Source organism: Diadema antillarum, unplaced genomic scaffold, assembly GCF_040938485.1.
Source record: "Diadema antillarum isolate AM-2024a unplaced genomic scaffold, OU_Dant_1.0 scf00000008, whole genome shotgun sequence".
In the NCBI taxonomy this organism is placed as follows: domain Eukaryota; kingdom Metazoa; phylum Echinodermata; class Echinoidea; order Diadematoida; family Diadematidae; genus Diadema; species Diadema antillarum.
In genome coordinates, this window is record NW_027270897.1 from 1,905,976 (window position 1) to 1,978,064 (window position 72,089).

Here is a 72,089-nt window from a genome sequence, read left to right on the forward strand (position 1 = left end):
ATAAACATTAAGCATATACTGTACTTACAGGCACATAGTCATTCTGCACCAGGTACTGCTGGGCATCCCTCGGGAGCATGAGAGGTCCTCTCCCTTTCTTCTACATGGGGATGTTGGGTCTGTGAAGCATCGCTGCAAGTAGTGACATTCCACAAAATTCCTATAGAATGGAACACAATACAATTTTTTTTTCAACTTTAAGTATTTCACCCATTCTCTTTAACATATTAGATATGACGTATTGTATCAGCTCTGACAATCCCTAACATTCAGTTTTCGACTTATTATCAATATCAGTCTATGAAGAGCAAACTCGTACACATTCACTTTCCTGAAAGGTGTAATAGCAATGAAGCATAAACAAATGAGTAAGTTTTACTCTTACACTTTGGACAGAAATTGTTCCAGTAATTATAATCAATGCCACAAGATCTATGAGGATTGGCGGAAGGACTTACTGTCTCCATCCATGTCTTCACATCTTCTTACAATGTCTTGCAACTAAGGGTGGTTTCGCTTGGCAAGTGCAAGATTCTATTGACGTAAAATGGCCCCCATCTGTTCACCATCTCCTGCACTTTTCTCGGTACAACTGGGCAAAGTCCGCATTGATCTGAAAATAAACACAAAAACTGTGAAATATCAGTGATAAGGAAGTGGAAAATGAAAAACAGAAACGCTTGACAAAAAAAAAGGAAGAAAACAAATATGCTTCGGGGGTATAAACGGTCGCCATAGCCACATTTCTAGATTTTTATGTAATTAATTATTTCTTATTGGTCTCGAGGGTTGTATTTCATGCTGGAGGAAAAAATGAGACCGATATCTCTGATTTTTGTTTCAGATGTTATCGTTAAAATCAATTTTTAGAAATACCAGGGATGTCTTGCATATCTAAACACCACAAAGGGATAGTCCTGACAGAGTACTCCTTGGAGTACAAATTATACAAATAACAGGTAATTTGCATTCCCTTTATCTTAAAAAATATTAAAAGTAAAAAATAAAAAAAGGCCTCATATATTGTAAAACTTCACTACATTCTCTCACTGGTGTATGTGATGCTTAATGCACACATCTCAGCCAGAAGTGCAGATCTGTAGAATTTTTAAGTCTAGATCCTTCTACTCAAACACAGATCACCACATTGATTATGCTACAAAGAGAAAGACTGGAGTAGAATACCTTTATCCAGGTGCGAAATCTTGTTCCATTGCATGAGTTAATCCCATACATTATTTGTTTCATACAACGCCTTCAACAATAACACTAACAGACTTACTAGTTCAAGAAAGAGTCTTGAATTCAGTGCAGAAATGGCAACCATAAGGCCTAGGTGTCCAGGCCTACTACTGAGTGGTAGTAATAATAGTAGAAGTATTTTCATGGAATGCAAATCAGTAGCACATTCACATTACATACACATGTACGCAGCCGAGTGCAAGTAGCATTGAAGTTGATTATTCCAATAAAACGAGTGACATGATGCACGCTTGATAGTAAGAGTGTTGAGTGCACACGCCAAAGGTAATTGTTTATTGTGACATCAGACTCAGTAGACCTAGTCATGCAATGGAACAGAAACTATTTATTAATTGTAGACCCCCTTTTTTAATATGGGAGTCAATGGAAATTGGTGATGTCAGCCAATATGGCCCATGCGATAGAAGTTTTTACAGTTCAGAGCTTGACGCCACTGCACTGGCATTGCAACAAAGGCGCCCTAAACCCTGGGGCGCTCATCACACAGGGGGCTTCGTGTTTGGGCTGGTCGCAGTTCTATTGTAGCGCCCATAGGGTCTACGTACTATTGGTGGCCTAAACACAACGTTAAAAATAAAACCCATCTAGATTCTAACAGCATATGCCCTACATTGCTTTATCACAGCATAGTGGGGCATGTAAGGCCTAGAACTGTGCCTTTCTACGTAGAAATTGATAAATTAAACCTTACAAGAGTGTAGGAAGGGGTGAACTGACACTAACTTGTTACTGTTACTCAGTGTTAGACGACAGTTAGGCCTACGCTACAGTAGCCTGTTATGCCCATAGCTTTACCTTTCAGTCAAGACACCAACATCGTAAAGCATTAGGTAGAATGGGCGCTTTATAAGAGTCCCTGTATTATTACACTTGTACTTGCAGTTTCACCGAAATAGAGCCCCAACAATACTAGTATAACGTTAGCCTACATGTAACTTGTTACAATGTTTGGATAGACACATTAGCCATGAACAGCTAACGTTAGCACTGGCGCTTCAGGGATGGACAGCGCTGTATACAGCGGCAAGGCTCAAACTCGCCAAAAATGTAGGGCGGTTAGTGCACATCTTAACATCTTTTATCTTTGGTTACTAAGTCCCAGAGTTATCAAACACATTCTTAAGCATTCATACAGTAATATGTTCACCTTTAAGCAACTTGGTCAAGCTTCCGTCAGATCATGCCCTCAAAAAACTCCGGCCTGCATGACTTCTGCCTTCAAGACCAACTCAACTGTTCGAGTCAATAGCGTTTGTTTGCAAATGGTCAATGGTACGGTAGGTACAAGTACTATAGTACATGTACAATGTACATATTGTGCACTGAATGTGTGTGTATGACTACGCTATCTAGCATCGCATGAAGCAAAGTGACGGCCAGCGCCAATTCCGGTTTTAGGCGGTTCAAGATAGCGCATGACGTCATTTACAAGTCATCTGATTGGCTGAAAGTTTAAGTCCTGGTTAGATTTAGATTGCGAACAGCTTCGACACTCAACTTTTAATCGAAGCCACCTAAAATAAGTCTTAAAGACTTAAAATATTTTAAGTCGTAAGAAAGATTTAAAATTTAAGTCCTAGAAATTAAGAGAGTAGACGCGCGCTGGTACATAATGTGTATGGCACATTACGACTATTTATAGATTATGTGTGGAAGCAACTTCCCATGACGATCGCTCATTGCTTTCAAGTTTTGTGTAATTTGTTTACTGAAGTGTGCTCGCTGATGTTGAGAGAACGATTTTTAGTTGAAAATGAACAATTTGAACAAAGGGTTACGGATAGATGACTTCAACCTTCTTGTAGATAGTTCCGAGCACGAATGGAAATATAATAAATGAAACGAAGTGATCTAGGTCAGGGGCCGCAGAACGTTTTTTTTTTTTTGTTGTTGTTGTTGTTGTTTTTATGTGTGTGTGTGTTGTGGGGTGGGGCTCTTATCATTGGGGGAGGGGGCTCCTGACCCGTTCCCCCTTCCGCTGCGCCTTGTACGTGTGATCATAACCTAGAAAATAAGCGGAGAGTCTGCATTTACACAGTCGTAGAAATATAGTTCTTGATGTTATGATGGTTTTCTTGCTTCACAACACGATGTAGGCCTAATCATATGGATTAAACAAAAATACGGCATGTGTACCAATACAGGTAAAAGCTGAGATTTTACTTTGTGCGTAGATGATATCATGATTATGATTGTCATTTTGAAAAAAAAAAACCCCACAAATATCAGAGTACAGACCCAATCCAGATTGATTGGTTGATTGCTATTTCATCACGGATAAAAGCCTGCTTTCACCTGTTTGCTGGTTTTCAACAAGGCCATGTGTTTTCAAACAAAGTAACAATAAATAAGGTGTAATCAGAACGTGTAACACGAAAAAAAGTATATGCAATAAACAAAGGATATCAAAATGAGATATGAAGAAAAGAATAGCATACAGAAATATACAGGTATGTGGAAAATGGGCAATCATATGCTACAATGCAAAAAAGTGGACTAGCGTTTAAGAGACACGGGGGGTAGACAAATGAAAGAATGAAACTGAAGGAGGCAAAAAGATTCAGTTTCTGTAGTATCGAACTATTAATTGAAACCCTCGAATCTAGAAATCAAGAGATAATGAATACACTCTCTAGCGAAATAGCGGGTTTTTCGTCTTATTTCCCATGGATACAATAATGATCGTTAACAGTCACTCCCATCACTTTAAATCAATCACTTCTGGGGGTGTTTCATCAATTGGCATAGTCAGCGCTGACAACTTTCATGAAACGGTACCCCGATACAAAGAGACACTCTCTTCGATCACTAGGCTTACTCATCATATTCACTGATTCACGAAAAGAGCAGCAGGGTTGGTTTGATGCACCTGTTTTGTGTTCAGTGCCCACCTTGACAACGTACCTCTTTGGGGGGCAGGGTGGGTGCGCAAAACTGGTATGCGGTCGCTAATTCGCTAATCAGTTCCTATTCTCGGTATTATATCGCGAGTGTGCACTTGTTGCTTGTGCGAAAACCGCAAACTTGCCCACAGAATCAAAACTTTCGCGAAACTCGAAGATCATGGCCGCCTGCAATTCAATTGTCGTTTAGGTAGGTAACGGTGCCAAATGATACAAAAAACCCTACAAAATATGCGTCGTTAATTTGATTAATGCGCATACTACAAAACCTGTTGATTACCAAATGAAGATTTTGGTAGGAATCGCTAACACCATTTTTAGATATGACGGTCGGTGAGTGTTGTGGTGTGACGTTGCGCTCGTTGTGTAACAATAGCCCCACGCATCTAGTTCGATGGGAGTTTTTACGAGTTCGTGCATTGCAGTTGGACGGACATGCATTGTTAACCCGAAAATCCCGTCAAGATTTACGACATGAGTAATGTAATAGTGTTTGGCCTATCTGCTGCGTATTCTTTTTATCATTGTACGACGATTTTAAACCGCAGTGCTCACTTTAACTCTGAATAAACTGACTGGATTCTAATCATCAGCTGGGGGGTGTTTCATCAACGTTTGTCCGCGCTGACAGTTTCAGCGCAGACAATTTCAGCAAAATCCTTGGTTTTGATTGGCTGAGATGCTCTGGTCACTGACTGCTACTATGGTGATTCAAGTTGTCAGCGCTGACAAACGTTGATGAAACACCCCCCGCCCCCGATCTTTTATTGTTGAACTGTGAACTGACTCTAGCTGTGTGGGTGTGGGTGGGTCTTCATGACCAACGTTTTGGGTAATCACATGTAACCCCGGCGCGGGGCGCTGTAACATACGTATTGGGGTCGCTGCTGCGGTTAGCAACAATTCTCATTTAACGTTAGTTATAATATCATCATACTGTATCATAGACATCAGTGTCAGACATCGGATCATTTGTGCCCCAGCAAAACCAACAAAAAGTCGCTAGACATGGATTTTTAGTTCATAAGGACAGATTCTAAAGAGCAGACTTTATTAAGCTTTTAAATATCTAATGTCTGAATGACTTGTAAACTCAATTCGAATCATGCTAATGGACTCTCCTAACCTATTTAAATATTGAAAAGAAAAATCATCACATACTGTGCCCGCGGAAAATGTTTATGGCCAAATTGTGATATCGGTCCCCTCTCATTCTGCGTGTGCGTCTCCACTATGTGCAAAGTCTATGGAGGTTGAAAGAAGTCCCGGGCTATTACGAAATGAATGGTGGTGAATGGAAATCGAATGGGGACCTATTTCGTGATAATGCCATGTTTACAAAGAAAAGAGGCTCTAAAGTGCATGGTCTATTCAAGTGCATTACCTTACCAAGCCATGCTAGCTGTCTGCAATAAATGGGACAAAAAAATATGGATGTAAAACTCCGCAGCAAGAACAATGAAGAGATTGTCAGATTAAGTTGAAATTGATTAATTGCTCTGTTAACACTTTGTGCTTTGAAAGTTGGTCGTAGTCATAGACACAAAGTGTCACTTTGTGTCCATGACTACAACCAACTTTCAAAGCAATAGCATCATCCTTTCAAAAGTTATTAGAGTTGAAAGTGAAGAGTGTGTAAAGGTCTTCTGAGAAGGGAAAAGGGAACTCTTAAGACACACCTAATCACGCTATTCTACCGAAAAAAAGTGTTGTAGAAAAACTGTTAAAATTGCAATTACCCATTTGTTATATGATCGTGAATTTTACAATTTAAATGCAGAAAAAGTCTTGCTCTTTCAGAAGAAATGAAAAACTCAAGATTCACTAGGTTTACCCATCTCACCTATTTTGAGTCCTGACACAAAATCATTGTGTGCGACTTTTTGGTGGTTTTGTGATGCGCAGTCACATTTAGTCAATCTATAAATAGGCTTAATGGTCTAGATATAGTAGACTAGTTATGATTTGCAAATAAACGTTCAATGCTAAGGAATTACATCTAGTCTAGATCTACAGGTACATTGTATCTACCCTATCCCCGATCAGGCCTAGATCTAGAGCTACAGTATTTGTTCCTCTCTTAATTCAGCCACACTCTGACTCAATCTTATCCAGACGGTCTCAGGATCAGGCATTAGATTTATCACTCTGACTCTGAGTCTGATCTTTTTCTTTGTTTTGTCTTTTTTTCCCCCATGAAAATGCAAATAATGTCTGAATTTTGACCTTTTACATACACTACTTACAGTAACACTTACAACTGCACATTAATTCATTTCTGTTTACCAGTACATATGTTGTAGTAGTAGTACACTGCAGTTGTAGTACAGTCAAACCTGTCTATAGCGGCCACCCAAGGGATGCGGAAAAAGTGGCCGTTATAGACAGGTGGCCGCTATAGACAGGTAATCCAACTTTGTGTGCATTGCCTACATGTACATGTATGTGTGTATGAATGCACACGTGTGTATCATGCATAACACAATGCCGGTGTTTATGAAATTGTTGCACAGTATACATGTAGCATGTGCACAGTGGTGAAGAAAGCTTAACACTAGTGCATTATTATGACTGAATAAGTGGTGAATGCAGCAGTGGCGATCACTCAATGTTGCCCAGGAATGACTGGCACGGCTACCCTTACGAAAAAGTCCTGTGGTACTCCTGTGGTAATTACCACAGGACGGTACCACAGGACGGTACCACAGGAAAGTACCACAGGAAAGTACCACAGGACAGTACCACAGGAATTGTCCTGTGGTATTTTGGGACATACCACAGGACAGTACCACAGGAATTCCTATGCAGGGGCGTCACCAGCTTTTTTTCAAGGGGGGTGCGTTTTGACACTAAATGTTTACGAGATTTTTTTGACAGACATTTGGAATATAGGAAGCTCTCAATCCCCAGACTTTTACTGTTTTTTTAGGGAAACCAAGCGGGGAAAGGGCACCGGCGTAGCTAGGATTTCATCTTGGGGGGGGTTAGTATGCGAAGGAGCGAGCAAGGGTGGGGGGAGGGTGTGGAAGTGCCGGAGGGGGTTGTATACCCCTATAAATGGATTATGGAATGACGGTGTGAAACGACAAATTACTGGCAGCGATATCAGGAGAATGGCATAACGACTACATGCGAGCGAGGGGAGCGAGCGAGCTTGAAAATGTTGACATTTTACAGTCCAAAAACTGCCGTTTGTAGCCATATTCTTTTGCTTTGTAAATTAAGGGGGCGCACCGGGCGCAACTGCTGGCAATTACTGGCAGCAACATCAGGTGAACTGCATAGTAATTAAATGCGAGCGAGCAAAGAGAGCGAGTTCGGAAATTTTGACATTTTACAGTCCCAAAACTGCCATTTGGAGCCATATTTTTTCGCTTTGGAAATAAAGGAGGCGTGTGGGCGCAACGGGCGCAACTGCCGGTAATTACTGGTAGCAACATCAGGAGAATTGCATAACAATTAAATGCGATCGAGCGAGCGAGCGAGCTTGAAAATTTTGACATTTTACAGTCCAAAAACTGCCGTTTGTAGCCATATCTATTTGCTTTGGAAATTAAAGGGGGGGGGGGGGGCGCACCGGGCGCAACTGCTGGCAATTTTACTGGCAGCAACATCAGGTGAATGGCATAACAATTAAATGCGAGCGAGCGAAGAGAGCGAGCTTGAAAATTTTGACATTTTACAGTCTAAAAACTGCCATTTGGAGCCATATTTTTTCGGGGGGGGGGGGGGTGGCGCACCGGGCGCAACTGCCGGCAATTACTGGCAGCAACATCAGGAGAATTGCGTAACAATTAAAATAATGCGAGCGAGCTTGAAAATTTTGACATTTTACAGTAAAAAACAAACAAACTGCCGTTTGTAGCTATATTTCTTCGCTTTAGAATTTAAGGGGGCGCATCGGGCGCAATTGCTGGCAAATACTGGCAGCAATATCAAGAGAGCATAATGATTACATTCGAGCGAGCGGAATGAGCGAGCTTGAAAATTTTGCATTTTACAGTCCAAAAACTGCCGTTTGTAGCTATATTTTTTCGCAGCAACATTAGAAGAATGGCATAAAGATTAAATGCGAGCGAGCGAAGAGAGCGAGCTTGAACATTTTACATTTTACAGTCCAAAAACTGCCGTTCTTAGCCATTTTCGCTTTGGAAATTAAGGGGGGGGGGGGGCGCACTGGGCGCAACTGCCGGCAATTACTGGCAGCAACATCAGAAGAATGACATAAAGATTAAATGCGAGCGAACGGAGCGAGCGAGCTTGAAAATTTTGACATTTTACAGTCCCCAAACTGCCGTTTGTAGCTATATTTTTTCGCTTTGGAAATTAAGGGGGGGGGGGGCGCACCAGGCGCAACTGCCGGCAATTACTGGCAGCAACATCAGAAGAATGGCATAAAAGATTAAATGCGAGTGAGTGAAGAGAGCGAGCTTGAAAATTTTACATTTTACAGTCCAAAAACTGCCGTTCTTATCCATATTTTTTCGCTTTGGAAATTAAAGGGGGGGGGGGGGGCGCACCGGGCGCAACTGCAGGCAATTACTGGCAGCAACATCAGAAGAATGGCATAAAGATTAAATGCGAGCGAACAGAGCGAGCGAGCTTGAAAATTTTGACATTTTACAGTCCCCAAACTGCCGTTTGTAGCTACAAGTATATTTTTTCGCTTTGGGTACACTGCGCACATCCTGCTTATATGCAGAATGCCAACCAGGAATCACAATCTTTTGTCGGGTCCGGGCTTTTTGAACAATGTTTCACACTATATACCTATTTAATTATGGTTAAAAGAAATCATAGAAAGATATCTTATTTCTGGATCACCCTTTCATTCAAAAGCAGTTTACTAACACTTGAACTACTATTTCGGGAAATCCTTCTTTTTTTAACCAGCGGATTGGGAGGGGGCGCACCCCCCCCCCTCTCCGTAGTTACGCCATTGCTTTTGGGTGAAATAATTGGACAGATTTCTTGAATTCTAACAAAAAAGCAAGAAAATCTTTTCATCGCGGGAATTATGATTATGTGGGGTGGGGCAAATGGTGCGCTTGCCTTCCAATATTTTCATGGGGGCAACATTTTTGTTTTCTTTCAAAAGCAAGAAAATCTTCTCATTTCGGGAATTATTAATTACGGGGGGGGGCAATTAATATGCTTGCCCCTCCATTTTTTTTTTTTTTTTTTTTTAATGAGGCTAAGGCTCGCTCTTGGGCTGGCAATATGGATTGGTCAGAAGTAACGTACATAGACCCTACATACTTGTAAGTAGCACACGTACATGCAAACGTGAATAAGTGCTCCGTATCGTACGGATGTACAGTACGGTCGATAAATAGTAAACACTGAATACCAATAGATATGTATAAAATCAGTGCTGCCAGAACCAGGGGTGCGAATTGTTTTTGCCAACGAGTTGTGCGCGCGCGTGTGTGTGTGTGTGTGTGTGTGTGTGTGTGTCCCTGGTGCAAAATATATTAAAAAAAGTAGAAAAGAATAATTATTTAGCGTCCGACGTTGAGGTCGCTCGCAGACTGATTTTTTTTTTTTTTTTTTTTTTTTTTTTTTTTAAGGATCTGAAGGGGGGTGCGTTCGCACCCAACGCACCCCCCCTGGTGACGCCCATGCTATGGTATTTTGGGACGTACCACAGGGCAGTACCACAGGAAAGTACCACAGGACCGGTACCACAGAACAGTACCACAGGACAGTACCACAGGAATTCCTGTGGTACTGGTATTTTGGGACGTACCACAGGGCAGTACCACAGGAATTCCTGTGGTATTTTGGGACGTACCACAGGGCAGTACCACAGGACTAGTACCACAGAACAGTACCACAGGAACTGTCCTGTGGTATTTTGTGACAGTACAACAGGACAGTACCACAGGTCGATCATTACCACACAGCATTACCACAGGGCAGTACCACACAGCATTTCCATGGTACCACAGGAGAGTACCACACAGGATAGATCAAAAAAAAAAATCTGGGAGAATTTTAGCCACATATCAAGGAATATTCCTGATAGGTGAGTGATGGATTTCAGGACAAACATGGCCCTACTTAGTAACCTGTCCTACTCCTAACATATAATCGCAAACGAGAGTCTAATGGCCGAGTGCCAATCTAGTCCTATAATAGATCTATATAGTCATATTCTATTCCTAGGTAGCCATCAACCGTATCAGTACATATATATATGGCCGTCTATCCGTAAAGCATTAAGGCATGGTTACTAACTCGATTATACTTTATTATCAAGATATGAAATTACACTTTCATAACAATATCTGTGATATTGGGAATAACATAACATAATTAGACAATCTTTCATAAAGTTCAAAGTAAGTTCCATCATTAATACTTTGACTTTTTAAGTCATATATGTATTTTCTAAAATCTAGAGTGCTTTTTATGAATATTCATGAGCTATGTAAAAATTTGTACCACAGGAGTACCACAGGAGTACCACAGGAGTACCACAGAAGTCCTTATGAGATTTCTCATGCTTTACATCAGCACTTTCACTAAATAGGTAATACTGTAGGAGTATAGGACAGGATAAGTAATGGGAAATCAATTGTTATAATTCACAGCATAACTCATCTATCAATTAATTGAGGAATATTAATATGTGCTTTTTTGTTTGTATTTTTGTTACAAATTTCAGTTGATTCTGCCTTACAATTTTCCTGTGTGGTACTCCTGTGTGGTACTGCTGTTTGATATTCTCCTGATGTGATAGTCCTCTGGTATAAAATGTTAAGAAAAAAAAGAATATCCTGTAGCATTTTTCTGTGGTACTTACGAATTTAATTTGCTGTGTGGTACTTCGGTGTGGAATAGCACCATATTATGATTTTCCTGTGGGATTTTGGACAGTTCCTGTGGTACTCTCCTGTGGTATACATCGAAAATTACCACAGGAATTCCTGTCGTACTGTCCTGTGGTACGTCCCAAAATTCCACAGGACAATTCGTGTGGTACTGTCCTGTGGTACGTCCCAAAATACCACAGGGCAAGTCATGTGGTACTGTCCTGTGGTACTATCCTGTGGTACTGTCCTGTGGTACTGCCCTGTGGTACTGCCCTGTGGTACTGTCCTGTGGTACGTCCCAAAATACCACAGGACAAGTCGTGTGGTACTCTCCTGTGGTACGTCCCAAAATTCCACAGGACAATTCGTGTGGTACTGTTCTGTGGTACGTCCCAAAATACCACAGGACAAGTCATGTGGTACTGTCCTGTGGTACTATCCTGTGGTACTGTCCTGTGGTACTGCCCTGTGGTACTGCCCTGTGGTACTGTCCTGTGGTATGTCCCAAAATACTGCAGGACAAGTCGTGTGGTACTGTCCTGTGGTACTATCCTGCGGTACTTCCCTGTGGTACTGTCCTGTGGTACTGCCCTGTGGTACTGTCCTGTGGTACTGCCCTGTGGTACGTCCCAAAATACCACAGGACAAGTCGTGTGGTACTGTCCTGTGGTACTATCCTGTGGTACTTTCCTGTGGTACTGTCCTGTGGTACGTCCCAAAATACCACAGGACAAGTCGTGAGGTACTGTCCTGTGGTACTATCCTGTGGTACTTTTCTGTTGTACTGTCCTGTGGTACGTCCCAAAATACCACAGAACAAGTCGTGTGATACTGTCCTGTGGTACTATCCTGTGGTACTTTCCTGTTGTACTCTCCTGTGGTATGTCCCAAAATACCACAGGACAATTCATGTGGTACTGTCCTGTGGTACTGTTGTGTGGTATACGTCCCAAAATACCACAGGACAATTTGTGTGTATATGCTTGTGGTACTGTCCTGTGGTACTTTCCTGTGGTAATGTCCTGTGGTACTGCCCTGTGGTACATCCCAGAGTACCACACGAGCCTGTGACACAGTACCACACAGTTCCTGTGTTAGCATATATTTGTGTGGTACATTGTGTGGTACCAACCAGTACCACAGGGAGTACCACATGAGCCTGTAAAACTGTACCACACAGTTCCTGTGGTAACATTTATTTATGTGGTACATTGTGTGGTACTGACAAGTACTACAGGGAGTACCCTACAAGCCTGTGGTACAGTACCACACAGTTCCTGTGGTAACATTACAAGTGTGTGGTACATTGTGTGGTACCGACAAGTACCACAGGGAGTACCACAGGACTTTTTTGTTAGGGTAAAAAGCAGAAACACATGCTGAATTATCGGCTCGGCTACGGCTCCATCGGGTTTTTGGCCGCTATAGACAGGTTAAAATCTACCGCGGGAAACAAAATTTGTGGCCGCTGGCCGCGTTAGACAGGTGGCCGCTATATACAGGGTCTTTAACATGGCTTTTCTCTCGGGGGGATTTTTCAGTGGCCGCTATAGACAGGTGGCCGCTATAGAGAGGTGGCCGCTAAGGCAGGTTTGACTGTAGTTGTTTGTGTAATTTTTGTTAAAATTCTATTTATTAATTCATTTATGTTTTTGCTGAATGTTGTCAGTGAGAAGGCAACTTCATCAGAGAGTGAATGATGTTGTCATATTGATAATGTGAATGACTAGCTTGTTGAGGGATACACTTTAGGTCCAGAGTCTCCAGAGTGATTGTACTGCTACCTGATTGTAAGGAGAATATGAGAAGAAAGTTAAATTTGGGGGGTGGAATTTGGGAGTTGAAATTTGAGGGTTGAAATTTAGGATTAATATGATGAAATATGGGATTACTTTAAATGGGAAGTTAGTATGATAAAAAAGAGTAAAATTTTACGAGTTCAACAGTAAAAATTTGACTGAAATCGGATGAAAAATAGGGAAGTTATTAAATTTTTAAGTTTTGCTAATTTCTGCAAAACGGTTCATGTACAGTGGATATGCAAATGAGTGAGCTGACCATGTCATAACCTCACAATTTTCCATAGATCATAATTGAAAAAAAAACAAACGAAAATTCAATGTATCTATCATTGAAGTGTGAAGTCTGAAACATAATGTTATTCCTTTTTGAAAAACTTCAGAGTAGTGATCAGACAGATGTATACAGGATTTGAATTGCGGGGAAATTTCAACATTTTATGTACAAACTATGTGGCAAGGGGATGACATGCTCACTTTGCCATTTGCATTCAAGAACTGCTTCCTTAAAAATTGAGGAAACTTCAAAATGTTGTAACTTCCTTATTTTGCATTCCATTTCGATCAAAGTTTTACCATTGAACTCATAATATTGCACTCTTTCTTATCAGACTAACTTATATTTGGACTTGATTTCCCCTTTAAGTGTGTGAAAATAGTCATACAACACCACCAGTTCAATGTCTTAACCAAATAATACAAGATTAGAACTGGATTTAAATAAGTGTCATTAAAAAGTAGAATAACCATCCATCTTATTTGCTTTTATGTGAATTAGCTTAGAAAGTTATCTTAACACAAATTTATGCAATCATGGCACTGTTTGGTTCCCCTTGACCCTACTCTGACTGGGGGGGAGGGGGGGGGGGGGGGGGGTTGGTGGTCAAATTGATCCCCCCAGACATTTTGCGCTATGATTCTGCAATGCGCAAAGATTTTGCTGCGTCGTTTCATGACTTTTTTCTTGAAGTCTACCGTATGTTTTGATAACAAATTTGCGACATCCGGGTACATTGTTCTCAAGTTACGCAATGCTTTACATATATGCATGTCAACCCGAAAACAGCTCAAATTCATAATATTGTGTGCAAATCCTGTGCAAATTGTGTTTTTTTGTTAAATTGATATAAATTAGATTATTTAAACTTTTAACCGTTAAAATTCAATTAATTCTAATGTAGATAAGCTTGAAAAAGTGCCTGCAACAAATTTTGGAAAAAAAAACAATAGAAAACAATAGGTCAAAAAACAACAAAATACATAAGAAATTAACCAAACAATAAAAAACAAAAACTAATTTTGATTGTGCTGTTTATTTTTGCATGAAAATTGTTGGATGTGTCTTGAGGGACACTGACACAAAAAGTTAGCAATCCTTAAGTCTTGTTAATGGAATTATAGGTGAAAGTGTGATTTCATGCGTAAATTTGTTGCATAATTAATTCACTACAAATAGAAATATTTTTCTATTGTATGACCATGTAATCTTGTTGTTGACATCCAGCTCTATCTTCAGGCAAAATTTTGCGGGCGATCACCACTTGAGATCTGAAGGCTTTTGACCCCCCCCCCCGTAAAAACTTGGTCTCAAATAGCCCAGTTAAAATAGGGTTAAGGTACCTTTAAGGTATACCTTTAAGGTTACTGTAAAACATGACATATTCGTGGCACAAAATTTTTGCGAATTGGAGCCGACGGCCTTTTTCGTGGCAAGAAATTTTCCTGAATTGCCACTTGCGTTCAATGCACATAGTGTAGATAATAAATTTCGCATACAATTTGTTTCGCAAATCTTGGCACTCGCGAAATTCGCGAAATTAAATTGCATGCGAACATTCCTCGTTTTACAGTAGCAACTTTTTGTAGTGAGAGCCAATCAGGAAGTGGACTTCTTGTCGTTTCCATGACACTTGCCATTGCGGCAAGAGTTGCTGTCACAGCAACTGTCTGATACATGGAACCCATAGGTCTCTAAATCATTTAATGTCTGACATAGCCCTGCCGGAGTGGATTTTATGGCAGATTTCTCTGGGAAAACAGTGCTTTTATATAGCTGTAAGTGAATACGAAAATGAAAACATTATTTACTTTTTTGTTCCTATGCATTGATTTATGGAATTATTTATTTGCCTTTTGGAATCTACAATTGTGGGATACAATGATGCATCTATCTTTAAAATGTATACTGTATCCTTATCAAAGTCAAGTAATATTCTCTGTTTAAATTCTATTTTGATTAGTTTGGTCATGGTCAACCTACTGTGTGCAGTGCCATCATATTTCAATGTTTTGTACTAGTGGTGGTATTCAGATCACTCGCTAGCAGCAACTGTGACCATGTAAGAATTTATGACAGATTGTGGACTATAGTCCAGATAACATCCAAAACCTTTTTTTTTTCTGATTCATTGATTAGGAGTAATTCAGTAAATGTCTTCAACATTTGCATTCTTTTAGTAGCAATTCACTTTGTCTTTTTATTACAACAGGGAATATAGTGTAATTTCTGTTAAGTCAAGTCAACTCCAATTGTAACCTCAAGGCAGGGACATTACGAGAAAGGGGGGGGGGGGGGATAAAAGCAGTAAATAATGGGGGTTTGCTGCAATCAGAACTTTTTACTGCCTTATCCCCATACCACCACACAAAAGACGGTAAAGCGCTACTTTTGTGACGTTATCACCATGCAGCATGCTTGACTACACCCGCTAGCAGTCGAGAAGGACTGAGCGAACAATGCATCCCATTGTTGATGTGTTGAGCCTGCTTTTGTGCCCTGATTCTTGGAGAAAAGAACTCTGGCAAACAAAAAATAAATTCTGACTAAGTTTCTGTGTGCCTCATATGGTGTATAATGCATGGACATGCAAGAGTTTTTGAGATATCATACCTGGTTCCTCTCAATGATGCACGCGATTAAATTGCCACGTCTAAGGATTCTGCTTATCAGAAGGCAGTGAAATTATTGTAGCAACCAGTTAATTCACTGAGCGAGACTTTGGGAATGAGAATGCCGTGGAACTCATGCACTGAGAAAACAGTGAATGATTTTTGAAAGAGCTGCATCAATACTTCACTGTTCTACTGCTTGAGAGGATATGTGCCATTGTGTTGTACAGAGGAGGCTTCATACATTGGATTTGTTATTGGTTAGGCACAAGTCTTGATTTCTTCATGTTCTCGTGTTTGGAAAAGAAGATAGCCTGGCCTGTAAGTTTTATTTTATCACAGAAAGTTTCGGAATTCTCAATGCATGTTGTTCATAATAATCATGGAAGTGATGGCAAAGTGTAAGCATATTTCAATGCAATGAATTACCATGTGCATGTGTAGATACATGTGTATGATATGTCCAGTTATCTATACCGGTAATGCTTGTCATGTACGGTATGGTAAATTTACTTAAATAACATACCAGTTCCATCATTACAGATTCTCACTATCAGTATCTCATATTCTTTATGCTAGCAGTATTTTGTCCATTTTATATCTATGCTTGTTGACTCTTTCAATGCTCTTATTTTTTTTTTTAATCATTATATTATCGTGATTGTAAATGCTGATTTGGTTCTAGGTATAGCATTTCACAATCTGCAAATGACACAGGACAGAACTGTGGTCAAATTTGACTTTATAAATAACATGTGCTGTAAGCCGCTTAAGGAACCCCTTTTTTCTAACACCGCTGATTTCAATAAGACAGAAATCCTGCTTCAATCTTTCTGAAATTTTATGCGTATGAAGTCCTGTATATCGAGATGCATTGTGTGAATTTCCATAAGTAATCCGATGGTTCAGCAAAACTTATCATTGCTAAGGAGTTTATGTACGCAATATTCTCCGCCCACATGGCGGACAATCTCAGAACAAAAAAGCAAAAAAAAAAAAACAAACCCAAGAGCAAACTTTAATAGCGATTTTCTGTGTATTTTGTTGTCACAAATTCCCATGTTTGCCACATTTAATTTGAAATATCTCTGTAAAATGCAGGCAATGCATCTGTTAGTGGATTATACATCAAATTAAAGCTTAGACACTGGACTAACTGAATATCTTGTTAACAGAAATTTCGAAGAATCTGACTTGTGGCTGCTTTTGACATGACGGGTCACAAATACTCATCCAAGAAAGAATCCCATTCTAATGAACGATATATCATCAGGGAGTATGGGAACACAGTTTGGAGATACCAACTCTAACTTTGGTTTTTAGTATTTTGTGGTGTTTTTTTTTAGCTTAAAATGCTGTATGTTTCATGGAAAATACTGTTTTTCCCAAATTGTATATTTCTGCATCAGATAAATATGTGTACTTCAGTCAAGGTATGAATAGTGTTTTTCCACCCAAAATGCCCCGTTTCTGCCCTGTCAGAAAACTGCAGTGCTGTTTACAAGGTTGGCACCCATGCTTCGCATGTACAGTTTTTTTTTTTTTTGTTGTTGTCTGTCTGCTTGTTTTGTGTTCATCTTGAATGCCATCTCTCTCTGTCCTCTCTGTGTATACCAGATGAAAAGGCAGAAGGGAGACGTGATGCAGGTAGCGCCCTCTACGGGGGACAAGACCATACCTGACGTGAAGGGACAGGTTTCACCGGCCCACAGGACAGGTGTCATGGACTCCAGCACCTCCCTGCAACGAGAAGTGTCCTCCCCAGCCACCCAGATCCACGCGGCTGCCGTCAACGGGCAGAAAAATGCACTTGTGAAAGTCCTTAAAGGTTAGTCAGTGTCGTATCAACAGTGGGCAAATTGCTGTGCACAAACCAGTACAGTGTATGTATTCTAGGTACATTGTACATTTGCCAACTATTGCAGTGAATGATAGTGTGTAAATGAGATTCAGTTTCCCCATCTGTAGGTAATTATTTTTACCATTTGTATGAGCTTAGATTAAACCAAAACTGGTAATTTCAAAGTCTGTAGCAAACAGTAGATTTTTTTTTTTTCCCAGGCGTAAGCAAGAAACATGAGACTGTATATCTCAATTTTAGAGTCAAGGCTTGTCTACTCTTGCTTCTTTGTGCTATTCCGTCTTGGAAAGATTAACCCGTCGAGGATGGACTGATTCTGCTACAACACGTACCGTGTATTTCCCATAGACACTTGCCCGAGTGTGCTCGGGACTCGTCCTCAACGGGTTAAGGAACATTTTCAGAAACAGTTTTCAATATAAAATTCAATACTGATATTGAGGAGAGTACATGGTAACCACCCCTGCCCCCTTAGATGAAAATAATCTAGAAATGAAACTTTTAGGAAATAAGTGTGTGGTTATTTCTTCCCCAGTTTTGTTTTGTTATGGCTTTTAAATGTGTTTGTGTGTGTTAATGATAGAGCATGTGTTTGCTATGGTGACACAATATTTGCTCCTGTGACAATTGTTCCGATCTTATTTTACTTAGGGTTACGGTTAGGGTTATGATAGGGTGTAGGTTTAGTTTGATGTGAGGATTAGGATTAGGGTTAGGGTTATGTTTGTGAGTAGAATTTGTGTTTATGTGCAGAGATTTCATGGGAGCAATATTATTACAGGAGCAAATGTCATGGATCCTTTTGCTATAGATTGCGTGGAGCACTACAGTGTATGTAATCAGATCCTATTCACATTGTTTATGCGTTCAATCCTGAAACAGCCTATCCCAAGCAGGTGGATCAGCCGGACCAGTTTGGACGAACACCCCTCATGTTTGCCGTCCTCGCTGACCGCCTGGAGTGTGCCGAAGTTCTAATCAAGAAAGGCGCAAATGTGGACACCAAGGACAACGGGGGGAGGACGGCCCTCCATTGGGCAACTTACAAGGTCAGGAGATACACTGTACACCGTACCTGTAGGCATCCCCCTTCCCCTTCCATTGGAGATTAGGTTATGTTTTTTTTTAATCTGCATTGGTTTGTTTGTTTGTCTGTTTGCAAAATAAATCAAAAAGCTCGTAACAGATTTGGCTGAAACTTGCAGGAAAAGTTGATAATGGCACGAGGAACAGATGATTGAATTTTGGTAGTGATCCAGGAATTTTTATTCATGAGTTTTTGAAGGATTTTGCAGCTTTTGGCAAATACGGTCAGTGAACTTTGGAGTTCAAGCTGCGGGCACATGAGGTTTGCATACGTGCGCTAGAAGCACATGCTCTGCTCAAGTCACTTTGCAGTGTGCAGGAATTACCTGAAGGGGTAAACAAAGGCTTCTTCAAGACTCAGTAGGAAAATTGGATGATTTTCAGCGTGCATGTGCCGTGGGGGGGGGGGGGGGGAATGAACTGCTTGGCAGAGGTCTACACTCTCACAGTGCTTTTCTGTTTTTTCTTTAATTTCTGAAGACATTCACAGTTGGGACATATTTGAGAGCTGTGAGCCAAACCTGTCTGTTTATGTGTGTGTCTTTCTTTCTTCTCCTTGGGTTTAACTAGAATTAAGTGTATTCTACATTGCATTGGAATAGGCACCAAAAATAACTTAGAAAAATCTCTAGTAAATTTTAGAGAAGCAGTGTACAATTTAGATTGGTCAAAATTTCAAAATGACCAGAAAGTACCCTTTAAATGAAGTTACTTTTTGTAGCATGCAATAACTTTGTTACTGATTGAAAATTGATAGTATTTTGCTATTGTTAATGGTTATCCTTCCTCTGTACTTTCCATCTTGAAAGCAGCTCCTCAAATATCATACATGTATGTGCAGTATGCAGCTTATTCCTGTAAAATGCAAAGCAGTACTATGGGGTTTTCACAAGGAATTCTAATGATATGATCATTGTGTTTGTGACATGCTGCCACCTCATAAATTCACCTGTCATGTCGGTGTTACAGGGGCTCTTCCGACTGTGCAAGCTGCTGGTGTCGAAGGGAGCGTACTGGCGTGAGAAGGACAACGACGGTCAGACGTGCCTCCACTTTGCCACCAGACACAAGGACACCCGCTGCCTGGCCCTCATCATGAAGCAGCTCTTGCCCGGAGAGATGGACGAGCAGGATAACTCCAAGGTACAAAGGGAGGATGATTAGGGAGCTTTAGATTTTCGCGACGGGGACGTTCAGAGGGGGAAAAAAAAACCTGTTGTGAGTATGCTCTAAATCGCTTATCAAACTTGATCTATTTATAGCTTGCGTCATCTGAGTTTTCTCTACACGTTCTAGGCTATTTTTACGCCCGCTCACGTGCATATTTGCCTCACCAGGTTGATTCATAAAGGCCCAAATTCACGAAGGTAGTATGTGGTTTAAGTTTAGTCCACGGACTAAAACAGACATGAAATTAGAGTACCTTGCATCTTGCATGTGCATGTGTCAGTGTGCTTTCGTTACTGCATGTCTGTCGGCATATGCAGTGTGTCATGCTCATTGTGCAGTCAAAATTTGCATAAGCCCTAGGTGAGATTAGACTTTCTTTTGTGAAGTTCAGCTGAATAGAATTATGTCCACATGTCTTGAGGAGAAGGGGGCGGGGAGGTAGGGTTCTAATGATTTGATGTAGATACAATCAGACAGACTCTGGTTTGTGCAGGAGTAGTATAATGTTTGTTTCTCCCTTTCTTTTCATATGACAGAGAACTGCTCTTCACTGGAGTGCTTCCTATGGCAATGAGGAAGCAGTGAGGATGTTGATCAAACATGTGAGTGATTTTAACTTTGTCTGATGTACCTTTAACAATAATACTGCATGGAATATCAGTTGTTTAGTGGTGCAGGGAAGGTTTGAAGGGTTAAAACAATCCATGCCCTGAAAACAATAACTCTCAACCTCATGCCATCTTTTGTTACATGTTCTAGCATTTCACACATCCTTAGGTCCCATGAAATGAATGGTTGGAGCACAGACGGCAGTGCGGTTCATAGATGCCACTCTCAAAAATGATATAAATGCCTTTAATATTTTATTTCAAATGATATAGAATGGACAGTGCCATCTTGGTGCCATTGATAGAGACACGTAACAGCACAAAGTGACCATTGCAGTGCCCAAAAACATATCTACATTGTAACTCCATACAAATATAACATATCATAATTGAATGCACAGAACCACCAGCTAGCCTTAAAATTCATCATAATGACTAGTCATGAGCAATCACAATGATATAACTTCTGATAATTAAATATTACTGCAGTTCATATGACAGTATGATAACTGCATTCCTGTGTGTCCGTCTCACCACTTTGACAGCACAGGGATGTGGATAGTGATGGAGACTGCCATGTCCAAAATGAAGCTGAGCATTGTACCTGTAGTTCAGCTACATTTGTATACTAAAATAGTTGAGTTTGCATTGGCTAACAGTTATATTTCATTAACTGTGGGCATGTTGTTTGTTTGTTTGTTTTTTTCTTTGTGCATGCCAGAGCTCCAACATTGGCATCCCAGACACAGATGGGAAAACCCCTTTACATTGGGCAGCTAATGCTGGGGATTCCCCTACTGCCATCAGCACGGTCCAGCTGATATTGGTGAGTACACATCGGGTCTAGGGCAATTACTCCCTGGGCAATTTCCCCGGACCCTCCACCTTCCCCTAAACCGTAATCCTAATCTTGAACCTAATTCTAACCTAACCCTTAGCTTTACTCTAACCTTATCACTGACCAGTATTTAGCGGGGGGAGGGGGGGGGGGGGGGGGGTGATCGCCCTGATACGGAGTAAACCCAATATTAATTTTATCATTTATGAATGTGAATTTGAGTTTGTAAATGTGTGTGTTTGTGTGTAGGTATGTGTGCACACTAAAACACATTTAGCAGCTATATTTAGTGTATACCCCCTAGGGGTAATGTACTTTTTTTCCAGGAATCTGTTCCAAGTAAAAAAGCAGTAGCAAACCTTTTCTTAGTGGTAGAATCACTACATCCTGCATCAAAAATGTCCAGATGAAAGTTATTTACCGAACTGATCAGCAGAGCAGCCTCTAGTGCAAAGTAATTTTCATAGCTCCTGTGTTTAGGTATCCTTTATGAGGCACTGCTTTACAGCCTTTGATGTATATCATAATTAGGGTCCAGTGTTGGAAGATTCGACCAAATCTCATCTTCTTGGAAGTAAATCATCTTTTTATTTTATCCCCTGCAGGACACTGAACCAAGTGTAATAAATTGGCAGGACTATGAGGGCAGGACAGCGCTTCACCTTGCCGTTGCCAATGGCAACACCTCCGTTGTCCAGCAACTTGTTAATTTCCAGGTAAGTCAGGAGCATTAAGATAGATACTCCTTGTGTTTAACATGGGTGTTAACATAAATGACTCCTTTGCTTTAAAGAGTACAATATCTCAACATCTGAAGTTTATGTCTGAGGCCTTACTTTTTTTTTTCTTTTTTGTTGTTGTTGTTGCTGAGACTGGAGAGTGAATGTCAATGAATAGAAAGTACCCAATTCCCCAATCCCCATTCTGTCGTCATGGCCTTTCGTTGGACTGAGGTACATTGCTACACCTGAGTAAGCTTGCTAACTTTTACAGCTAGGTTAAGTTTGGTTGGAATACTGAATGCTGATGGAAAAGCTTCACAAGTTAAACCAAGTACCTGGACACATATAGAGTTAACAGGAATTGCCATCCCAAAATTCTTTAGCCAAATTCTGAGCAGCCTGCTGTTGCTGAGTTTCCAATTTCTCTCTGACCTAGTGGTCAAGTGTTCAGTTTGAATGTGGTTACTTCATATTCCCGATTTGCAGACACCCTTGGTCAAGTGCAACATCTCCGTCCTGGACAACATGTTCCGCACTCCGCTGCACTGGGCGGCGGTCCTGGGTCACACCCACATGGTAGGCATACTGCTGGACAAGAATGCCAACTACAGCTGCTCAGACTCCAACGGCGCCACGCCCCTCCACTACGCAGCACAAAACAACCACACAGTGAGTGTTTGTTTAATTCAATTCAGTTCAATTCAATTCAATTCAATTCAATTCAATTCAATTCAATTCAATTCAATTCAATTCAATTCAATTCAATTCAATTCAATTCAGTTCAATTCAATTCAATTCAATTCAATTCAATTCAATTCAATTCAATTCAATTCAATTCAATTCAATTCAATTCAATTCATACATTTATTCAGTAATAAAATTGTTTGGAGATAGAATGTGGAATATGGAATGTTTGCAAAGTGTAGCAGGTACAATTTAGCACAAGCAAGAGGTTTGTTAAGATAGAATGTACCCTAAAGTCATTGAATAGACATCAGTCCATATACCATTATGTATTGCAGTGTATACATTAAAATACCGAGTGATAAAGGTTTCTGGCAAAAATAAACATACAGCAGAAGTGGAATGTGGAGTGAGAGGATTAATTTTTCCATATATTATTTACGAGATTGGATCTGTCTGCTGAGAAAAGGTTTTTCTTCTATGCCATACAATTCTGTGCTATAAAGTTCCATCTGACTTTCTTGCATACGTGTCTGATGTTTGATTACACACCATTTATGCTAACTCCAGAGATGTCGACTGCTACTTTTCTGTAGTACTTGCAGTACTATCTACCTAGTTTTGCAAAAATACTGTAGAAAAAACTTCTTTCCCAAATCATATAATTATGGAGGTCTATGGCAGGAAAGGGGGAAAAAATGTCTTTCCAGCCAATACAACACACACCTTTTCATCCCTCAGAATACTGCAGTGCTGTTCTACAAGGTTGACATACATGTACCTTCATCTTGGCAAAAGGCTGAAAAGAGGAGCCCTGCTGATGCACACACACACACACACACACACACACACACACACACACACACACACACACACACACACCAAAAAACAAACAAAAACAAAAACAATAACAACAATAAAACAAACAAACAAACAAACAACAACAACAACAAAACAAAAACAAAGCACATCTACTGACTGCCAGAGTTCTGCCAGAGTTTAAAGCAATGTGATATTGCTCTCTCTCTCTCTTGTTGCTAGGAAACGGTGGAGCTGTTCCTCCAGAGGGAAGGCATCACAGACGAGCCGGACCTAGAGGGTCGGTCCGCCCTGATGTGGGCTGCGGGCAAGGGGGCCGATGGTGTCCTGGAGGTCATGATGAGATACGGACAGGACATCAACGCCACAGACAAGACGGGAGCAACAGGTAAGGATTGGTGGCGAGCAGCCTGGGATTGATACTACACTACAGTCCTAGCTAGTGTCAAACTTGGTCGAGTTAACTCTCATAGACTCACTCATAAAATGCACAGTGGGTGTATGAAAATAGGTGCAAAGTTTTTGCCAAAGTGAGGTGTACACTGTGTGTGAAGGGGTAAAAGTGCCAAGTGTGTTCAAGACTGTAATCATATGCATTTCTATTTGTATTATATGAACGTGTTAATGTCTGGCGGTTTTTGATATTATATCTGTGTTTTGGAAATTGAGCTGTAGAATGAATATGCAATAATGTTATCATATACATATTTATCTGTAATGTAAGTCTTTTTTTTCATAAGCAATTTGTATGTGATATTGTTAATGTTATGTTGTATTACTGTGTAAACTACCTCAATTCGGCCTGTTTTGGCTTCCATGGTAGTTTTCTTTTAAACCATTAATAAAATCAAATAAGATAAAAATAAAGACATTCTCCTTCCACATATCCCTACACCTAAAACAAAAAAATGATATCAGGAGACTGAGCATTTGCTTGTGCAGCTCCTTTACTTTGGAATGATTTACTATTAGAAATCAAGAAATCTCCAATGAATAGTCTTAAATCAAGACTCAAAACACGTTATTAAACACATCTTTATGCCTCTTCCTCAAAGGGTACCGGAGGCATTATGTTTTTGTTCTTTCTTTTTGTTTCTGATTATGGTAATGAGAGCCGCCGAGTCATTAAAACTCAGATGTAAGAGTAAGCCTTGCACACAACCCCCCCCTAAAAAAAAAAGAAAAAAGATTGAAACCCCCCCCCCCCCCCCCAAAAAAAAAAAAAAAAAAAAAAAAAAAATCTCAAAAAACAGAAATATTAAGGAGCAGAAGTACTTATCATTTGCTTATAGGGAAATAAATATCAACAAATCGCTAACATGCAAATTATTTTTTGTCTATCGTTATTTTCAGTGAATGATCTTCTACAATCAAGCTTTTTGGCTTATCCACAATTAATCTTTATGGCTTGTCTGAACAATCCAAAATCTATGCTGACTTTATGAATATCATGATAAACTTTCAAGTAGTGGAGATGTCTAGTGAAGTATGTCATGAATAATCGATTCAAGAACCAAACTCCAAGGCACTGCAGTGGACAGATGCAGAAGAGAATGTTGACTCCAAATAAAAAAAAAAATCATGATGATTTATCCCCCCTTCTGTTTGTTTTGTTTTTAACAGCTCTGCATGCAGCTGCCATGTCAGGCCATGCCAGCACTGTCGGAGTTTTACTCAGGGTAAGTAGCAATGAGCAGTCCTGTCACTGTTGTGTCATTTAGAGCATTACAGATTTTCTTCCTTTTTGGCTCTCCTAAACCCTTGTTGTTAAAAAAACCCCCACAAACTGTCTGATATTTGAGAATTGTCATACTGCAAGATCTATGTGGTGACATATTATTTTGCAACATGTTAACTAATATTCTTGACAAGTTAAGTTTTGAGGAAATGATCTTTTGGACACAAACATCTTTAATGATAGTGCAAATAAAAATTGGAATTGATGTGTAGAAATGACTCATTTCACGGACTCCCTTTTGTTTTTGGCTTGAGATATTCACTTTAATACCAACATCACCATGCTTTTTAAGTCTTTGTATTACAAGTATCCAAATTCTGTCCAACTGTACCATGGTACAGATTCCAGAGTCACAGAAATACCAAAATGTTAGTCATACAAGAAGGAACTTCTTTCCCGTTCAAAAATGCTGAGGAAACATCTAAGTGTTTTGATCCATGTGATTGCCTTTTGTTTCCAACCTTCAAGCATGAAGCTGCTGTGGATGTACAAGACCAGACGAAGCACACGCCCCTCTTTAGGGCAGCTGAGATGGGTCATCTGGAGGTCATGAGGTCACTGGCTGAAGGTAAAGTCAAGTCTTATGCAGAAATTTGCTGTTTAGTGAAAATCACAGTGAAAGATTCTTGCCAAGGTTGTAGCTGCAGAACAGCTTGCATTGTTTAGTTTGAAAATGTTCAAGCATAATTTTGTCATAATATTGATTGAATATAAGGGCATCATCTAAGTCATCTATTGAGCTGTGTACTATTGTTTGTGTTCTGCTGTAACACAGCTATGCAATGTTTGCATGAGGGCAAAACTTGCTTGATTTCTTTCAAATCATCCATGAGGTCATTGCAAGAGATATTTCTCCTGCTAAGAACACGGGCAAGGGCCCGTAACAATTCACAAGCAACTGGTATTTACATTACTTACCCAATGGAAAGTTTTAGCAGCCCCGGGCAAGGGAGTAAGTGGGATTGTAGTACACTATCCATCAATAGGACCCTCAATTTTTGAAAGGTGATGTACCGGTAGTGAGCTGTGTGATGCAGGCAAAAACCAGTCTTGATGGTGGTACTTTCTTCAAGCCATTTTGCTTAACAAGCACTTTCTCATATGCACAGCACTGTAGCTCAGCTTAATTACAAATTATCCACATGCAAATGTGCACGTAACATCACATTCCTTGTGCTGCACCGTAGCTTCTTGTCCAATGCTGCTGTGGCCCATTACCATTGTAAATTAGAGTGTATGCAGGATTTCAAACTCGTAACTGTGCCAACTGCCAAAGTTTTCAAAAACCATTTACACTCTGACATCTGCATTACCACTGTGAAAGCTCCCTTTTTACCCAATTGATAAATGAGAATGTAAACTGAATTATATGCCATTGTTGGAACTCTTCTTGAATGTTGTTTTGATCTATTCTCCAGGAGGTGCACAGGTGAAGATTGTTGACCAGGAAGGGAGATCGCCTCTCCATTGGTATGTTATTCACCTTCAAAATGTAGAATATAATAAGAAAATAGTAAAAACAAATAAAAGGCAAGAATATTAATCAGAGGGATGAAGGTTGAGATGTGAATTTCCTTCAATTTGTTTCCCCCTACAAGTGAAATTTGTAAGGTTGCAACTGCTAATCTGTCAATTACAGATCAGCAGTTGTGATCTTACAAATTTCATTTGTAGAGGGAGACAAATTGAAGGAAATTCACATCTCAACAAATAAAACTTATAAATGAGGGTATGTTGTGTCAGCAAGTCGATGTGTAGTGAAACATGGTACTGAACTCATGAAACTAATGTTCAAATTAGAATCCTGACTATGAATTGCTGGTGATTTGTCAACACCTTGTAATAAAGGTCTCGGTGATGTTACAGAGGTTGTTGACATAGAAAGCACAAGCCAATGTGCTGTTGAAGAACAAGTCAGTGCTTTGTTTATTTTCCATGGCACTGCATGAAAATTGCAGTGCCACTCTCTCTTTACTTGGAACAAGTTGAATCACGTAATTGCACAATAGAAGCTGTAAAGGAGTGCTTTACAGAGAATTAAAGTAGTGTCATATACTGTGTCAGGTTGCACTATGTTTAGACCAGCAGAATTAATTGTAAAGGCCTTTTTACAGCATGGGCAGCAACTGTAATTGCAAGCTCATGGCACAACATGAAGGTTTGAGGGCCTCTCTTTTCCTTGGAACAAATTTGAATCAGGTAATTGCAAAATAGAAACTGTAAAGGAGTGCTTTTCAGAGAATTGAAGTAGTGTCATGCATCATGTCAACCTGCACTATATAGGCTAGTAGATATAATTGTGATGGCCTTTTCATAGTATGTGCAGAAACTGTGTAATTGCTGTCTCAATCGCACTGTTCAGTATGAGGAGTATGAAGTGATGAAGGTGTTGGTAGTCTTATCCAATTATTATCACACCATTGTCATGCCTATGATGACTTTAGTCTTATACTTATTATCACCATTGTCATGCGTATGATGACTTTGCAGAATAATTTATGAAATGCTAATCTGAAATTTGAGACCTGCAACTGTGCTTTCCTCTCTCATCCAGGGCTGCCCTAGGGGGTCACTCATGTGTGTGCCACGAGCTCATGCAGCATGACATCACCCCAAACGTGCAGGACAATGCAGGACGCACCCCGCTGCAGTGTGCGGCATACGGGGGCTTCATCCGCTGCATGACGCTCCTCTTAGAGCAGGGCTCCGACCCAAACCTTCAGGATAATGAGGTAACCATGGCGATATGCCTCTCTCCTATGACTTGCTGTGTCATTTGAAATTATTTTATCAAGATGTTTTAAAATAAACATTGGCAGCATAGCTGTAGGTAGGACTTTAATGAAGAAAGTGCCAGGAAAAAGTGTGATGGGTACAGTAGACCCTGGATAGATTAATTCAGAAGCTGTTTTCACAGAATGATTTTACTGAATACGCACATATTGATTTAAAAAAAAAAAATTGCAAGTTCACAAACCATTACCAATACCTGAAACTGTATGACTGTTTGAATAACAGTAAGTTGTATAAAGGGAACATTTAAATGGCAGCTTGTCTTCGTTTTTAGACTATCCTGAGACTCTGGTTTTAGGGTCTTGTAAAGTCTTTCCCCAAAAAGATCAGAAAAGTTATACAAAGAGCACAGATGAACTAGCTAGCTGGCCTTCTACCCACAGGGCATGACAGCTCTCCACTGGGCCTGCAGCACTGGCTACCTGGACGCAGTCAAGCTCCTCCTTGACCACGGGGCCTTCCCCAACCACATGGAGCTGACCGAGGACCGCTTCACACCGCTGGACTACGCCCTGCTCAACGACCACCACGAGGTCTCCCAGTACATGGTGGAACAGGGGGCCCTCTCCATCACTGGCATCAGGGACATGGCAGCTACACGTATTCAGGTAAGCGCTGCAACCACAATGTTTTGAAGAGTGGAGTTTGGGGTTGCATGGGCTTTTTCCGGGATAAGAATATGAAGAACATGGAAATAAGAACAATAGTCACACATAGCTTTTGTTCACTGCAATATTGTTGTTGGGAGATCATACTTGCTTACTTTAATACTGCCCATTACTGTATACGCTATATATTTCGCGGGGGTTTTATTTTCGCGAATTTCGCGAGTCGGGAGCTATTCGCGAAATTAACAACACGCGAAAATATTACCTTCCAAAATGAATCCCTTGCCTTGATGATACGAACATTTCAGTACTAGAATACCATGTCACGGCTTACCGAACAGACCATACTGGCTAAGCTTGTTTACGCACGTCCACGTCTACTTACGAATACTGTAGAGAGCCAATCCATTATCGCAAGGGTACCACTCGATCGTCAGAAATCTAGCGCGACGGACTTAACCACTTCAAAAATGTTGAATTCTAACTTACTAGTTCGCAGAGTTTGGCAAGTCTTCTTCATGCAGTGTATAACTAGTATCATTCTTATATGCTAGTAAGTTGAAAATTCACACTTTCTTTGCCACTTCATATTTTCTCTGGTCCCCCAATCGCGAATTCAACCACTCGCGAAAATGTGTGACAGCGGCAATTCGCGAAAATTTATGTACGCGAAAATTATAGCGTATACAGTATGCCGATGGGCATGTAGGGCAGCAACGAAGGTTCTCCACCTCTGCCTGTCTTGGGCCGTCCTTGCCATCATTCCCCCATTTTGCTTTAGCTCATTCTCAACCGTTCTCCGCCCAGTGTTCCTCGGCTGCCCTCTCCTATGTTTGCCTTCAGGTGTCCAGTGGAGGGCTGTGTGGGTAATATTGTCCTTTCCCTTTCTAACGACATGCCCTATCCATCTCCATCGTCTTCTCTTGATAATCGTTCCGATGTTTCCCATAATGCATTGTGTTAATAAATTTTCATTGGAGATCATGTTTGGCCAATGTATACAAAGAATTCACCTTCGATTTTTTTGTGTGGAATGTTGAGAGCTTGGTAAGATGACTATCAGTCATCCTCCAACATTCTGATCTGTAAAGGAGAGTGGATGATACACAGCTTTGATACAATTTCAGTTTGGTCTTTTTACTATACTGTGATGACTGCCACACCTTGTTAAGTATCCTAAATACATTTCTGGCTTTGTTAAGGCGATTCCAAATGTCCATCCCTACTCCTCCATCACATCTAACTGTACTTCCAGGTGAGTAAACTGTTCTGATGTTGAAAGTTCTTCTTTGGGAACATGGGTGGGTGAGGGGTTTGGAACATTTAGCTGCATTCACTGCAAAACTTATGTTGCCATTTTCAACTCGACAATTGAAATTGCTATAGAAACTGTTGATGAGAAGAACAAATTCCTCTGGGATGCCATACATTTGGAATATTTGCCACAGACTATCCCTGTGTATACTGTCAAATGCCTTCTCAAAGTGGATGGAGGTGATATACAACTGCCCCTGCCATTCAGCACACTGCTCTATAATATTCCTTAGTGTGAATATCTGGTCTGTGCAACCTCTTCCTTTTCAAAATCCTGTTTGTTCCTTTCTGAGCTCTTCATCTACTGCACCAGGTATTCTCTGTAGGATGATTTTCGCTAAGATCTTCTTGGAATCGACAGGAGTGTGATACCATGCCAGTTATTGTTGTTGCATACTGCTCCTTTTTTAGGGATTTTAACAATAACACGTTCTGTCCATTTTTCTGGTAATCTCTTTTCATTCTATATCATTGCAAACAGCGGTTGAAGTACTTCTGCTGCAAACTCTGGGTTTGCTTTAAACAGTTCTGCATTCAAATTGTCTTGTCCTGGTGCTTTCCCATTTTTGAGTGATTTTATAACTGCTACAATTTACAGCTTTACGAGGTGGGGATGGTATCCACTTCCAGGTCAGTCTCCGCTTCCTGTATATTCTGCCACTTCTGTTGGTGGTGGTCTTTTAAGGATTTCGTTGAAGTGTTGGGAGATTATGTTTCTAAGTTTTTCATGCTGAGCAGCAAAGACAACTTCTGAAAATATTATTGTCATATTTACCCACCTATCTATTTCTCTGTTTTCTTTTTGATGGAGGAGGAGGGGATCGGGAGGTGGATATTTGAAGGGATGGAGTTCGAAATTCCCCTTTCCTGATCTGAAAAGCGTACAGACTATGCTCATCTCATCTTATGCTCTGTGGGAGTTTGCAAGAACTGTAAAAGTGGAAAATTTTGTGCATTTCGCGCAACCAGAAACAAGTGCGAAAATAAAAGCACACAAATATTTTTGCATGCCTATGTTCAAGTGGTTGATGTCTTAATTCCGCGGAATTAAAAACACGTGAACTCTTTTTGTCTGGCCAAGCGCAAAAGATTAGTCGAGCGAAAATATCCACTTTTACAGTAGTTTCATGTGAGAACAAGTTAGTACAAATGCAGTATGGAGAATAGGATATCATGTTTGCTTGATTGTTTATTTGTGGGTTTATATACACATTTAATTCTCAGTAGAAAGAAATCTGTTGTCATGTTTCATCATGTAGTTGTGATCTGGAACTTTCCAGAAACTTACAGAAGATCTTGTGGACAGGTGCCCAAATTGTATGCAATAAACTTCAACCACATACTATATATAAATGTATGACCCCAAGTGTGTATTCACATTATGTAAGAAATCTTAGGAATCTTAACAGGAAACAGTCAGTAATCTGAATGGAAAGAGAATGTACGAAAGTATGAAGAAACATGATTGGTGACCAGGAAAATGAGATAAATCTAGAAGTAGTAGGTCACCCTTTAGCTGGAAAAAATCATGGGTCAAAGGCACTGTTAGACCAATGTTACTGTTCAAAATCATGTCGTCTCTTGTTAAATGCGACCACCTCCCCCCCCCCCCCTCAGAAAAAAAAAACACAAAAGAAAAACAAAACAAAGCAAAACTCAAAGTCCTTGTAGCAAGTGAGTCACAGCTTGAGCACACAAGCATGCTATTTCACTACTCACAAAGAGCATTATGAGGAACCCTTTTAAGTGTAGACTATATTGCACTCATGGTAACAGAAGAATAATAATGACCCCTTCCCAGCCGTTCTGCCCAAGATGATAAGGTAGCAGACAGTGCTGCCAAGGCACATTGTACCATTAGACAGAGCAACAGAAAAGGAGGATGCAGCATATGATGTGATATTCGGTACCCTTGGGTACGAAATAGAAATACGCCATTTTGTTGATTTTTTTTTTTTCTGTGCCGTACTCTGGGCTACCAAAAAAGTGTAAGAATAATTCTTAGTTTTATTATGCACAAAAATGTTTTCTTGTTTGTGATTATGCAACAATATATGCATGCAAACAATAACTTCTTTTATTTTTCGCATTAACATGCTCTGTTTACTCTTTGCTGTAAAAAAAGTTGACGTGGAGGGAAAATCGGCATTATGATTGTTATTGCTACGCCGATTTATGCCGGCGCTGATAATGAGAAATTAGTTGCCATGACAACATTGTACAACTGTGTGATAATGGACATGAGATGCTGCAACACAACGCCGTATCCCGGGTTATGAAAGTACCCTAGTGTATGGAGTGACGAATCATATGGACATTTTCTCCACTGTTTTAAATCTTCGTTCCACAGGCGCGCTTCCGCGGCTTCTGTGTTCGCAAGACTTTCGTGGAGAGGAAGATGCTGCTGATGAAGCACGAGCAGCTCCGGAAAGACGCTGCAGCCAAGTAAGAGGCCGCCTTTCACTTTTATCACTCTCGTCCATTTGCTTGACATGTGCAAGCTTGTTGTAATTGTCAATGTCATTAAAAAAACCCAAAAAACATCATATGTGACTGGTAATAAAAAAGAATTATGAAGAATAAACTTGAATAGAGAGTGAAACATGCAGTGAATGTCGTAGTCATACTTGATTATACTTTTCTTTCCATTTCTTTTCTCCCTCACATTCTTCTTTTTTTTTGTCTTTTTTCTGCTTACTCATGATATAAGCATTACTCTTATTCTGGTATTTGATATTAATGTGAACATCCCTGTAATCATTTTAGATATCATTATCATTATGTTTTTTATGTAGCAGAGAAGCAAAGAGTACGTGCAGAAGGGAAAGAAAATACAGTAATGTGTAATTTGAGAACATACAGAATATTCAGTGATGATAAATGGATATTCATGTATACAATCATCTTATTGTCCCCGCCGAACGAGTTCGAGCAGGGGACTATGAAACGGGCTCCGTACGTGTGTGTGTCTGTGCGTCCGTCTGTCCGTCCGTCTGTCCGGACGTCCGTCCGTCCGTCTGTGCGTCCGTGTGTGATCAAAATGTTCAATTTGCTACTTCTCTGTCATTTATGAGCCAATTTTGATTCTGTTTGCTTTATATGATAGCACTACATGGGAGCTTTGAAACTTGTACACAGAATTTCAGTTGTGACCTTTGACCTTGACCTTTGACCTATATTGTACATTTTGCTTCAAAATGCTACCCCTTCGCCATTTCTAACCCGATTTCGATTCCGTTTGCCTTATGTGATGGCACTAGGTGAGGGCTTCAAAACTTCTACACAGAATTTTGACCTTTGACTTCTTTGACCTTTGACCTTGATTTTTGACCTATATTGTACATTTTGCTACAAAATGCTACTCCTTCGCCATTTCTAACCCGATTTCGATTCCGTTTGCTTTATGTGATGGCACTAGGTGAGGGCTTCAAAACTTCTACACAGAATTTTGACCTTTGACTTCTTTGACCTTTGACCTTGATTTTTGACCTATATTGTACATTTTGCTACAAAATGCTACTCCTTCGCCATTTGTAACCCGATTTCAATTCCGTTTGCTTTAAGTGATGACACTAGGTGAGGGCTTCAAAACTTCTACACAGAATTTTGACCTTTGACTTCTTTGACCTCTGACCTTGATTTTTGACCTGTATTGTACATTTTGCTACCAAATGCTACTCCTTCACCATTTCTAACCCGATTTCGATTCCATTTGCTTTATGTGATGGCACTAGGTGAGGAATTCAAAACTTCTACACAGAATTTTGACCTTTGACTTCTTTGACCTTTGACCTTGATTTTTGACCTATATTGTACATTTTGCTACAAAATGCTACTCCTTCGCCATTTGTAACCCGATTTCAATTCCGTTTGCTTTAAGTGATGACACGAGGTGAGGGCTTCAAAACTTCTACACAGAATTTTGACCTTTGACTTCTTTGACCTCTGACCTTGATTTTTGACCTGTATTGTACATTTTGCCACCAAATGCTACTCCTTCGCCATTTCTAACCCAATTTCGATTCCGTTTGCTTTATGTGATGGCACTAGGTTAGGGCTTCAAAACTTCTACACAGAATTTTGACCTTTGACTTCTTTGACCTTTGACCTTGATTTTTTTACCCTATATTGTACATTTTGCTACTAACTGCTACTTCTGGCGGGGACATATATTACGCACCACGTAATTTCTACTTTTCCTTGTTATTTGTGAGTCACATCACAAAAAAATAAACCAACTATCATTTTTTCCCCCTGTATCAGGAAACGTGAAGAGCTGAACAAGAAGACCGATTCCCAGGATGGAGGCTACCAGGAGGGGAGTGACCGAAGGGGAGGAGGGAGCTCAGAGCACCTTAGTGGGTCCACCCGATCCTCAGTCAGGCAGAATGGATGGACGGCTGCTGGGGGCAGCAACCAAAACAACAACAATAGCAACAACAACCATGGTAACTGTTGGCAACCACATGGCTGGACTGATGATGTTGCTTTGTGATGTTTTGCTTGTTGGTGTGTTTTTTATTTGCTTGTGATATGAACCACAATATACTGTCTTGATTCCATGGAATTAAAAACATACAGAATTCATTTCATTTGGCCTAGCACTAAACATTACTTCTCCTAAAATATCCACGTCTTTACTAATAAGTCATATGGCCACTCAATAACCTGCAGAGTGTTACCATTTTTTTATGAATAAGAGATTACATCTATACATGAGAACTGGCTTTTGTAGATATGAGCAACATGCAACTACTTACTCCCCTCTGTTGCTGTACAGATCATCAGCTGCATCCCCAATATCTCATTCTGATTTGGACAGAAATATGAAAAGCTGGGTGTTACAGTACCATAAAGTAATTTCTTTTACACTTTGTGACTTGGTCGAATGCAGGACATCCAGGCGGGATGGATGCTTACTCGGAAGACTTTGAGCACACCGAATCTCTTCTGAGTGAAGATCCATCTCATGGGATGGTTGATGGAGATGGGGTTTCCATGGCAATAGCCCCACCCCTCCTCTCCGGGAGCAGCCGCAATCCATGCTCGGAGCCGCTGACGGAGGCCGTTGGTGATGGGGACAGGGCGAGGCTGCTGGCTGGCAGGAAGGCGGTGGTGGGCCAGGAGAAGATGAGGCTGGCTGATATGAGGAGGAAGAGGAAAGCAGCAACTGTCATCCAGCATGCATGGCGCAAGTATGCATTATACTGTCTACGCCGAATATTTTGCGAGGTTTTTTAATTTTTGCGAATTTCGCGAGTCAGATGCTATTCGCGAAATTAGAGACACACAAAAATATTGACTCTGATCCCGATGTGGATGTGACGCACGCATGTACATTTCTCTGTTCAGTACAGGACTCCATGATCGTGAATTTAACCACTCGCGAAATCGTCGGGAATTCCCGATTCGCGAAAATTTAGACTCGTGAAATGTATGGTTTATACAGTACCTCTATAATCAAATATGCATGTGTGTTTGGTTGTGTGTGTATGGATCCATAAAGTGTCTGTGTGTATGTGTATGTATCAATAAACCTCTGTAGATTTGGTATAATCCCAGAAATATTAATTTGCTTACTGAATAGATATAATGATGAAAATCGGTATGAACTTGATATGAACAGTATTGTATCTACAAGATGTCTGGATGGATAAAAGAGAATGAGTAGTAAAGGCAGATTCAGATAATATACGACCCACTCTCATTATTAGTTATTTTACGTTAAACATACAACAGTCATCTTGAATTGCGAGTTCGGGTATCTTTCTTTTTTTCATCATACTGATGACATCTCAGGGTAAGAATATGATGATGATGAGTATAATATTTTCTGTTGTTTTATTTGAATGAGTGGTAGTGTGTGCTTCAAGTAAAGAGGGAAACTTGTGGATACATTATAACCATCTGATTTTAGAATTTTTCTTCCATGATGTGTTGTAAAAAGCCGTCATATATGTGGAGCCTTTTCAATAAGCCAACTTTTCAATATCTATTACATTTGAGTCATGTACAAGTAAAGACAGCCCAGAATTGGGAATAGAGGATCACAAAATTCGCCGACCCTTGAGTGATGATAACTTTTGTCCCCTATTGTCTCCTCCTCCTCTGACCGGTCAGCTACCGGCAGCGGAATACCAAGATGGGCAAGACAGTCAACGAGGTGCAGCTGCGGCGGCTGATGCAGCGCGACGAGAGCAACTGGGAGCGGCAGGTGGCGGCCTGCACCATTCAGCTTGCCTGGCGCCGATTCTACCGGCGCAAGCTCCTGAAGGCCCTGGGTGGGAACCGGCCACTGGTACACACCTATGACCCCCAAGTCATGGCCCTCAGACAGCGCCTTGTCCTTCAGAGGGTGTACGGTGAGTACCAGGGTTTCCAACAGTCTATGAATCTGCGAAAACTTTGGAGATACCACCGCCACCACCACTACCACTACCACCACCAACAACAACTACAACTACAACAACAACTACAACTGCAACTACAACTATTACTACAACTGCAAATACGACAACTACAACAATCTTTGCCAACAAAAAAAAAAAAGATCAACAAACAAACAAGCAGAAGCAAAAGCAAATACAAATACAAAAACAAAACAAAACAAATCAAAAAGGACATTTCGGAAGGGTCCAGATTGGAAATGTGAAAGGTCAAATGCAGAATGTGTTTTGATTAGCAGCAAATCTTGGATACAGTAATTATGGCTTTTAATCATCACTCTGTCTGTTTTTGATGAATATATGTGCATTGTCTTCACTCATTGTTATCTGATGTCTATAATTCAATCATGATAAATGCCTATTATTCAGTGCTTGTTAATGCGTATAATGATGGCATACTACATTCTTTGCCGAGCATACAAGCGTACTGCAATGATAATAGCCCCATCTCACGAGACGGCGATTTCGCTATGATCATCAAAAATCGACAAAGCGCGGCGGATCGTGGCTTGATCGCTTTAAATCTTCTCCATCGTATCTTGAGCAGTTCAGAAGCATGGAGGGTCGCCACCATTGCCATGGTCGCCGACCTCGCTACGGAAGTTTTGAACATGTCCAAAACTTCCGTAGGAGGTCGCCGTGGTTTTAGAGCGTATCACAATCGCCTCACGGGCGCATTAAAAGAGCCACATTCATAACTCTGACGGGGTAGCAACGCGTTAGGCGTAACTCAAGCGCCTCGAAAGCGGCCCCCATCGCCCATGAAAATTACCACTTTTACAGTATTACGTGACAGTAACCAACCATGAACGAAAGAAAGTGATGCTCAGACCAGGAAGGTGGACATGGAGAAAAATGTATAAAATTCATTTTTCCATGTACACTCAATACGAATATACTCTGTTTGTTTGTCATATACCATTCCAAGTCAATGAAAGTAAATTAAGTTGTAGTCTTTTCAAATATATCTTCATAAGTTTGTCTCATTGTAGGATACGATTTGTAGTTTGCTCATAAGCCGGTTCTTTAACATTATATTCACATTTTACCTTTTAATCGACTGGATGACTTAACCAATAGTGTAATTTCACGTCAGGGGGGTGTTTCATCAATTTAGTCAGCGCTGACAAGTTGTCAGTCATTGACAATATCCATAGCAACAGTCAGTGACCAGAGACTCTCAGCCAGTCAAAACCAAGGATTTTGCTGAAATTGTCAGTGACTGACAACTTGTCAGCGCTGACTAAGTTGATGAAACACCCCCCAGGTTCATACTATTGTGTTCTAGAATGCTAAGATGCAAGGGTAAAACCATATTCTGCATATCCATGTTGGTTTGACACTGACATCTGCCTGAAGAAATTCAATCATGAAACCCATTTTATGCCCCGATTGCTTGAGATCGTAGCATGAGCCCGGCATAAACGTATCACTGTCGCTCCGATCGTATCACTGTTGTAGTGAGGTCTTGATAAGCGTACGAATATCGCAACACAGTCGGCCTGGAAATGCGGCAACAAAGTGGCAGAGTCGTATTATCATCGTGGCGCTATCGCCTACAGCGCAGGTTGAGCGTGTGGTGTAATCGCCTCAGAGGCTAAAAATGGAGACGGACGGTGATCGCGCCACAATTTGTTAAATCGTCACAAATCGCCATGGTCACCATGGTCGCCTTCCTAGTGAGATGGGGGCCCAAGGAAATACGTCACTTCATGGTAGGCAAGGAACAGCTTTTTTTTCTGTCTCAGTCTTGTGTTAGTCAATCATTTCTTTCCTCTTGTTCGTTTGTTTGTAAAGGAGAATCCATGGAGGCAATGGAGTGGCACCCAGGACCGCCAGAGAAGAAGAATCGTCCTGATTACATGAAGTACATCCCTTCCCCTGCAGGTATTGTTCATGCCTCCATCTTTGCATGTCTATGAGCCTGTGTGTCTTAATTACATGTGCTCATTTATGAAAGTTACCAGGGGGCATTTCATGAAGCATTTTGTTAGATATTTTTTCTGACAATCTGTTATAAGCTATCGAAATTCTGACAGCAAATTTGTCCGACAAGTTTGTCGAACAAAACGCTTCATGAAATGCCCCCCTGGATTTGGGCACGGTAATAGTAACAGTTGAAGAGACTGCATATCTGCAGGGGAATCAAACCTAAATATTCATGTGGCTTGAGTGATTGCAGCAATATTAGTTCAGTTTCATTTAGTCAAATACATTATTCGACTAAATAATGTATTAGTCGAATACATTAGTGAAAGTTTGAGGAAAAATGGACAATCTGTTGAAAAGTTAAGAATTTTTTAAGTGTCTGTTCCACCATCTCTGGATGAGAAGACTGTAACATTTTGTGATGTCATTTATTGAAAATGATATAAAGAAATATGAAGAAAATTCGAGCATAATTTCACTTGTCAAGCATAACAATAGAGCACTAGACTTTCCCCTGTCAGAAAGCATGGGAATAATATTAGCGGTAATATGTGTCAGTAACAAGTCAAGGGAATGTGTACTTTCCATGGAAAACAAAATTTGCAAGTATTAGAATTCTTCTATGAAGATAACTGCTATGAAAATGAATTTGCAGTGCAGCACGCAAAGCCCATCTGCAACGTTGCACATCTAATATGAATTGCCAGTAATTTGTGCTTTTCACCTGATTTACTGGTAGCCTTGTCGTACAACTTTGCCGTGGAACAGTACAAACCGGCCAACCACACCCTGGCAGCCAGCAGTCTGGACTTCATCACCCTGCCCAGAGCCGGAGGGTCGTTGCACTATGATGATTCCACTGCCATCACAGAAATGAGAGGTGAGTGCCATGGTGAGCTGTAAAAGACCAGGGTCTCGGTTTGTTAACGACGTTAGGATATCAATCCTTTGCTTAAAGAGGGACTTCTTGTAGCAACAGCCAATCCTGTTCTAACCATGACGCTTGTCTTTCCAGCAAGAATTGCTTTGATTCATAACAACTTTCTAGGAAGTGAAGCCCAGATCACATCATGTGTGATGTGTGGGCATGAAAAGAATACTTTAACTGCAGCACAGAGTCTATGGAGTTGCCCCCTTTTGGCTCTCACGTGATGACACTGCTATGGTTGCTTTTTGAGCAGGTCCTTGGTATTTTGAAATCCTGATGGTAAAAGTAAAACAAAAGGGGAAGAGGAAATGTTTAGCAAATGCAGACAAGCAATGCGGTGACAATTGCACACACATTTCACCCAAACTAAAAATTCACAATCTTGAACGGATTGTCCAGTTTTTGTCAAACTTCACTGATGTGTTCTATTAACATTTCTGCAGTCATTGTATCCATATATCATATATTTAGAGCTAATTTCCCTTTCACCAGCACAAAAACGGAAAATAACAAAGTTCATAAATGTTTGACTAGGTAGCTGTCACAATTCCACTAAAATTTTCCTGATAAATCTTCTTATTTCTTTCTCCTTTGCCCATAACAAAGGAGAAGAAAAAGAGGAATAAAGGAACTGCGATGTGTCGTGATTTGATGGTGATAATTGCAGTGTTTTCTTATTGATTTCCAAGGATGTTTTCTGCAGACGTTACAGAATATTATTCTCTGATGTTGCATTGCTGTTGATTTTCTGTTTTTGTTTTGTTTTTGTAGAGATGGACTACCTGCAGCAGGTACCTGGTACTTTGCCTCAGTCTGGAAAAAGCTTCTCCTACAACTCCTATGACTAAAATCCAGTGCACACTACACAACTTTGCCACGGATTTACCGGTCGTACGACCTTAAGACCGGAAGTGTGACGTCACCAGCCTTGCCAGTTTGTAGTCGTGTGTCTGGATCTTAGTGCCAGTCATAGCAATTTGACACGCTGAACTTTTACGACTGGTGGTGGGCTTTCAGCCAATCACGCTATAGTATAATACCATAAAGCCAGAACGGTAGTAAACCTAGCTGTGTAGTCTGATCGTATAGTGTGCGGTGTTGAGTCGTGTGACCGGTTGTATGACCTGGCTCGCCTCTCTAGTCGTGCGACTGGTCTGATCATACAGTGTGCGGTGGGCTTAAAGCAATTCATGACTAGAAGAATCTGCAGGATTTCTTTCCTTCCACAGTCCAGGGAACACTGCTTCTCAGCCAGGCATCATCTTCTTTGTGTTCCCAGCAAGCACAGTAGCAGCCTGATAGGTTTTTAGTCTACACTGTCCCTCATCCATTGCAAAGTTCGTCGTCCACAAGATAAGCTATGCAAAGAAGTTGTCCCTGAAATGATCGCTGCTAAATCCCCTCAAGCAGGCCTTATGGGATTTTGCAGGGCTAAGATTCATAATCAGCTTACAAGTTGATGCATTACATTTGTAAATGTATTAAATTTTGCCATTATTCAAGCATATTTAAAGGGATGAGGAATTGGTTTTTAAATTTTTGGAGATACCAAGAAACCGCTTATGAAATAGTACAGAGCATGCCATTCTAAGAGGAATTCAAAGTTCATTTGATGAAAATCGGTTTTGAAATGGCCGAGACATCCAAAAACAAAGTGAAACAGAGCAATCGTAATAAAAGGTGGGTCCCACCTTTTAATCGGATTGCTTTGTTCTGAGTATCTCAGCCATTTCAAAGCCAATTTTCATCAAATAAATGTTGAATTCCTTTTGGAATTACATGTCCTTTCATATTTCTTAAAGAGGTTTCTCATTATCTTACCCTAAAATGTTACAAACCTGAAGTTATGTCTCAACCAAAATTATACGATCCCTTTAAGTATATTTGCTGATGCCCATAGCAGCAGTGTATCTTGTGTTTACCCTGATGCTAATTTTCCTCTGGTGACCTGAAAAAGAAATTTATTGGACTAAAATAAAGAAAATTGTAAGAATCAATTTTGAATCTTAGTTGCCGGAGTGGAACACCAAAAGATTAATTTTTTTTTGGAAATTTGTTGGCCCAACATCAATTATTAGTGTTCCCAGGCCACCAGGCTACTGCTGTATGTCGAGCCCTGATATACATACGTACAATGTGTGTATGATATATCTTGTGGTGTGATTTCTCCAAGGCCAGATACGTCTCCTTAAGTTACCTTATATGACAAGACTGTCTTCTGGACCATCACAAAAGTTTTAAGTCCCTTGATTAGACCCTGGCAAAGATTAGTGTGTAGAAAATCAGATCATCGTATGTGATGCAGAAAAGATGTCTGCCTAGCAGTGTGTGCAGATAGGATGAGTGTACATCAAATGTTTTTCTCTGGCTTAATGCATATCTGTGCTTAATAAATCCAGATTAACTCTGACATTCTTATTGTGTATTCAGTGTCGAAGACACTTATGCACATACCAGTAATATGACCAGCATGGTATTTACCAAATGCTGTGTTACTTCCAAACATGTATTATCTCTCATAATGATGAAATTCTATAAGATTGGACTACGCAGACGTCTGTCACTGCGCATTAAGTGGGCCAGCATTGCCAAAATGTGACACAAAAATGGAAGTAAATCACATTTTAGATTTTACTGTAAAATAATCATGTTTTTACCTTTTACCATGCATTTTTACAGTGTACAGTAATTATCCATTGGACATTCATAGAATCATTGTTGAAATAAGCATTAAATGTCATATTTTTAAATCTCTTATCTTTTTCTCTTTTTTGCAAGTATAAACACTGTATTTATACCGCCTTTTCCAATAGGGGGTGCGTATTCAGAATTATCCTGGATTTTGCACTGTGCTAAAAGATAACTTTATTTTTGGAGGGGTTAGGAACTTGATGTATGTTTTTTCAAAAATCAGAGAGAATAATTCACATAATTTTTGCAAAATTTGTAACTTACAGGACATTGCGAGTAACTAGTGCTATCAATAAATTATGAATAATTAGTGCTATTGCTTGAATTGACATCCTCTGAGGACAGAATTCATAGCAATAAAATGAAATGAAAGAAAACTGTCCAGCAATACAATAGACACTCCTACATGTGTGTATGATCTCTTCTCTGATCTCTTCAGTTTGATGTCAAATCTGTCCTCAAAGGATAAAAGTCACAGTCCTTGTCTCAGCAGTCACCTTGATTAGATCCCAAGCTCATAATCACATGCAGTTGAGAAGTAAACCGTAATGTGTATGCGGTAATGCGTTATTGTGAGCAGGAAACTGAAGTGTACATATGAGCAGCATGGCAGCTTGAATCTGTGTTTGCAGAACAAAGAGTAGGATGTGCAAATTTGGAACTGTATACATTCATATCATGTGTATTATGTGTATGAATATGTGTATCTAAACTTTTAATTTCCAGCGTTGACAAAGGCAAATTTTACCTTGTTATAACCGGTACCTCATTCTAAATGTACTCAAAATGGACCAGCTTAATGCAGTGAATGGAAAATTGAAACCACAAAACCACCAAATTTACCTCATTTTAAGCAGTATTCTGTACCTTAGTTTCTGTACGGTGTATTCATCTCTTAAAACTGTTTGCACAAATAAGAATATCAGCCTTATCTAAAGAAAAAAAAAATAATATTGGTAAAGTATGATATTGTACAACTGTATTTGCGGAACATGCAGATCTGTCAACATTATTCTCCAAGATGTGTTCAAGATAAAATGGAAGAAAAATTGAATGAGTGCTGCTCGACTTTGAGATTTAGATTTCTCAGTACTTGTTACAACAAGATCTCTGGATGACATGCCACTGCAAACTGAAATAGTCATCATTAACAACAGGCTGACACTTTCTATGGAGCAAGCTTTCATTTGTTACAGGCAGTCATAGCTTCCATTATTAACCCGTTGAGGACGGTTTGATTTTGCTACAACATGCATTTCCCATAGACACCTGCCCGAGTATACTCGGGACTCGTCCTCAACGGGTTAAAAACAACAAAAAATGTTTCAAAAGAAGCTGTCTCGAAAGATAACAAACAGTCAACTCCACGTAAGCCAACTGTGCATCTGTCGAACAATAGGCTGAACTTGGTGAAAATTAGAAATGCTGATTTATATCCATAGCCGTGCGGGTGTATTTCTCCGTACACATAAAAGTTGAATATGGTCCAAGTTGAGGCGTTATTCTGTCTGTCTGTCGTTATGGTTCTGTCGAGATCAACTTGCACGGAGTTGACTGTATTTCCTTCAAGTCTGCAAGTCAGTTTGAGGGCTACATAGCTCTGATGATCCATCAAATGCCACTAATGTCACTAAGCTGCGGTCTTTTAATTTTATAAGGCAGTACTGTTCAAATAGCTAACTATGTATCAGTGAGTCTCAAAAATCAAAATGATTCCTTCGCATCCAGCCTGTGGATAATGATAATTAATAATAATCATCCAGTAAATGTGTCTGGATGTTTCACTTCAGCATTCATCGTAATATTCTTGTCTACTGAAAACTGTTACGCATGAACTATCTATGCAACTTATTATATCTCTGCAGAGGCTGGTAAGAGTTGTATTTTGTGAAAACATAATATTTTTTTTTCATTCTGCATAAAGCCATGTTTTACAATGATTCTGTGTGCATTACATTCTAGCATTCTTATGTTCAACACTGTTTGGTGATGTCCATGATATGTGTGTTGGTACAATTGTAAATTACAGATTTCACGTATCATGTTACCACATTTAAGAAACAAATGAACGAGATACATGTGAGAGAAAACAGAGAATGAGAATGAAGAAAATGATTGAATAAGAATAGTACAATGAAGGAAAATGAAATGGTGAAACCAGAACGAAAGATGAATGATGAAGAGAACAAGAGAGAGAAAAAGGAGAAGTGTAGGAGGAGAAATTTAAAAGGAATTAGGGGAGCTTGACGGAACTGAGGTACATCTACATGGTGGTTTGTTGTTATTTGGCATGACTAAGACCAATGGGTCCGACCTGGGCCTTATTGCATCGAGTTGCAACTGATTGCAACTTGGATCAAACACTAAAATAAAAAATGCACCTTGCAGTAGATCGCAGGTGGCGTCGTTTCACTTCAAAGGACCAGTGCCGTAGATACATGTATACGGTACTACGTACTGTAAGGGACTTTAATGCTCTATTTCCCTGCTTTCTCTCTCTCTCCCAGACACAGACACACACACGCGCGCACACACACACACACACACACACCCACACACACACACTTCTTTCTCTCTCGCCCTTCTCAGTTGCAATCAATCATAACTTTTCCTTGCACGACGTACCAGATGTCTGCCCCCAATACCACGCTGTGCATCATACCCAGGGTAGGGGGTCAGTACACTTTTCGTAGTTCACTGCGTTACCCGGATGTGGCCTCACTTGAGCTTTGTCTGACTCATCACCGCATCCCTACACAAACGCATTGGGAGTGAGGTGACTGTTTGCAGTGAAAACAGATCAACATTGACAAAGCCTGACCCCAAAAACAGAAATCAAGAGGAAACACCCCAAAGTCAACAAACAAAATAAGGAAGATGAAAATGGAAGCCTATATACGCGCACTTTCCTATCCTTGTCAGAGGGTGTTGCAGGGAAGAATTCATGAATGAGCGGAAAAACAAAACAAAACAAGAGCAAAAGTAACATATCAGTTATACAGAGACACATCACCTCTCTACTGCAAATTCTTAACTTTGAAGTCATAACGCAGGTATGACTCGACATAGCATATTAATTGTCCTCACTTGCTACTGTGCGGTGCAGGAAAATGACGAGATGACATGATAATCGTCAACGGGGAAGCAGACTCAACGCGGACACGCTCTATCTATCTCGGGTAAATTGTTTTGTCTTTGCAGCCTTTTTTTTCTGTTGTTTTTTTTTTTTTCATGCAGGTGGAAATGCGTCATAAATCGCGACTGCGAGAGACATCACGTCATCCGGCGAATGCATTAGCGTCTCGAGTTGTGTAGGGAATCCGTGCGTTCACGATCTCAAGACGCTCATCTCACGCGTAAATCATGGATCATATTCTACATGTATGTTAAAATCTAGTCGGGTTCTTCCCCATCTCGCTCTTGCTTTCCAAAAATATTCGTTTCACGCAACAGCACGCAGTTGTGGGGTTATGTCATTCGGGTTACGTATCTTATAAACACTAGGAATATAATCAATTTCGCCTATGTGGAATATTCAAAAGGACCGGAGTAAATCATTCGACTTGCACAAATAAGTAGAAACAAGTACATGTAGCACATGCTTATATTGAGCGGCAGTATTACTAGAACACAACAGCGAAGTTTGAGGAAAATCGGAAAATCATTTCAAAAATTATAAAGTTTTCAAGATTTGGTGCTGCCATCGCTTAATATAGGTTTTCCCGGCCAATTTCGCACTTTTGTCAGTCCATTTGATGGAAGGTTTATTCAATTAAGCAAAAACACCTCGTTATCGCACAGTCTGTCATTCAAAATTGCAACTTGTGCGTTCAATTCAGCATTTCAATCAATGAAATTCGCCCATGTGGTTTTCAAATTCGTAAAAAGGGCATTCAAATTTGCTGGTACTCTACGTTCATTCAAATTCGCCACCACTCGCCGAAAAGGGTATACAATGTACTTGAGTCATTCAATTTCGCGAATGGCGGGCAGTCAAATTCCTAACATTTTCATTCAAATTAACGTCATGTTATATCTTTTTTGAATAAGTAAGAGCATTTAAATGTGTGCATTTCTATGTGACTTTTACAACTTTTTGTTTCATCCACGCACTGTTAAGCAGTAAAAGTATCACTTTTTGACCCGATATAACTCGAATTTGTTGTTCTGTGACTCCCTTTTTCTTTCATACATATAGACCTACATGTACCAATAGTCCAATACTACAAATTAACTTCATCTTCTTACAGTCATGACAGCACAAGTTTGATACAGACGTATATTTCAAGAACACAGAGAAAGAATTATAGGAACATTTGATGATCATAACCTTGACTTCCTAGAACTTGCCGACACACTCGGAGTAAAGCACTCAACGGCCAGATAGGTTGTGGCCACATGCACTACTTTCGGACCGGGAGACTCAATAAGCACATTGAAAAAAAAAGCTGTTGCTAATATCTCCAAAATAAATACGAAAATATGAAGTGTATTATGATGCTTACAAAACAATTATGTCATATAAATTAAAGAAAGAACCAAAGCATAAACATGTGTGCTAAATTGACTGCAAAAGAAGTTAAATTGGATGCCCCAAAACGAATTCGAATGAACGAGCGCAGCATATACATGATCATATCATTCTAAATTGAATGAACGAATAACGTTCGAAATGGTGCTTGTTTTACGAGTTGAAATTGAAAGTGTTAATTAGAATGAAGTTAAAGGTAATTTTAATGCTCCAAAATGAATTTGAATGAAGAGATCATAAACTTGAAATACCGAACATGTCATCTACGCTAAATTTTGCTGAATTGAATGCAGCAATAAGGAATTGTATTGACAAAAGTGCGAAATTGGCAGGGAAAACCTATATAAAGAAGGCTACAACACTTTGTGAAGTCACGTACGGAAAACGATACCAATATAGAATACAAAGAAAATTCAACATAGTACATTATTTCACTTTTCTAGCATAATGAAAGACTATTTGGGGACATGATATTGCCCAACATGTCAGTTAAATATCGAGGGAATGTTTACTTTTCGCAAAAAAAGAAATTATTTGAATTCTCTTTAATGACCGATTCGGGTTCGTTGAGGGTAGCAGACATTTTACGGCACAGGGCGCAGCCATAGTGGGTGTATCAGCGACCCCCCCCCCCTGCTCTCCCCCACCCCGGGGCAACATGTTTATCACGCACTCGTAACAAAGGTTCGCGCACTAAGCAAGCATTCGCGCACTCAGTACGAGACGCCTGTTGGCGTCCAGCAATTTTTGGTTCCAAACAATAAATGGTAAAGAAGTTAAAATGAGTCCAATTTTTGGTTCCGAACAATAAATGGTAAAGAAGTTAAAATATCTACGATTATGTGCAATATCCTAAAGCTTGTACACCAACATGACGTTTATTCCTCTCCATGGTTACTACACATCCAGAAAATACTTAACGACTTAGGACTGTCGAATGTGTGGCAAGACTATGGACACTTGTCTATTAAGTGGCTGAGGCCAGCAATTAAACTCAGGTTTTGTGATTTGTATACTCAAAACTGGATGAATAAAGTTAATACTAGCACGCAGTGTATCAACTATAGGATTTTTAAGAGCTCCTTATCATTCGATTCTTATTTAACTAAATTGCCATGTTTTTATAGAACTTCACTCGCGAAATTTAGGTGTCTTAACCACCGTTTACCTGTAGTTTCTGGAAGATATAACGGAATTGAAAGACAAAACAGACTGTGTAGCTTTTGTAACCTGAGTCGGATAGGAGATGAATTTCATTATTTATTTGAATGCCCAAAGTTGGAGTCATGCAGAAAAAAGTTTGTCAAACCGTATTATAGGATCCGCCCAAATACATTGAAGATGAATCAATTATTCAATACAGAATGTAATAGGGAACTGCTAAATCTAGCTAAATTTTCGATAGAGATAATGAAGATCCATTTAACATAAAACTTTAGTATTACCCTTTTTGATATCTTATTCTGTTATTTCATTAATGTGTATATATACTGTACAGTTGTGTTTCGTAAGTTTTTTTTTCCTCGTTTGTATATATATTTAATTATTTGGATTGTTTTGTTTTGTTTTTCACTCTCTTTAAGATCAATTTCATATTGTAACAGTGTCTTGAACTCGATACAGATAGCAATTATAAATGATAATGCTAATACCCGGTGTTGCCTAGCAGAAATTTTAATCAATATCATCTAAGATATTTTCTTTTAACCCATCTGCATACTTTGATTAATTAACCACATACATACTCAGTCAAGATTTTCATTCATACATACATGCATCCTTTCTATTGTTGTTTTTACTGCTGATTGTAAATTAATAATGTATACAGTTTATCAAACGCATTTCGTTCAAGAATTTCGCCAACTATATCAAATGTATATTATCTACTATGCTTTGCTGTTGATTTGTAAATAATGTAAATTGTAGTTATAAATTGTATTTTTCTTCGTTTTCGTGTTATCACTCTGTACCATGATTTGATTTTCCCCAATACTCTATATTTGAGTGACATGGGAAAATAAAAAAAAAAACATTGTCAAACATTGTCAAAACATTGTCAAAAACATTCTGCGCGCGTGCTAATGTAGGGAGAGGGGTGGGGGAGTAAGGAGGGGGGGGGGGGGTGGGGGTCGGCTGATACACCCACTATGGTTGCGCCCATGCCAAAAATACACATAGCGCGTCACAGAATCGGTCAATACTTTCTTTATATTGTTTTGTATATGTGACGGCACAAACTGTACTAGTTTTCTCACCCAGCCATGGCTGAAAATGCACAACTTTTGAAAGAATTGATTTTCTTCAAACTTTGGTGATTTATCTACTAATATTGCTGCATCCACTGAACCTTATATTTGGGTTCCAGTCCCCTTTAATAGCGGACCATTTTGCAACATTCTCCCTCTGCGGACAAAACATTCTCGGGACTGTTCTATGATGAGAGAACATTAATATGTGTGTATGTGTGCGTGTGTCTGTGTGTTGATCAGGATAGCTTGTTTGTATTTTTGGGATTTACGCAGAATTTTATATCATTTTTGTGGGCTTGGTATGATTTGCATAAAATATTTTATTGTATGTTAAAAGAAAAGAATATGATTGAGCAGCACAAATGAGAATTTAGTTTGTATCTTTTTACATACACGTTTCATTGTGAAAATGATGCTGATATTGAATGAAATTCAAATAAAAAACATTATAAAAAGTGTGTGTATGTGCGTTTGTGTGCGTTAAACTGTTATTCTTTGTACATATTTCCAGTGGTTACCAATTCAACACTCCTGCAAAGTGTTTATTGTTTTTGTTCTGTATCATTCGTATTTTCTGTTACGGAAAGCTTGCACTCCAGAAAAAAACAAACAAAGACAAAAACATACATCTTATGTGCAAGAATGCATGAGGTAAATCGCGTTTATATCTTTATTCATTAAAATTTATAATTTTAGCCCCCAAAAGTTGGATTTACGACTACAAGAATTGTGTGAGATTATACCACGATGCATTTGTACGTACGCGTGGAAGAACAAAGGACTGAAACAAAAACACCGCTGGACCAGATACTATAATATGTTCAAACTTTATTCACACCTTTAAAACACAAGTTGTTCCTGACAACAAGAAAGCTTGGCCGAGCCTTGCCCGACATGGCAACAACTATACTGCTGGCAAACACATAGATTAATTGAATGACCCGTTGCTAAGCTGTGTGTGTGTTGGGGGGGGGGGGGCGGTATCCATGAGTATTAATTGAGTACATTCCGTTATTGTAGGTCGGTCTACATACAACGCCTCACCAAGAATTACTAATGGTAACATTTTTCCTTTTTTTTTTTTTTTGGACACTGTGCTATGGTTGTTCTTGAGGATGAATCGACAACGAAAAAAAAAAACACACGTTTAACACACTAGTACGAGTAAACACTTGAATATAATCATATGAACATTTTCTTAAAGAAAATACAGCTGTCCGACACAACTAATTAAAATTGCAGTATAAATATTGCCAATGTCAAGGGTTACACACATTCACATAAAAACATCGTCATTTGCACAAGAAGTCAATCAATAAGTCTGCATAAGCAATATTCCAGAATGACACAACACGCATGAAAGAGGAAATGTTCAATTTACCTTTTTTGTTTATCGACTTTTCACAAATAAGTTCCACAGAACCTTGATCATTAAAGTCACAGCTTGGCACAAGAATTGCAAAACAACGAATATAGCATATACATATCATTATGCACATCAGAGGAAATTGACCAAAAAACAAACAAACAACATCTTATTTTCAAATTACGTCAAACATGACTTTTTTTTGTTCGTCTTTGTCTCGATGAATGATTCAACTGCAAATGTTTAACCTGTAATATTCAACAAACTTGAAAAGTCTCAATATTATTGTTGATCATCAGACCTCGATAGCCTCCAATTCATCCTATTACATGTATCATTTCACAGGTGTACTCCGTAAAGACGACGCATTATAGATATACAGTGCACTCCTATTATAAGAATGCGATTATAACGAAATTCCGGTTACAACGAAGTAAAAAATCAGCTCCTAAAATAATCAGCCATAATATCTTTACATATCTTATTTGTTGGGCTATAATGAAATTTCGATATAACGAAAGAAAACTGCCGGTCCCGAGGACCTTGTTATAACGGGAGTCGACCGTAGTAGAGGCTTTCTTGGGACCGCTTTCGATACACACGTTTTGAACAGCGTTTTTGCGCAGTGCTTCCCGGGACTGGACAGGGTGCTACGTATCAACAGTATCAACAAACTGATAACTCACACGTTGTTTATCTACGGAAGCTTTAAAGTGCCATTCGACTTCGAGACATGGCGAGATAATTTATCTTGTCAAGTCAACATAATAGCTCTATCAAGTCGACTTATCAACTTTATAAGTTGACATGGAGACAAAAATTATCATGTCAAGTCGACATCTACAAAGTTACATGTCGTCATGGTGAGATAAGGTATCTTGCCAAGTCAACATCGAAAAAAGTTACATGTCGTCATAGTGACATAATGTATCTTGCCAAGTCGACATCTAAAAAGTTACATGTCATCATGGTGAGATAAGGTATCTTGCCAAGTCGACATCTGAAAAAGTTACATGTCGTCATGCCTACATAACGTATCTTGCAAAGTCGACATCTGAAAAGTTACATGTCATCATGGCGACATAAGTTATCTATCCAAGCTGATATCTAAAAAGTTACATGTCGTCATGATGACATAAGGTATCTTGCCAAGTCGACATCTAAAAAGTTACATGTCGTCATGGTGACATAAGGTATCTTGCCAAGTTGACTTACAAAAAATTACATGTCGTCATGGTGCATGGGTCATCAAGTCTCCATTGCATTCTCTGTACATAAGAATTTCCCATTTTCTAAATTTTCTTGAAAGCTACATTTTTTCTACCCTATACTCTAAGGAGCTGTTTGGCAAAGAGTGACAACTGTTCTAAATATACTCAGAGTTTAAGATGTAAAAATACATACTCTGAAAAATGAGAAATTTTGCGTAAAATGTAAATGGAGAACTTCTCCTAAAAATACTGTGATTTCATCAGCATTGCCATTTTGCATAACTGACAATGAAGTACTAGATAATGTTAATGAGTGTAGTTTCCTTATTCACTCATGATTGGATCAATTATTTTTTTTAATTCATCGTCTTCCATACAGTGTGTTCCTAAAAAGGAAAGGCAAGTTCAAAAGTCAACTGAACAATACATAGTTTTTTTTTCTTGTAATTTGTATAATGGAATAAAAAGTAGCTCTCCAGCTTTAATTTGACCCCTTGCTTGCGTCAACGTTGACATGAGTTAGAGAGTTAGGGTTCTTTGAAACTTGGAAAAAGTAGATGTTGTATCATTTTCCTTTAAAGAAACCTTACTCGATTTGTAACAAAACCCATGGCAATGCTGACGCAAGCAAGGTGTCAAATTTAACTTAATGAGCTACTTTTTAATCCAGCACACAAATTACAAAAGAAAAAAAAACTATGCATTTGTGATATAATTTACCTTTGAGGTTTGGTTTCCCTTTTTTAGGAACACACTGTAGAAACACCGGACTGACTTGGGTGGAATTCCCCTTTTATCGAGGACTGCCACATAGGCATGAACTGGGAGATCATTATGCATTAATGCACCCCTTTCCGACACAAACTAAGGATCTAAGGTAGCTAATAATACAAACTGCGAACAGACTGTATTTTCTACTTGCAAAATGGGCAGTCTCTTCCTTCATTCTCTTCAAGGAATGTGCTGCATGGAAGGCAGAGTGTGTGCCCACATGAAATGAAAAAGCTGTCTCTCTTTCTATCACAGCATATCCCACACAATTCTTGCGATTCTTGCTTGATGAGGACCTATAAAAAGGGTGAGAGAAGATGAGGAGGAAGATGATAAAAATTAATACCATGGTATATATTTTACCAAAAAATGAAATCAAAACCATCAAATATAAGAAGTAAATGCGCGTGTGTGTGTGTCCGTCCATGCGTCCCGGCGGCGTCTGTCCATGTGTGCTCAAATGATAGAAAATGCTACTTCTCGGTCATTTCATGGCCGATTTTGATTTTGATTGTTTTATCTGATAGGGCTTGGTGAGGGCTTCCAAACTTCTACACGAAATAGTGAAATTCAGTAATTATGCAAATTCATGCAAATTTATTCAGCTTGGATAGATAACTTATGTCACCATGACGACATGTAACTTTTCAGATGTCGACTTGGCAAGATACGTTATGTAGGCATGACGACATGTAACTTTTTCAGATGTCGACTTGGCAAGAAACCTTATGCACCATGATGACATGTAACTTTTTAGATGTCGACTTGGCAAGATACATTTTGTCACCATGACGACATGTAACTTTTTTCGATGTTGACTTGGCAAGATACCTTATCTCACCATGACGACATGTAACTTTTTAGATGTCGACTTGGCAAGATACATTATGTCACCATGATGACGTGTAACTTTTTAGATGTCGACTTGGCAAGACACATTATCACACCATGACGACATGTAACTTTTTAGATGTCGACTTGGCAAGATACCTTATCTCACCATGATGACATGTAACTTTTAAGATGTGACTTGGCAAGATATGTTATGTTGCCATGACGACATTTAAATTTTTAGAAATCGACTTGACATGATAATTTTTGTCTCCATGTCAACTTATAAAGTTGATAAGTCGACATGATAGAGCTATTATGTTGACTTGACAAGATAAATTATCTCGCCAAGTCTCCAAGTCGAATGGCACTTTAAAGCTTCCGTATTTATCATCAGAACACCGCACAGACAGTCGTAATGACTTCATCGACAGTGATGAGAAGAATAAAGTTGACGATACCGAAAACGTGAGTGTAGTTGGAAGTAATGTAGAACGCGCTTATGAAACCTTGACGATGGACGTTTTTGCTCCTCTTTTTGTGCGTTTGTCATCATTGTCTTCTTCCGCTTAGTATCATTATCAGCATCATCATTCTAATTATTATCATTACTAATATCATGGTTAATTTCATTTCTATCATTATTATCAATATAACAATCGCCATACTTTCTTTTTGTAGGTATTACAATATATGATTATGATTATATCAATCATTGTCCCCACCACCGCCGCCACTATGGTCAGTATCAACCCGTCGCAATCATCACTAAATATACATCTAATCATATCGTTGCTATTATCTCATTGCACTTAGATACACCACCGATTGTAATAATTTCTATATATTTCAGAAGCTAATACTTATGGGAGATCGTCTCGCAGCGGTTGGGATGGCTCATCTCTCATTTTTAGGAGACAAACACACAAACAACAACAAAAGATCGCCAGATGAGATTTTGTTTCGTTTACACGTTCGTTGTAAAGTAAGCTTCATATATAATTATGTTATCTTATCATTCTCTCATCGTAATTATCAACTTGTACTATAGTTTATAATTACATTTTTTCATTTCATGAAGAGAATACTGTATTTTTTGTATATTTGTTGTTCTTTTGAATATAATTTTTGTTACATCTGCCTGTTAAAAAGATATATTTGTTCTCCCATTATTCTATCATGAGAGGTACATAACTCACAAGCAAAATCTTTTATTGGATTTTTTTCATTTCGATTGTAATTATCAACTTGTACTATATATAGTTTATGATTACATTTTTTTTTTGAGCTCATGAAAACAATACTGTATTTCGTATGTTTGGTCTTGTTCTTTTGCATATAATTTTTGTTTCATATCCCTGTTAAAAAGATATATTTTTAATGTTGATATAGAAAAGAAATAAAGTTAAATCAAGATGATAATGCTCAGGGTTGATTTTTTCAAAGGAGAGATTCCCAGCTTTAAAAAAAAAAAAATCACAATAGGAAATGCTTATTTTCATCAATCAGATGTATAATAAATGCTGGAATTTCATATGCTCTGGGAATGTATACCAAGTATTGAAATTATGCAGGGTTTAAAATGGAGGTGAATAAGCCACCTTATGGTGGCAAACAGGGAGAAACGATGTACATTCGATGGTAAGTTTACTCAAATAAGAGAGAAAATCGCAGAGATTTCAGATTCTGTAATGCTGACGGCTTTAAATGGAATGAAATCGACAAATATCGCGCCTCGAGCGGATATTTTATCAGTAGAGAATGTTCATTACCTTATAAATCTTACATCTACGAAACATGAAATTTGAAGAGCCGAGACATATTGTATGTTTTCTTTGTCTTCTCCTCTATCGGAGGAGAATTGTTTGAGTCTCAACTCGTCGCATGTACATCTTATCGGAATGATATGACATTTGACGTATGATGTTTCATACGTACATGTCGAGTCAGCGGCATTCTCTTACTTACTACTTGCATAGTTTAACATAAGCTGGAGCTCAATAATCGATGTTCCACCTACCACGTGCATGGCGTGTCTACCTTTGTTCATCTTTGTCTTAATATATCTATCTGTTTGCCTCTACACTTGAGCCATTCATTATTCAAGATCTGTCTTTCTACCTGCTTCTATATTATGCCAGACACAGTTCATCCTATCTCTCTCTTGATCTGTCTATCAGTGTAATGATCTATCCATTCATCTAGTGCTACGTATCTATACCAACTAATTCATGTCTTTTCCCTCTCTGTTCTTTTCATCTCTTTGTCTGTATGCGCCCGTGTGTCTGTGTACAGCGCACTACGTAGCTATGCACGCCAATTCCATGATTAGATATAGCTCATATTTTGTATACAGCATGGAATGAAATTTGACAAAATCAACAAGAGCAATTCTGCTGTCTCTTTCATACCTGCGACTTTATCACTCGATTTGACAGAGATGCAAAATGCCGCCGGCATTCGCGCATATTTTCTTCTGTTTTTACATTTAAAACATATAAAAAACAGATGTATGAAGTGCAAAGCCCAGAAATATTTCGGACCTGTCGACCATGGCCTTTGCCAGGTTTTATCTCAACTCCGCAGGTTCATTTCAGACACCTTGCTGTTCACACATAGGGAATACAAGTTCTAAATCTGATCGGGAGTGTCGAGATATTGCAATCAGAAGATCGCGATCGAGCTATCGGACGGATACTTGGACGGACGATTCGTGAGCCAGCGAGCCTTGCAAAAAGGCGCTCTCGCTCTTGCTAGCGCCAACAGTAGTGGGCGAAAGGAGTTCGTCACCTCCTCGCCGGTGGCTCGGCTCTAGCTCGCGTGGAGACCCTCTGCTCGCTTCACTTGCAATTGCTAAGGAGAGAGAGGGTGTTGACAACGCTTATCTATTAAAGAGTCACCCAAAAGCACAACATCAACTAATGACACTGACGCAAAAAGAAATAAAGGAAAACATTTTGTTTTTCTCCTATTATGATAACTTTCTGTGACTGGAAAGTCAGAGGTTTCATCTTTTTTTTCTTTTTTTTTTGAATTCCCTTGTGAGGTTCGTCAAAAGAACTGCAGGAGATGGGGGGGGGGGTGTGACGATGGAGCTACAACACACCCTTGGTGTCATCAAAATGTCTGCTGAGTGAGGGGAAAATCACTACATGAGCAGCACCTTTGTTTGTGTATTTATTTGTGCGTGTGCTCAGTATGCTCAAATCAAACGAAGAAATAATATCAACGGCCCTGCCAAAAGTAAAAACCATGGAATAAATGAAGATCGGTCGTATCCATATTATGGCAAGTGCAGGCTGACATTTGTGCACAGCATGTTAAAAAACGAAAAAAAAATGTCTTTGCAACTTGTGACGGCAGGCCACAATGACCGATTCGTATACTAGTACTATGAAGAGCGTCGAGAGGTCCCACGGGCATATGACGCGTAAAACATAATTCCTATCGCGTGTGAAGAGCAAAATATCTACCATACAACATTCTCGTGAAGAATCAGCATAATCTATGAGCTCTTCGCAGTAATTCAATCAGACATCTTGACGTGTTCGTGACGCAACAATAGCATCTACTACTGCGTACGTCATGTACGTACAAACACTTTAAGTACTTGTACTACCACATGGAAACAACAACAACAGCAGCTCAAAGGCAAATCAAGTCGGCAGCAATGAAACACGGCAAACGGCAACAAACCGCAACAAAAAGCACCTCTGGAAATCATGTCGATAGTCGCCAAGAGCTATACATTAATTGTTCCCCTCATTCAGCGTATGCACCATAACAATAATTTGGCCCTTAAAAAAGCGAGAAAAACATTAAAAAAACATGCAGTAGGTTCGAATCTCGTGACTAGCCATGGCTAATCAGCACGAGTATAAATCAATCCATCAATAAAATACAGCATTATCATGATTATGATCGTAGGTTATCCACCTTACATTCTGCCATGACTGCGTCAAAAGACTGTTCTGCATTTCTCAACGTTTCTACTACCAATATTTCGTGAAGCTCCGAAACAATGCTTTGACAGCAGCACAAAAGATCCAAGTTTGTCCCAAAGTCCAAAGGGAATAACACCTTATAATTACATGTATAGGGTTATTGCACCCATTTCTGGGGGCGGATCCAGGGCCCTATGTCATAAAAGATGTTAGGATAGCAACATTTGCTGGAATGGCAACTTCTAATAGCAACAGCCAATCAGGAAGCTGGATTCTTGTCATTACCATGACAATTGCCACTCTAGCAAGAGTTGCTTTCATATCAACTTTTCATGAAATGGGGCCCAGGAATTCCGTAAAGGGGAGGCGCCTTTACAAAATTAAAGCGGGAGCGCACGCGCCTCCATTTCATTCTATTTCTTTTGTTTTAACTAAAAAAAAAAAGGGGCGCCCCCTTCTGGATCCGCCACATTTACTACTTCCATATGAAAACGAACTCTCTCAAATATTTACGAGATAATGAGGTCAGGAAGGATGGTGCAACTATTATTATAAGGGGGTACTTGGTGAGCCTCGTAAACGTGTACCTCCTTGTAGTAACTAAAAGCAACCCACCAAGCACCGTCACACGGTGTCCAAATAAGAATTTAATTTTTTTTTCCCTTACGCCAACTGAGGGACGCCTGATGAAATGGCTAAATAAGAATTCAGAGAGGGAATTCCCAAAAAAAAAATCAATTTCGAGCCGTGGAAGTTTCAGTAGGAAGGGATACAGAATACCATGGTAAGAAAGTTAATATGGAATTTCAACATTTTACAAGTGCAGAGTAGGGGATGATTTTCCCATTAGCTTGTGCATGAAAAACCATATAAAATCCCTGTTTTTGGTTAATGATATGGCAACTATTTCGAAACTACTGTAAAACCACCTGTACAAACCTGGAACGATTTGATTTGATATGAAGGATATTATATATTTTACTGTGAATTTACTTTAAAATCAGGAAAACTATTACCCCCTTCTGGGCAAGCCAAATGAAAACTCATGAGGTCATGATAATCATGATATTGCCACTTCTGCTCACGTAGATACGTAGTTTGGACAGCATAGGCCTATCATTCTTTCGACTTCACTATTTCCAACCATCCAAAAGGATGCTCAATTTTGATTAGTCTTTCGCTGCTCTGTTTGGTCATTGTACTTTAGTTATTTCTGTCAATGAGAAGATGATACGGAGTGCCACTGTATACACAGCAACTGTGAGCACGCTCAGCCGTGAGTGAAAAACAACTATATATAACAACAACAACAACCACAAAAGACTGAGGGTGATTAAATACAGACTGTCAAAGATGCACTGTAGCTCCAAAATTCATCTTATAATAAATGATATCTGGCTCGCCTTGCGAGTGGTTGTGTACACACAGGCAGCATGTTGCAAGCGAAAGAAAACGCATTTCTTAACACCACCCATTAATTCCCCCCCCCCTCCTCCAAATATTACTACGCCAGTGTACGCAGACATCTTCATTTTTTTTTTAAAATGCAGCTTGCTCTTGGTAGGAGAATACACGAGAAGGAAACATCAAATGAAGTTTATTATTGCAACAATATAAGAACATGTATAGCAATGAACAGGATATCAACGTTATTTGAATCTTCATACCCTCGTCCATTAGACATAGTACGCTTTCTCTACTGGAACAAACAAAAAATTAATGACTTGAATGGCATGAACTACAATAAAGAATGCACGGTGTACGTGTTCTTCAGTGTTCTTTGGCATAGGACTCGTAGCTTTTAAAGCACTCGTTAAAAACAATCATATAAGATCTATGGCGTCTTCTGGAATGAACGCTACAAACTGTTCTTGCAGACCAGAAGCACATTCACATATCGCCTTCGAGGAAAACGGTCATTAACAACATGGAAGTGAATAGCGCCATCTTTTGTTGATCAGCCGGTTGCAATACGCACCTATTTTTTTTTCCTTCTCCTTATTGGAATTCAGGAGGCAGATTATATCTGCACTACAATTTTCTTCAGCATGTTTCAGGAATGAAAGACAGAATAATACAGGTCTCGTAGATAAGCTAGAGAAAACTTGGACGAAACTTCTCCGTTCTCGCGCATGCGGTCCTGTATAAGTGACGTGTAACTGACGTCACCGCGTAGAATGTCTCTGCATCTTGCGCTCGCGTTCGATTTCGGTTTGTACCTCAATTCTCGCCCGTCATCGACTGTCGCTGTGAAATCGATGCACTCTTGTGTCACCTCAGTCTGCATGCGTTCGAACGTTGCAAGGTCCTTGTAAAAACTTGGCCCATATTCCTGGACCTTCTCCCAGAAAGTCCTGTTGAAACGCTCATAGAGTTTGGCGTCTGCGCAATTCCAACTTCGAATCTTCGTTCGAAGCTCGGGCGAGAGCGAATACCTGCGGCTGGGCACGCGCACACCGTTTGATAAGTAAAGAATATCGTCGAAATCCCAGCACAGGAGTTTTTTCAAGAGTAAGAGCGACTCGTGATAATATTCTGTGATCATCACGAGGTCGATCTCTTTGGCGAGTGTCTCGATCTTGTAATCGACCATGTATTCGTCGTCGTGGTACTTGTGGTCCAAGCCCAGGTCGAATAACTGTTGGTTTCGCATGGCCTGCCAATAGTAGTCGTAGGCTCTCATATTCAGGTACGTCCGTGGTTGCTTCATGAACTCTTCGATGGGTTGGTCGTACTTGCTGAGGCCAATTTTTTCCGCCACCCTGAAGTAGCTGAACGCCGACTCGAATTGCGCAACGGGTTCCCTGATGATTGTCACGTATTTGGCGTGATGCACCACGGCGTCCATTTCGGGCCGGTTGTAGCGAGCATGGTTTGTCAGCATGTCGAAACCGTCGCCAACGTTGGAGCAGTTTTTCGAAGACAGTGCCTCCTGGTCGGCGACGACGGAGCGATCAAAGAGGGAGTTTTCAGTGAGTATGTGTCCAGCCGGGCGGACGGCGAACGACAGGTTGTGGAGGTAGCCGAAACGCTCTAGGATGGAAGCTGTGGTGCTACTCGCCGTCTTGTGTGTCTTGACAAAGACTATACGACGCTGCTGAGAACACGTGCCGTTTGATGACATCACATTTCCCTCTTCCTTCGTTTGAATTGCCCTGGGCAAGATAAGAGATAGAAAGAACAAAACATTCAGACGTGACGTTATCTGGTCCCCATATCGTAAAAATCACACTATTAATCATATCTTAATGAGAGACATCATCAATGACCAAATTTCGGGCACATAAAGATAAAAGATAGGGGAAAATAATCAGACGTGACGTTATCTATGTCCATACTGTAAAAATCACACGATTAATATCTTAATAAGGAGCATCATGAATGACCAAATTTTGTACACGTAAACCAACAGGTCATGGTATAATAGACGACACTGACATTGCTGTCCGAACACGAAGTTTACTCTGCGCTTGTACGAGCTTATGTTCATGCGCGCATAGGGAAAGTCGATTTCGGCGATTTCGGCGGTGAGCGAAATATTCCATGAACTTTGTTCACCAATGTAGGTCACTTTCTTTGAACAAGGCAAGTGCCAAAATGTGTCTCGCTTATTCGCGTAGAAGAAATTAATGTTTTTCTAAATCCCGGAAGTTCATTGCCCCCGCCTATGACCTTTGACCTTGAGGTGACCTTCAACTCCCCAAGGGACATTTACCAGCCAAGTTTGGTCACAAACGGGCATATGCATCAAAAGTTATGAGCCATAATTGAAACCCGCCGTAAAAACTTAACATTGGGCCCTAAAACTTCGTTGACACCTGTTTGTGACCTTTGACCTTGTGATGATCTTCAACTCCCCAAGGGACATCTACCACGCATGTTTGGTCACAAACGGACATAGGGATCAAAAGTTATGAGCCATAATCGAAACGCACCGTAAAAACTTAACATTGGGCCCTAAAAGTTCGTTGACCCCAGTTTGTGACCTTTCACCTTGTAATGACTTTAAACTCCCCAAGGGACATCTACCATCAAAAATTTGGTAACAAACGGACATATGCATCAAAAGTTATGAGCCATAATCGAAACGCGCCGTAAAATCTTAACATTGGGCCCTAAAGTTCATTGACCCCTGCCTGTGACCTTTGATCTTGAGGTGACTTTCATGTTTGGTAATGTGTAACTATGTATAACCACTCTTCCCTCCAAGTTTGATTGAAATTAAAGTCCTCAGTAAAGAGTTGTTCAAGTTTTTGTAGCGTTACGGACGGACGGACGACGGACGGACGACGGATGGACGACGGACGTACGGACGACGGACGGACAGACGCCGCAGGCGGACACTTAGTGTCCCCGCATCTCCGGTGGGCTCGACAAAAATGAGAAGCATTTGCTCAAGTTATTAAAGAAGGAAATGAAAAAAAAGTGTTATCTTTCTAGTTCCCATAGATGAGGAGTTGTTTTCAATCAATATAAGGATGATAACTTCCTTCTTTCCTGTTACTGGGTTGTTAAAGTTCCTTGTATATGTCTGTATGTGACATGCTCCAACACTAGAATGTAGTACGCGACTGTGACATTATTGCATATGGATTCCAATATCCACTGATTTGATGCTGTATCTCTTGCAAGCTTTTTGCAGCGATGAGTTGTATCAAAGTGCTACGTGCACAAACTCATTCTAGAACGCCAGAATGCTTCAGTCTTTTTTATAGGACATTGTCACATCTATTTACACAACCAGTGACTTCCTTTGCAACTCATAGAATAATATACACTTACTCACGAGTATCCCCACGAGTATCAGATTTCATATGTCATCTTCATTGTTCAGAAAAACATAAATCTCGATTCAGTAGCGCCTTCGAAAAATTTCGACAATAGATTTCTATCTAAGTAGACAACATCTCCATAATTACAAAAACAGCATTGTTATCAGGAGTTCGTTCCCATCACCCAAAAGAAAACAAGATAATGATCAGCACTACTTTATGAAGAAGCAAATATTCCTGAGGTGCTGTGATTGCAACCAAAATGAGTTCTATATTAGACTTAGACTATGAGCAACCATATATAGGCCTAGTCTTAAGGAAAAAACGATCAGCCAATGAAACAACAACCCATTGTCCATGGCATCAATGATCGCGGAAAAGTCCCAAGCCTTGTTTCACTAACATGGGAACTATATCAAGTCAAAAATAATGCAGATTCATATCAGATCTCGTTGGGAAGGATAGTCATAGGCCTTTACGATGTATTCTAGGACATGGCAGTATATGAATTTCTTGTTAAGTATGACACTTCCATTATAGAGATAGCGTTATGATCGGAGCCGATCGTTCCCATCACCCCCTCCCCCATAAAAAAAAGATAATGATCAGCACTAAGTTAATGACTAGTATACGCAAATATTCCTGAGGTGCTGTGATTGCACGGTGCTGTAACCGAAATGGAATCTAATCCAGATGAAACTATGAGCAACCATATAGGCATACTCTTAAGGAAATAACAATCAGCCAGTGAAACAACAACCCATTGTCTATGTCATCAATGATCGCGGAAAAGTCCCGAGCCTTGTTTCAAGATAAACATGGGAACTAGATCAAGCTAAACAATGAACCCACAGTTCGGACAGATTCATGTCAGCTCTAGCCGGAAAGGATACATAGACATTTACGATGTATTGTAGAACATGACAACATGGTCGCAAGGTATTATTCCCAAAATTGCATGGTACAAACAGTTCGTAACTTCTGAGGACTGATTGGTACCTAAATTTTCCCAAAGATCAGTCGACTTGAACTTAGGATTGATTTTAGAGCTTAATGAAGTAGGCCCTAGGGAGTTTTGGTATTTGCATTGTAGGTATGATGGAACACAGCAACAGTAACCCACAGTGCAATAAAACATGCTGATCTGTGACACGAAGACGCCGTAATGAGAAGCATGGTTATTGGTCACAATTATCATTACTCTCGAGGTTCAAGTCTCGGTGTGTTTGAGTTTGGTTTGTTTGGGATTGTTTATCGGTGTAATGGCAGAAGGACTCCTGTTAGAATGAAATCAGCAGGTATACAACAATGCTGTTAAATTGTCATGACCCGAATGACATCCATCATCAAACCAAAAGACTCTAAGAAATATGTCTGGGAGTTCGGAGGACAGAACAATAGTGGAATGTTTAAAATCTTTGATAACCATCGGAACACGATTCCACAATACCGCGTCCGTTATTCGCCAGCCGTTATCGCGTCTAGACCGTTTAGACGTCACAGTTTAGAGAGAGTGGGTATTGCATAGCCTTGTCTTAAGACTGCAACGAGTATCTATCCATCTATACATCTAAGAAAGGCACCCATTAGTTTACTTGCAAAGTGCTGTTGTCGTCTGCAGCACAGTAGCCTGTGATCTGTGAGAAGACTTTCTATACGACCTCGGGGAGTCATGCCTCCCTACTGGCGTCTTCTCGGCTTTCCTTAAGCTGCGCGTGAATTCAGTGGGAGATCTGACCTCCCATATTGGGTCACGCCATTCATTCATTCTTCATTCATTCATTCATTCATTCATTCATTCATTCATTCATTCATTCATTCATCCATTCATTCATTCATTCATTCATTCATTCATTCATTCATTCATTCATTCATTCATTCATTCATTCATTCATATTCATTTACTCACTCATTGATTTATTTTCCATCTCCAACTTGATAAAACACAATTAGATACGTGATATCAGTTAAGTTCCATACATTATACACTCGACTCGTGAACGCATTCGTGTGAGAAGTGTATGTGTGATGTGTATCTCTCAAACACCATGGGGAGGCAAATTAATTCATTTTTCTTTTCTTCTGATCAATCACACGTGAATGCTGCTTCCGCCACCGAGTGATGGCCTTTTATCTTCTTCTTTTCCCCACAAGTCTGTAACAAGTGAAACGAGGCTTTACTGCGTACGCCCATTTCCCATTTACACCAACTGTTATCATGCATGGTTACCGCAATTAGCCTGCGGCTGAGATCACTAGAGCACGGAGATTTACATAATTGCATCTCCAGTATTTTGCCGACAACAGGTAACAAAGACATTACAACGACCACTTCTGTCGGGAGAAGATTATTCTGCACTTGATCAAGAATGTAGAAGTGACACCGGTCTCCTAGCAATGTTTACGGGAGGAGGTGACCTTCCGAGCAGAAAATTTGACGGCAGAAGTTTTATCCCTGCTCCGTAAATGAACGCAACTTCATGAATAACTAGAAATGTCGCTATGGCGACTGGTGTGCCTCCGCCATAATATATGGTTCTCCAAATACGTCTATACAATGTACAATGTCTTTACAATGTGTGATGACAGTTTCACGTAATTTGCAAAATACTAAAATTACAGATTTGTCACAAATGTGCTGAATATTCACTTTCCTTGAATGGCTAAATTGTCCAAGAGTGTAGGTATTTGGCAGGTTGAGGATTTTACTTGACTTTTGACCCTTTTATAAGTTTATACATGAGTAATCTTCAAGGTATGGAGAAAAAGTGCAATTTTAACATTAAATGGTAAAATAGTAGCACGTAAACCTGGCCTTTGACCCATTACCTTTGACTTCATGATGATACCTTGAGTCATTTTCGAGATACGGAGGAAGAAGTGAAATTTAGCACTTTCATTTGACCTTTGACCCCTTGAACTTTGACATTTTGGCAACAAATTTTCAAGAGAATCTCTATTGAGTAATACATGTATATATTAAGTTTCAAGAAAAATCCTGCTGGCATTGAGTAGATATGAGGGAAGAAGTGACCCCCTGACCTGTGACCCCGAATTCTTATAATCACTCTTAGTCAGTACATGCATATACACTAAGTTCCAAATAAGATACTATTACACCATATGCGAGATATGGAGAAAAAACATGACATTTCAACATTTTGCCTTGACCTTTGATCTTTAACCTCATGACCTGAAACTCTCTCGGGAGAGCAGTATACATTAACTGTGAAGAAAAAACATAAAGGCATTGCGTGGATATGGGGGAAATAGTGAAATTTTGAGCATTTGACCTTGACCTTTGACCTTGAGGATGTGCACCTAACAGTTGATAGGCACAACTTTGCCCACTCATACACATAGATGCCAAGTGTCAGTAGGATACCTCAAAAGATTTTTTTTTTTCAAAGTTACGCTGTCCACAAAATTGATTACGGATGGACGGACGGACGACCCGAAAACATAATTTGTGGCGAAGGCATAAAAATCCCCCAAACAGAACGGCATCTGAAATTTCTAGGTTATTGCTTACAAACTACAAAGCATTTTTTTTCTTTTGTAAAACTTTGATGTTTCACCAGCTTTTAGCGTAGCACAGTAACATCGATCGTCACCACGTATGAAAATTATATGATTTCATCTCCTAGGCCTATATAGCCGCCTCATTAAACATAATATTTCAGAGTAATGTTTTACTTTTATATCCTGGTACAAGTCTACTACTATCTGACTTGATTATTAATTGGTAACTTAAATAACTCAACAAAAGGGAAATGAGTGGAATTTGGCAGGCAGGTCGATGAGAGATTAAATTTGTGGGGCTATGATCTGAAAATACATGAAAACATTAAAAAGAAATGTCCGGATAACAGAGAATCCGGACAATCGATGGCCGGATAATCGAGGTCTTACTGTAATTCATATAGGAACGGCGAACACGTCGAATCTCGATTGAACCAAACACAAAGTTAAAAGAAAGTACTTAATACAGTATAGCATCTTGTTGTGAATGACTCAGGGGTAAGAACAGTCTTTATCTTTTCTATAGTCTGCACATGCTACGTTGTATGGCTTCAAAATGATAATGATACTCAGGAAAAAATTTTGATGTTCATTAGTGTGGTTTCAATCTTTTGGGATAGGGCAATCTGTCGATATATTAGAGAAATACAACTGGAATAAAGTGTACATAGTGTAAATAACCCTTTTACACATGTTTTTCAAGGTGGGTATAGGGTAATGTCGAAGATATTTCAAATTCGACGAAATCCTAAGGTTTTACATAAGAGAAAGCTTTGTAAAACGCATAATACGAGGAAATTATTTGAATAAACAATTACTGTCAAAACCACACGGCCAATATAAATTCCTCAAGTCGCCATAAATTGATTCCTTGTGCATTGATCACAGTGCCATATAGCCATCGGTCAGTAGTAAGCTTTCATCAGTTGTTTGTCTTAGTCAATAGTATGTCTGTATTAAAAAAAAAATGGTCTCAGTATCCACGCAAAATGCATATCTCCTTTAATGTCCAAACGGTGAATGGTTCACGGTACAAAATCCATTCTGGGTACCTACATGTACCAAAAAAAAAAAAAAAAAAAAAAAACGCACACAGTTAACGTGTCGAAGAAATGCAAATAAGAATTGCAAATAGATATACCTCTTCAGAATCAGACAACCATTATTAACACCTTACTGTACATGTCAAAGAACCACCACAGCAAAGTACGCCAGACTATAATGACCGCCGCCGATGTCTGCATGTGACTGCGAATATCCGATGAACAAAAAGACAAAGCCAGAGTCAGCATTCCCCCCCCCCGAATTGACTTCCACTATAAGGTCTGTCAATTATCTTTCCAATACTGAGCACTGTACAAATTGCACACCATGCTCAAGTTGGACTAAATCAAACATTATGTTCACATTTCCAATCTACCTGAATTTAAACCTGGCTACATTTTCTTCCCGTTTACATGGAAAATGAAAAAAAAAAATGACACGTATTCCTCGAATCAAATTAGTGTAGTCCTCTAATGACCTAGCAACGATGGCAGCGGGGAAAGTGATTTTATAGTAAATGTTGCTTCCTGTTGATGAACAAAGAAATATGCTTTTGTATCTTTGTGCTGCCAAATGAGCGAGTTGTTACATGATGACATCAACGCCTCTTGGAATTTACTCATTCAGCTGCGAAAATATGATTTTGGTGAAAAAACGCGACACTTTAAAATGACATAAGCTCGATCCTGTTATCTATTTGATTTTGAAGAAACTATAACGCTGTTTGTCTGAATTTGTTGTGGAATTGCCCTGTTGGCATCTGATTGCCTTAAATTTGCCACGATCAGATGAGTAATGACGTTTGGGTCATATCGATGATGATGATGACGATGATGATGACGATGGTAATGACAATAGATGCCATGATGACTTCTTGCTGCTAATACAAACAAATAATACAATGACGATGTACTGATTGCGATATATCAAAATGATGGATAGCTCTGACGTCAAAAATTATGCAAAACAGAAATACACATTTCACTCTTGGCTTTCGACCTTGAGTCCCATTACAGGGAACTAGGGCTATTCCTGCGAAGCAAATATTGATTCCCTTCTGAAAAAAAAAAGAATGTAAGCTGATCCTCTTGCTCAGTCCTGTCTCCCATTTCCTTGACGACATGTCTTTTAATTTTCTCGTCATCCTATGTCTCTTTCTCGCCATGCGATTCTCGTCTCCTTCATGGTAATGTAGTCTGGCTCTCACGAAAGCGTGTCTTCGGGACACGGCCCTGCGCTGCCCCCTGTGAAAAGAGTACGAGTAATCGATCCGCTCAACCAACCTTAATCTCGCTCGCCGACTGCAAACGGGTACGGACCTCAAAGGACCACTGCGCACAGGTTTGTGATACAAGCTCTCTCCTTGTCATGTGCATAAATGATGCTGTACTTTGATCACGTGATTCCTCAAAGTCGTCAAGCACTGCTGCACGGCATGCTGGATATCGCAAAAGTATTACATAAATAATATGACAGGTGCTCATGTCCCCATAGATGACAGAAAATTATATTAGATTAGAACAAGGCTTGCGGTAAAACATTTTACAAAATTAAAGGTGTTCTTTCAAGAACGATTACACTCTTACGTCACTTTTTGTGGATAAGAAAATGCCGCTTGTATTTTTTGAGCACGCGCGCTTTGCCTTTTATGCTTTCTCCTTTACAAACGAATAAACTGAGTCAAAAAATTCTCATACATGTATTCAAGTTTGTATTAGGTGCTGAGCTGAAGGAGTTACATTCATCTGGTGTGACGTAATAGACAAAACCTCTACCTGTAATGTTATCATATCGGCACACCAGCGCGTTAGGCACGTCAGATGAACACCTCGTGAACGCTGAAGTTGTTTTGAATATCAAAATATGCTGTGTATTTGTTGGCGATTCGAAAATATCAGGGACGACTAAGTATTTCTGAGGTGGTTTGGATCTACAACATTTTGAACAAGAGCCAGGTATATCAAGACCATCACGCATCTTCACTTGCGATGGGACAGAAGAAATGCTTACAGGGAATCAAAGTTTCATTTTTCCTGTGCCGCTACAAACCTAGGTAGAATATTAAAAAATGCCATCTTAAAAGCACAGTTTGACAAGATTTCTAGGGTGAAAATCTGTCTATAATCATTCATTTTATCAAAGTGAAGCTATATCGTGATGCAGTTAAAGGCATTGAAGTAACAAGTCCCTGTGTGACTGGATTTGCCATACATCGATTTCGCAAAGACAGTAGTGGTGTAGCATACACACCTCCTGTTGTTAACACGGTCCTTAGTCCATAGATAACGTGATAGTTACAACATAAGTTTTAGTAGGAATCTGCTTGGGTGTTTCGTCAATCATTAGTAGAACGTTGTTATAGGCCCATATGGGAGGAAAAGTTAATGTGTCACATTGTTTTCTTACTCATCGTGAGTCATCACAATTAATAATGTTAGGTAACGTCTATTAAGGGGAAATTCCGTCCTGATATCATCTTGCTTTGAATGAAAACAGAATAGTAAGAGAAAATCAGTGAAAATTTGTGGGCAAAATCAGACACATGAAAAGTGTGTGTATAAGATGTAATAGACGCATGCACGCACACACACACGTTCTGAACTATAACAGTTTCAGACAATTCTGTGTAACGGAGTCAACCGTTAAGCAGCTCTCCATTTGCTTTTGTACAGAAAATTTAACCTTTTTTCATTTTTCCTCAAATATTTGGGCACAGACAGAACGTATCCGCTATGGAAGGCGTGCCAAAACGTATTACTCTTATCATTTTACCAAAAAATGGACTGAAGATTTGTTTTTCCCTTTCGGGAAAAAAAAAAGAAAGAAAATCGGCGAGTTTTGTGTACAAATCGAATGGAGAGGTGCTCAACACACATACGTCACACACAGGTGCTACTTTGTCTCACTCTTTTAAGCTGTTACAGTTCATAACTTGTGTGTGTGTGTGTGTGCCCGATTTCCCCACACTTTCTTTGATGTGCTGCTCCGATTTTTTTTTCTGTTTTTATACCAATCAACATATTATCATCAGGATGGAATTTTCCTTGAAGTATTTTTCGTGAAGAGGATTTCCTTCGGTTATCAAGCACGACATGAAGATCTAAACGGTGTCACGTTTTAATCATCTTCAGTACACTCCCCTAAAGATGTGCGATGAAAATACCTCGGCGATGTTTTGATTGCAACCCCCCCCCCCTCGAAAATAGAGCAACCCCAAAAACCAAACAACAACAACAAAACAAAACAGAACAAAACAAAACAAACAAAACTTAAACATCACGACAAAATCCGTATACCAATGCATGAGATTGCACAGAAAGTGACAAACTCGAGAGGTTCGGATACAGAGAAGCGGAAACTGACATCGAAAAGCTTCATGAATTATGTTCGACGGGCAGGCCTGACCGTCATGTGAAATGTGAGTGACCAGGTCACCGTTTCTCACATCAGTCGCTTTCATGGGTGCATGAACCCTATTCTAGTGTACAAAATGGTCCGATGGGGAGGCGGATACTACAACGAATGGTCGCGTAAAGTCAATTGGTACATGCGACGATTCGTTATACGATTATGACTCGAAGTGGTTCATCTATCTCTGTCACGTCGCATGACGTTGCAACATGTTTAGACAGCATGACCCTTATCGCGTGTCAACATCAGTTGTGTTGCACGCTGTACTATTCTGTTTTTCAGTATAGTTTCTTTCGCGGTATTATGCCGCCTACCCACAAAGACTATCTGAGAGGAATGGATATACTAGTAATGTTATTTAATTATCCTACGGTAAAGATATTATGGGCACATTGTGAAGTATCTTATTTCGTTTTTTGGTCTCTACACAATTTACATATGCTTGGGTGATAGGGCGAACGGCTCGAAGCAGAATCCTGCAGTACACGGTGATTAATTTTGAAGTGCAGTTTTATTATACTCCTTCGAAAGAAATATTTTACTATTAAACTGGCTCCCTTTAAAAACAATATTTTTTTTAATGTTTGTGGGGTCTTAAATGTATACTACTACAATATTGCACATATCATTAGATGCTAACAGTGATGTTTTCAGATAACATGTATCGCTGAAAAACATAATAGATATACCCGATATTCATCGAACAAAGACACGATCTTGTATCTAGTGATTTAATGTAAATACAAAATACTATAACAGACATGAATACATACATGCCATTGAAACTATTTTACTCTTTAGACTTAGAAGTTTAAATCAAAGAAATATTCTATTTCACGTGCACTTTGTGTAAACCAGGAGGAACATATTTTATTACTTTTAAATCTCAACTCAGTCATCAATTACATTATTATATTAGCCACGTTTCCTTAAGTATACTTCCATTCTGTTAATAAAAGGGTGTACTTTGTGTACCATGTGGTTCTTCTCTTTTTTTTTCTAGCATCACAATATTTGCCAATGTAAATAATTATATAATATTGGATGGCCTTGAGATTAATACAAGGAAATATTGGACGAGCTATGCACAAATATTGGACGAGTCGAAGACGAGTCCAATATTTTGCTTAGCGAGTCCAATATTTCCTTGTTTTAATCGAAAATAGGACATTCAATATCATCATTAATATCCTACAGAGGATTTTAGCAAAGAATGTTTTCACTTAGGCCTACCCTTTCTGTCTCCGACTCCGAGTGCTGTTCCTACTGTGTAGTGATCCTGACATGGCGTATGGTACATGTACACTCTTCAGTGCAAGTTAATCCACTTCAGTCTCTGATAAAACAGTGATCTATGTATCCAAGGTAGCCGTCATGTTACTGTTAGATCTAGCTAATTTAGACCAGAATTAGATGTATGTATCCGAGATCTGAGAAACAATTCACGTCACATCTACCGTAGATCGTGAAAGATCGAATTACTCAATTAGGCTACTACTACCACAACTACTAGTAGTCCTACTGTGCTGTATATAACGTACTTGTACACACGTACGTACATGTACAGTAACTGTAATATGCATATCGCGCATGCAAATGCAAGCGCAGCGGCGGCGGCCGGCTACATTATATCGCGCGCGGGCTATCTAGCAGTAGCGCTGAGCATGCAGAGCTGCAGATCAATCGTCGCCTTGCGCCTGCATGCACAAAAAAATGCAACTTGTTTTCATCAAACCTAAATTTAACTTCCTGTTATGAAAGTGATATTTTGAAAAATTGTGTGAAAAACAATTTCAACTAATTGATATATGAAATTTGTTTGTATAAACACAGAATTTTAGAAGAAACGATATTCTAGTTAATTCGTGATTAACCAATCACAGACGTTTTTACTTCTTATTTCAGGTCATCTCGTATATATCTCAACCAATCAAGGTGCAGTTTATAAAAACTTTGGGGAATCCCCCTCTTGCCGTCCAATATTTTAAATATTGGTTGCCTCGGCAAAAAATATTGGTCGAGTTCAACAAACTTTTTAAGTGGGTTGGAGGTTATGAGGTGCGTCGACAAAAATAACACTTGTATTTGGGCTCTAAAAATCCTCTGTATGGATAATAATATGTGAATCATTGTATGTTGACCATTTATGATTGATCATACACAGACAATATCTTACCCGTTTGTGATCAAGGACCGAAGTCTATTAACAATAGTAGCTAGCAGAAACATATTTTCAAAGGGAAAAATCCTCCCTAGATGTGAAAAGCAACAAATTCATTATTTGATTTTAACGATTATCTTCGTTCTATTATACCGAACATTCACTCGAATACTAGCAATATACTTGCAAATAGACCTTGGAATAAGTTGTAACGAGATGTTAGGTTTTCGATAAAACAGAAAGACTGCGTCGACTCCGTATTCAATTATCCAGTGTGCTGTCCCTGACAATTTAACTTTATGAACCGCACTGGAATCTTCAACAACTTCAAGAACTTGAACTGTTACCAACTCTTTAAAATTCTTTTTG

The 72,089-nt window shown here is 39.5% G+C and overlaps 2 protein-coding genes across 2 annotated transcripts in view; one reads left to right on the forward strand and one right to left on the reverse strand.

Moving 5' to 3' along the window:
* Positions 1 to 17,289: 17,289 nt before the first annotated feature.
* On the forward strand, positions 17,290 to 40,938 carry LOC139718476 (uncharacterized). The gene is made up of 20 exons (XM_071629952.1): positions 17,290 to 17,500; positions 18,416 to 18,582; positions 19,589 to 19,762; positions 20,326 to 20,391; positions 21,119 to 21,223; positions 21,841 to 21,951; positions 22,444 to 22,626; positions 23,683 to 23,848; positions 25,084 to 25,139; positions 25,667 to 25,766; positions 26,617 to 26,668; positions 27,753 to 27,930; positions 28,375 to 28,599; positions 32,264 to 32,358; positions 34,177 to 34,361; positions 34,781 to 35,108; positions 36,034 to 36,275; positions 38,157 to 38,246; positions 39,028 to 39,168; positions 39,988 to 40,938. Exons 1-20 carry the CDS (start codon positions 17,290 to 17,292, stop codon positions 40,062 to 40,064), a joined length of 2,952 nt encoding a protein of 983 aa, XP_071486053.1. The 3' UTR covers positions 40,065 to 40,938.
* Positions 40,939 to 58,863: 17,925 nt separating this feature from the next.
* LOC139718486 (galactosylceramide sulfotransferase-like) overlaps positions 58,864 to 72,089 on the reverse strand; it is a 64,480-nt gene continuing 51,254 nt past the window's right edge. The window contains exon 2 of the mRNA XM_071629963.1: positions 58,864 to 59,965. Within this exon, the coding sequence (XP_071486064.1) occupies positions 58,864 to 59,965 (1,102 nt within the window). The remainder of the gene's footprint in view (positions 59,966 to 72,089) is intronic.

Bases quoted from the DNA above. Each gene is read 5' to 3' on its own strand.
- LOC139718476 (XM_071629952.1), top strand. From the start codon at position 17,290: ATGAAAAGGCAGAAGGGAGACGTGATGCAGGTAGCGCCCTCTACGGGG. The intron at 28,600-32,263 runs GTAAGCGCTGCA...TTCGTTCCACAG, and splicing joins TGGCAGCTACACGTATTCAG to GCGCGCTTCCGCGGCTTCTG. The intron at 34,362-34,780 runs GTAACTGTTGGC...AGTAATTTCTTT, and splicing joins CAATAGCAACAACAACCATG to TACACTTTGTGACTTGGTCG.